Source organism: Amblyomma mixtum, chromosome 7, assembly GCF_055824585.1.
Source record: "Amblyomma mixtum isolate Tamu chromosome 7, ASM5582458v1, whole genome shotgun sequence".
Classification (NCBI taxonomy): Eukaryota; Metazoa; Arthropoda; class Arachnida; order Ixodida; family Ixodidae; genus Amblyomma; species Amblyomma mixtum.
In genome coordinates this window covers 146,259,033-146,331,121 of record NC_143018.1, presented here as the reverse complement: position 1 = coordinate 146,331,121, position 72,089 = coordinate 146,259,033, and the positions used below count along the sequence as shown (strand labels likewise).

The window sequence follows — 72,089 nt, the reverse complement described above, 5'->3', positions numbered from 1 at the left end:
ACACTCTTCACATTATAAATTTACTCCATAGCGAAAATAGCCTCAAAATCTATTATTTATTCATCTATGTCTACGACCTCCAAACTGCATGTACCTCCTCCAGTGTATCAACATGCGAAAGCAAAATACGGCTAATGATAAGAAGCTGGCTACATGGGCACGTAGCAACAAATTTGGTTTTCCCTACAGAAATCACTGGCTGTTCTTTTCTCGCTTAGACGAGGACTGCACGCTGATCCCAACCTTTATCTGAATGAAATCACACTACCTTTGAAACATGAACACACATTTTTCGATACTACTTTTGATTTTTTAAAAAAAAACTCACATTCCTGCCTCACATAAACACTCTCAAAAATTAAAACTCCCGATGTTTCAACGTACTCAGAGTGCTCCCATTGCAGATGGATCGGGTGATCGGATAAACACTGGGGATCGGATAACACATGCCCTTTGCAGATTTATCTCTCCATTGTACGCTCCTGCCTCATGTATGGTTGTGCGTGACCGTCATACGTGAAGTGACTGGACCCAGTGCATAACCAGGGTTTGCATCTCTCAACTGGAGCATACAAAACATCTCCAGACAATTGAACCACCCCTTGAAGATAAAGTCTCAGAAGTGCATACAAATTGAAAATAAGATTGCTACCAAAACATATCTGCTATCCCGTAATTACAAAGTGCACTTGGAAAACACTACTGAAAACTAAACCCCAGTCCATTAGGCCTTTGCAACTCAGCTTCGAAGAAAAATGCCAAGGAATAAGGAATACTAGACACAGTGCTTAATGTCACCCAGAGACCTGAACCTCTGCCGCCCCGTGTATATGATGATACACTAACTCGTTTTCGCAAAAAAATAAACATTACATGGACGCATATTAGAGGACCTCATGGCGCTAAAATATATGTAAACGAAAAGCATGTCAGATCATTCCAGTACCACCTGCATGACTGTCTTATTTCCTAAGTTTTGTTGGGTTTGGGATAAGGCAGCGACCTTCCAGGACCATGGGACCACGGTGGCAGCAGCGAAGGTCAAAGACCGCCGAAGGCCGAAGATGCGGCGACGATGGCGGCGTTCCGTGGCCGAGTCGACCCTCGGGTCAACGAACAGAGTGGTGGTGTGCTGAGTGAAAGACAGCAGTGTTTAATTACTGAGCCTCTACCCTCTCCCATCAACCGAGCTGCGAAGGAGCGGGACAGCCAGCACCGCCCAGCCGTGGGTGGTACCCCCGGAGTCCACGTCTGCTCATGCTATTGGACGTCATCCTTCGAACTATATTCCCCAAACAAAGGATCTGGGGAATCCGTGGGTTATTTAACGGGAAGTTGTTGTGAGACTTGAGAGCACTCCTGTTGACTCCTGAAGACGTTCTCTTTCACTGAGGTTCATTCTCAGTTGCTCTCTTTTTGTATATAATGTAAATATCCCTAAATAAAACTTCTTCCTTCCTTGTTTTCTTTTCGTAACCCCGTCTCCCGCCTTCCTCGTCCCTTCTCCGGCCCGACCACGCTCACCCGATCCTAATAGTTTCTAATTATAAATATTTTGATTACCAATATTCTGTCATGGAACACTAATATTTGAAATATTTGTCCATCTGCTTTTGCAAAACTTTCTTTTCTCGGACATATATATATAAATGCCACATCCAATTTTAAACTTCTGGCTTACAAGACGTATATCAGGCCTAAACTTGAGTATGCTTCAATCGTCTGGAAACTCACGCAAAGAAAGACACTTATCGACTTGAGCAGATACAGAGAAAAGCAGTAAGGTTCATCTTTGGTAAAAAGTCTCTGCCTCTCCCGTAACCGAGAGTAGAGTAAGCTTGAAATGTTTACGTGCATAAGAACCGTGTTAACACTTCTTGGGCGAGTTGGTGCATACTTGATTGGAAGAAAATAGCGCCAAAGCATGCAAACCACGAAAAGACAAGGACGAGACACAAAGCGCTAACTCACAACTAATTTTATTGAAACCAGGCAGCGCCTTTATATGGCGAAGTTTCACTGAAAAAGAAGGAGGAGGGCAGGAAAGGTAAAGATATCAAAGCGACCATCACAGCGAGCACACATGAGCAAGCGTTAACCAAAACAAAAACAAAAAAGCTAACAAAGATTATTTAAGGGCGGCATCTAAGCATTCGAACTCGGTTGAAAAAAAGGGAAACAGATGGGATGCTGACACACCTATTGCCAAGTTTCCTTATGCGAAAAGCCTCCAGACATCCACGTGCCTTCTTATCTGCGCTTTTGCCAAGAATCTTACTCTGACTCAATCGTTCCTCGCATCCGTCGCAACCCATAATATGCGCTACCAAATGTGCATATTTATCCTTTAAATCTGATACATTTCGGGCATGTTCCCCCAAGCGCTCGTTGATGCAGCTCCCAGTCTGGACGACATAGGTCTTCCCACACGTTAAGGGGAAAGCATAGACCACTCCTGCGGAACAGCCGCCGCGGTGGCTGAGCGGTTATGGTGCTCGGCTGCTGGCCCAAAAGACGCGGGTTCGATCCCGGCCGCGGCGGATAGAATTTCTTTGGAGGAGAAATTCTAGAGGCCCGTGTACTGTGCGATGTCAGTGCACGTTAAAGAACCCCAGGTGGTCGAAATTTCTGGAGCCCTCCACTACGGCGTCTCTCATAGCCTTAGTCGCTTTGGGACGTTAAACCCCATAAATCAAATCAAATCCTGCGGAACACATGATGAATGGAGAGTCGTGCCTTATCTGGCAACCCCGCTTTCTTGAGCTGCAAATACGGGGGCACAGCTTTTCCACCTTGTTGGGGGCGGAAAAAACGACACTCACCCCAGGCCTGTTGGCCACTTTCATCAATGTTGTGAGCAGTTTTGTGCAAGTAAGACACCACCAACGGCTTCTGTGACCTGCAACGATCCTCTCCGGAGTTTCTTCGTGTTCCTTGCTTAAGTTTTTTTAGAAGGGTCTCGCAGACGGCAGTCAACACTGAGCAGGGGAACCCAGCCGCCGAAAGCCGGCTCACCTGATTCTGGAAGCTAGCCTGCAACCGATGCGGGCACGACTTTTTCAAAGAAGGCTCCAAGCAATGCGACGTTATTGCTCTTTTCACCGTCTTTGAGTGCATAGAATCATAAGGCAAAAGATCTTTCTTCGCGCGCGGGTAATAGCCCCAGCAAACATGTCTCTCAAGAAAAGTTACTTTTAGATCTAAAAATTGTAAGACGTTAGTGTCAGGAAGTTCATGGGTAAACGTGAGCCCAAGTCCATGTTGAAGGAAGTCTGCTTTTTTAAAAGCACTAAAAAATCGTCCGCGTACCTAAAAACCTTTAACCCCCCCCCCATTAAAAACTATGTCTAAAGGCTGGTCAACTTTCGCTAAGAAAATATCGCAAAGGATGGGGGCCACACAGGAACCTATGCACACACCGTTGCGCTGCAAAAAAGGCAGGTTGTCAAGACTTATAAAAGTAGAACTAAGATAAAACTGTAATAATGCGATAAAGTTGTCAACCGACAAACCTGAAGAATTTTAAAAAGACACGTCACTGTTTGCTTCTATGCATCCCTTTACTGCCGCCAAAAGCTGGTCTTGAGGAATCGAGTAAAACAAATCTTGTACATCTATGGAAATTCAAAGCCAATATCCTCGGTACTCTGTAAGTACTCAACTACAGCTGTCGAATTTTTTGTGAAGAAGGGATCGTCCATCCGTAGTAATTTAAGCTGGTTTTGCAAGAAAGTACTGACGTTCTTTTGCCAAGAACCTTCTTCACTCACGATAGTCCGGAAAGGTACATCAGGTTTGTGAGTCTTGGCAGTAAAGAAAGCATTTAGGCTATTACCTCGGCAGTCTTTTATATCTTTAGCGAGAGAATCTAAATTTAAATCCTTGCAGAAGTTACTGAATTTTGTTTTAACTCTGACAGCACTTTTTTTCACCTGTACAAAGTTCTTATTGATTGCCGCGTACGCCTTCTGATCGTACAAATCCTCTGGCAGAACAGATCTTCTTACAGATCCTCTCTTGTTGTTCTGCCAGAGGATCTGTACGATCAGAAGGCGTACGCGGCAATCAATAAGAACTTTGTACAGGTGAAAAAAAGTGCTGTCAGAGTTAAAACAAAATTCAGTAACTTCTGCAAGGATTTAAATTTAGATTCTCTCGCTAAAGATATAAAAGACTGCCGAGGTAATAGCCTAAATGCTTTCTTTACTGCCAAGACTCACAAACCTGATGTACCTTTCCGGACTATCGTGAGTGAAGAAGGTTCTTGGCAAAAGAACGTCAGTACTTTCTTGCAAAACCAACTTAAATTATTACGGATGGACGATCCCTTCTTCACAAAAAATTCGACAGCTGTAGTTGAGTACTTACAGAGTACCGAGGATATTGGCTTTGAATTTCTATAGATGTACAAGATTTGTTTTACTCGATTCCTCAAGACCAGCTCTTGGCGGCAGTAAAGGGATGCATAGAAGCAAACAGTGACGTGTCTTTTTAAAATTCTTCATGTTTGTCGGTTGACTACTTTATCGCATTATTGCAGTTTTATCTTAGTTCTAATTTTATAAGTTTTGACAACCTGCCTTTTTTGCAGCGCAAGGGTGTGTGCATAGGTTCCTGTGTAGCCCCCATCCTTTGCGATATTTTCTTAGCGAAAGTAGACCAGTCTTTAGACATACATTTTTATGGGGGGGTGGTTTTAAAGATTTTTAGGTACGTGGACGATTTTTTAGTGCGTTTAAAAAAGCAGACTTCCTAAACCTACCCCTCTACAGCAGGTGAAGTTTTAAATGGTTTTAACAAACATGGACTTGGGCTCACGTTCACCCATGAACTTCCTGACACTAACGTCTTACAATTTTTAGATCTAAAACTAACCTTTCTTGAGAGACATGTTTGCTGGGGCTATTACCCGCGCGCGAAGAAAGATCTTTTGCCTTATGATTCTATGCACTCAAAGACGGTGAAAAGAGCAATAACGTCACATTGCTTGGAGTCTTCTTTGAAAAAGTCGTGCCAGCATCGGTTGCAGGCTAACTTCCAAAATCAGGTGAGCCGGCTTTCGGCGGCTGGGTTCCCCTGCTCAGTGTTGACTGCCGTCTGCGAGACCCTTCTAAAAAAACTTAAGCAAGGAACACGAAGAAACTCCGGAGAGGATCGTTGCAGGTCACAGAAGCCGGTGGTGGTGCCTTACTTGCACAACACTGCTCACAACTTGAAGAAAGTGGCTAACAGGCATGGGGTAAGTGTCGTTTTTTCCGCCCCCAACAAGCTGAAAAAGCTGTGCCCCCGTATTTGCAGCTCAAGAAAGCGGGGTTGCCAGATAAGGCACGACTCTCCATTCATCATGTGTTCCGCAGGAGTGGTCTATGCTTTCCCTTTAACGTGTGGGAAGACCTATGTTGGCCAGACTGGGCGCTGCATCAACGAGTTGGGGGAACATGCCCTAAATTTATCAGATTTAAAAGATAAATATGCACATTTGGTAGCACATATTACAGGTTGCGACGGATGCGAGGCACGATTGAGTCAGACTAAGATTCTTGGCAAAAGCGCAGATAAAAAGGCACGTGAATGTCTGGAGGCTTTTCGCATAAGGAAACTTTGCAATGGGTGTGTCCGCACCCCATCTGTTTCACTTTTTTCAACCGAGTTCGAATTCTTAGATACCACCCTTAAATAATCTTTGTTAGCTTTTTTGTTTTTGTTTTGGTTACCGCTTGCTCATATATGCTCGCTTTGATGGTCGCTTCGATATCTTTACCTTTCCTGCCCTCCTCCTTCTTTTTCAGCGAAACTTCGCCATATAAAGGCGCTGCCTGGTTTCAATAAAATTAGTTGTGAGTTAGCGCTTTGTGTCTCGTCCTTGTCTTTTCGTGGTTTGCATGCTCTGGCGCTATTTTCTTCCAATCAAATAAGAACCGTGGCGGCCTTGTCGCTTTCGGGAGCAGCCGCATAATCATGGCGTTGTCGGCTGGGGCGAGCAGTCTTCTGCTGTGGCGTATCACTCGCAAAGCGATCGCTTTCCGCAAGACGCTTTTTACCTCTCCTTTCATCCGGCTTCATTGCTCGGCTTAAGCAGCTGTGACGGAGGTGGCATTGAAATGCAGGACGATGCAGTAGCGTACGTGGACACGTCGAGACGCAGGTCTGCCAAGAATGTATATGCAGCACGTTCGAATACTCCGCGAGCGTGTATACATCTGCCTGCCAAAGGGGGATACGTCATGAGCAGAAGGCCCAGCGGCCGGTCTTTTACATGCGTGAGTGTGGGACCGCAGCGCCAAACTTGGGGACGGCGCGGAAGCAGTTTTTCAGCCCCAAGGCCCATCTCGCCCTGGAGCTCCCCTCTTGCTCTAAGCGGCCCTCTCTCTTAGAGAGTCTCGTTAAACTTCGTACGGCGCCCAGATGCTCTCGTTTCAGCTGCCGGATGTGTGGAATTCAGTGCCCGGATGTTGGCTCTCGGTCTCGGCGTGACGTCACCACACTCCCGACAACGGGAGGTAAAAGTATTTCATGCTTAACATAAAAGAACAGACTCTTCTACTTACGTCTTGATTACCAACAACATTCCGCCCTTAGAAACCTACAGGTAGATAAGTCGTTTACACTTCATATATGAAATTTTAAACAACCAGCTAAACCTCAGGCCTCCACTGTGCCTAAATGTTCTGAGCTCAAGACGGACACGTCATCGTTGAAATCACTGGCTACCACAATTTTTTTGGAAAAACACAATCTTTTATACAGAGTTTTTATCCACGGATATTTCTGATTTGCATTCCCTTTCAGAATGCGTAGTTGTATCCGCAGCCTTTGACCAGGCACTGCAAAAATATCTCTTTTGCTAACAAGATGCATTGCTTTTTTTGTTATCGCATGTCTTTTTTTCAACCATTGGTTAATTTGATGTATCAGTAACTTCTTTTTTTCCTCGTCGGGCTCCGTCTTTGCTCAAATTTTCCCATTACATTGTCTCTGTTTGTTAGCTTCGCAGGTGACGTTTTATCTTCCTTTATTGCTTGTACATAATTTTTCATGTATGTCATTCCTGCTAGAGACGAAATTGAGGCCTGCAGTATTGTTAAATAAATAAACACAAAGATTACGCATCATTTTAAAGAGATGATTCTAAAACAGCTCGTTTCATCGAAAGTGTCTTTGATGAACCAGCGCAAAACGACGACGGACAGGTTAGAAGGAGGACGGCGTGGACGGCAGCTTCTTGCGCTAGTTCATGGAACAACAACTAACCCAATAGCAAATGTTGCTCAAATTCGCATGTGATGTAATACAAGACAAACGGGACAAAGCAGTACGGTTGCCTTAGTGCGCAAGAGTTTTCGCTGCTCAGTGCTACACCATTTCTGTGTCAGTGGAAAAAATAATGAACATTGAAAAAAAGGATCATTTACACCGGCTCCCACAACGCGAAATGAATTAGAACCCTTCATAACATATATCATACATAATGTTGTAAGAGCCACAACGCAAGGGCGTTCTGGCTCTTACAACAGTTAAGATTTGCTTGGTACATAGCCACATAGGAAGCAGGGGCAACCAGAGAGCTAATACTGCACCCCAGCAGCTCGTAACACAAAAATGCGACAAATAAATATACCGCATGAAGTTTGTATGACAAGTGTGCTGAGAAAAGGGGTAGAAAAATGGCGGGAGATAACGAAGTAAACCACAAGCTGCACATATATTGAGGCCGATCATTGAGGAATGGAAATCATGTCAGCAAGAATGCTTTCATGGTACGAGAGGTAGCGCAAAACGGCACAAGGGACAGAGAAAGACTTGTCCCGTTTTGCGCTACCTCACATACTATGAGTCACAGTTACCGACTCGCCCAAGTTTCTACCACTGTGAAGAACGCTTTATCGAAGTAAGTTTATGTCACCTTCGCACCGGACACACACTTCTGGCACACAATTTCATTCTCATGAAAAAAGATAAATCAACATGTCAAGGATGTGGAGATGAGCTAACAATAAATCACACCTTACTTTCATGTACGAAACTCCAGAAGGAAAAATATTTTAGCCACTTTTCCAACGAACAGATTCCTTTCCACCATAGCTTGCTCTTAGGAGGTCATCCATTTGTCGAAATCATATTTGTTTTTGTTTTTTAAAAGAAGCAATGCTCACAAGCCAGCTATAATATTCTAAAAACCTTATGGCACCCTCCCACCAGCCGACATACTCAACCTTGCGTTTGTCACATGATGGCCTTATCTGAATATGCGCCATAGAACTCTCCACAACACGAAGTAAAACAAATAAAGTGAACTGCACTCAACAAAGGTGGCAAAATATGAGGAAATCACACAAAAACTGCATTTGCATTTCGAAACATTAAAGGTGTTGAGACATCACATTCTGAGGCAATGAAAAAGCTTTTTATGGCTTCCTCTAAGTAAGTATGGTCACCCACGGCGAAGTATTGGATGCAACAAACGCTTAAAATATATGTTAATTTAGCTCCAACGTGTCTCTAAATGCTCTTGTTCACGGTTAAGACCCATCGCTGGCGCTATAGGTGGTGAAGTGCCGTGGGAACGATATAAGAGAATGGTAGTGACATCACAGCACGGTAACGTTACGTACTGTCAACGGCGACGCTCGACATCGTCTAGACGGCGACAAATCGGACGGTCTGCTGATCGGCATATATTACGTTGCTGACCCACCAGCCGGCACCAGCATGGGTGGCCGAGCGAAACCCTCACTTCGATGAGACGACGACTTCAACTATTCTTGGTACTACGCCTTCTCCGTACTACGAATAAGGGAAACGAGCGATTACATTTCATATGGTCACCGTTTGAGTCTCCAGAGGTACGATTAGGCCTAGCGAGTCCGCGGGGCTCGTATGTGCGCTGTTGACGATTTAGGAGAGCGAGTTCAGAAGATTTAGCGCGTACAGATGCTCATGGAGCACTGTTTGACAGCAGTGACCTGAAATTGAGCATTGCTTACATCTTAGGACGCCAATATATTGAGCCGGAAGCACCACTGCCAGTCGATGGGACGGGGTCTGCTGACAGCTGCAGTGCCCGGCAGCAGTCGTCGACGTCGCATGTGGACAACAAATGAGGTCATTTTATTTGTTGCCAATGGGCACCCAACGTACTTCTTGATAAACCAATTTAAAGTCAAGTTATTGGACACATCGAAAAAAGTGGTTACAGCTAGCGAGAAACGCCGGACCTACGCGGTGTCAACAATCCATCTGTCTGTGAGCGTTTCCCAGGCTGGCGCTCGCTTTCACCAGCGATCCTTGCTGAGTTATCACACTGCGCAGAGAAGTAAACGAGCAACCGACGCAAAAAAAAAACAAGAGAAAGTTTATCCTAAATAGAACATAGCTTTGCATTTAACGCCGAGCGAATACGCAACTGCTGCCTAGGTAGCAATGTCAACAAAAGTATATAGCGCCGAGGTGCAGCCGTCGGCATGGGCGCGCATTCCTGGCGGAATTCCATACTCGCACGGTAAATGGCGAATCCTGTAGAATTATCTTGAGGCATTCATTTAGCGAATAGGCGGACTGTTTGCTAAACAAGCAGCAAAAAAAAACGAATATCAGCAGCTTAAAAATCAGCAACCACGGGACCCGGAGCAGTACGCGCCGCGGCTGCGCGGGCGGAGCGGAGTGAAGACAGCGACGGGTATTGGTAGGTACAGACACTAATTAGAAAGGGCGGGAATAGGAAAGAAGACAGTGAGCCATCGTGCTGTTGTAATGGGAACAGGCGATCAGTCGACAGACGCACTATCGGCTACGGGCCACCGGCACAGATGTCCGCCGATCGTCGACGTTGGACTAATATGGCAAAGCTAAATACAACGCTGAAACCACGTTGGCATACGCGGTATGCCGAGCCCAAGCAAACCACACAACTCGATGCCGTCCTTCGCCCGCTTGGCTTTGCTCAGCATACACCGCCGGCGTTTCGGAAGGCACTGGTGTGCATGCCCAGAATGTGTACGAGTGTGTCCTTGCTTTTGGGTCCCACGTGACCAGGGCTGCTGCTCTTCCTTGGGAGTGACGTCATAACACACCCCGGCGCTCAGAAACCGAAATCGCTCAGTATGAATAACGCGATAATATATTAGTTACCGCCCACATATGAATCGCGGAGCGTGTATCACGGGTCCAGTGCGCAATGCTTGAAAAAAAGAATGCGCCAACCAAAAATCTTGTGTCTCCACCCCTTTAAGCTGTGGACCAGCCAGTCGACCACAATTTCTGGAGTCGGTTTACGCAGTCTTGTTATTTTTCTGATGAGTATTATTAGAGACAAGGCGATAAATGATGCATTCATCGGCAAGCAGACGAACGGATGATGAAATTACCAGACGGCACATCACTGATGAAAATTAAGAACAGTAGCGAAGCAAGAGCAGATAGATCCCAGGGCTACTCTAGAGATTACATCAATAGTTTCAGAAGAGGATGGTATGGAACTCTGAGCAGTTAATTTATACACATTTGATCTAAAACAAGATTAAGGGCCCAAGTTACCAGTCTCCTCCATTCCATATGCAAATCTAATGGCATCAGAGATTCCATCCTGCGGTTAGTACTTCGCATTTTCATGAGCACCTTCACGTTTCGCACGATGCCAGCCTGCGCACAATATTTTGTCTTTTATTTTTATTCTGACTATTGGGGCTCTTCCACGTCCACGTCCACTTTCGCGAAAGAAGGCATTCATGATTGGTAAATTATTTTTTTTGCGAACTCTGCTAATAACTGTCCTCTGCTATTCCAAGAACCTATGCCACAGTCACCTACTGCCTGGTCTCCAGCCTGCTTCTTGTCTACCTTTGCATTGAAGTCACCCATCAGTACAGCGTACTGAGATTTTACTTCACTCATTGTCGATTTCACGTCCTCATTGAAGCTTTCGACTACTTGGCCTCACGACTGGATTTAGGCGTGTGGGCTTGTACCATCTTCAATTCCTACCTCTTATTAAGCTTAATCACGATAACTGCCTCACTCTTGTTAATGCGACAGACTGCTATAGAATGGCAATGCTATAGAATTCTTCTGTGTTACCAGCTCATTGATCACGTATCCCACGTCGCGTTTTTCTTTTACGCCAAACCACGATAGCATAGTGCGTGCACATTCTTTAACACTGTGTACGCTTTATCTACCTTCGTGAGCTAAGCCCTATGGCTGCTTAGTTCTTTGACGCGAGTACTCCGGCTTGTCGTTGCACGTTCACGGTTAACGAGCGCAAAAAGACGACGCAGAGAAGAAGACACCGCGTTTCTGATGCGTATGGAAGGAGGCACCTGCCCCTGACGGGAAGGCGGCTGTACTTGACCGACCGCGCATTTGCCTGTCCTCAAAAAAGATCATAAATTTTGTTGCGAATGCCGCACTACGCTAGTCGCTAGCCATTTCGCGGAGCTCTGGAAAGGCCAAGCTGCGCATGCGCGAGGAGCGGTGACGTCACACGGCGCACAGCTGGCGCGCCGGGGCAGCCGCCGGAGCCGCCGCCGCCGCGCGCTCTCCATCACCTCCTCCCCCTCTCTCCGTCTTCCTATCTCCGTCTTTCTCTCTCTCTCTCCCTCTTCCTTTCCTCAAATACAATTTTCAGTTTCTTCATTACAGCCCCTCTCTCTCTTTCTTATTTCACTCCCACTTCCTTCCTTCCTGTACGGTACGGTTCGGGTGTCCACCGAGATGGCAGAGAATTACTGCGCCATTTTCTTTCCTCAAAAAGCGTTGCGTTCAAAGGTCAAGGCACCGCGCCGAACGGGTGGTGGCGTTCCGTGGACTCCCTGGCGGCGCTACAACACGCTGCCGCGTTCCACTCTTAAAGGCGAAGCTTAAGCGTCATTCATTAGCAGTTAATTAGTATGATGTCGTTAATCAGTAATCAATCATTAATTAGTCATTTGTCTAATTGCTTAGTAATTAGTCATTAATCATGTGTGGCTTCATTCAGTGGTGGCGTCATCAGTGCCGCAGAGGCATTGAAAGTGGTCCGGAAAACGCTTTCGCCTCTACGCACTTGAGACAGTCAAAGCACCCCTGAATTTTTCCTTTCGCCCCCCACTTTCTTGATGGCGAGAAACCTCGCCTGTTTGCTTCCCAATGGAACAATAAAGATGAGTCTCGATCTCTGTCAGTGGGTTCGGCCGGACTGAAGGTAGGTCCCAGAATCCCAATCGTCTGTGACCCTCAATTAATTGCCTGTTTACAATAATCTCGGGGTAGTAATTTCAGACAAAAAATGTTCCCACTTGCTATAACAGCCAGAAATTCTGGAGACACGCATTTCCTTAAAGGCAAGTTGTTTATGAAGCCAATTTTTCCCATACCATAGCATTGCACCATGACAATCATTATACATGCTGATTCCTCCTCGAGGCGCTTGAAGTTTTCTGCTATGAATTGTCAAAAACACGCCTCACTGGTCTTCATGGCAGGCTCACGAGCGAGAGCGGGACAAAGATTAAATAATGATTTTGCTATGCATCGCAAGGTAAGACCATTCAAATCAGTAAGTTCACAATAGCATCATACAATGTTACACAGTGGCCTCACAAATAAAAGTGATGCCCAATGAAGCTGGACTGTAATACCTGCGGGGTTGTTCCCTAATAAGGAGTGCACAGCTGTTAAATAAACCATTTAAAGGTGCCCTAAAGAGGAATCTGAACTCGTCTTTCTAGCGCAGGAACTCGATCTACACGTTCCGAGAATCCTTAGAAACTTAGAAGTATTGTCCTGTGCGGCCGATTTCCCTAATTTAAATGGGCTTAAATGTCCCGGCTCCCACCTTTTTTTTCAACTCGCCGCTGACGTGGAGTGCCTTTCAGCCACTCGCGTGACGGCTTGCCGCTCTGCTATCGGCGGGGTGATACGTAGCAGTCGGCGAAAGCAAAGTGTGTGTGCGTTTTTTTTTTTTTTCATTTTCGTGGGCCTAATTTGCGGCTATGTAGCCGCTGACTCTATCTATTCACGAAAACTTAACAAAAAATAAAAGCGAAAACGAAGCCGCCAAGCGACTGCCTGAAAGGCACTCGGCGCATTAGTTAACTCCTCCTACCGTCTGCGGCGAGTTGAAAAAAAGGCGGGAGCCTTTTTTTCATTATGGATATCGGCTGCACAGCACAGTAATTCGGTGTTTCTAGGAATGCTCGGAACGTGCAGACCGAGTTCCTGCGGTAAAAAGACGAGTTCAGATTCCCCTTTTTCAAGAGTGAGCTCTCTAGGCAAGTCTAGAAAGGTTGTCAAAGTGGCAGTTCCCTAATTCTGAAGTTTAAAAACCTACTCGATTATGCGCCAGCACAGAATACGTGTGCGCCAGCCACCGGTGGCTCTCTCCCTCCCTCGCCATTTCTGTTATTGCCTTGTGGGAACATTGAGTGACACAGCCGAGTAAAGAGTTCTTGACGGAAATCGGAACAGGCGCGTTGGCTGCTCCTCGCGGTGTCCAGTCCTCAGCGGCGCCTGTGAGGCCGCAGACGTCCCTCGTGGGGTGCAGGGACGTCGCCCCGCTCTGGAGCGACGGCTGCACGAAGAGGGTGTTCGCAGACGAGCGGAGCACGGATCGCGGCCTCCAGTTCGCTTCGCCAGTGAACGTGATCCAGCTATGGCGAGACAAAGGGGCTCTGAAGGTTATGCCGGCGGAGTGATACGTAGCGATCGGCGAAAGCAAAGAGTCCACACGTATTTTTATTTGCGTGGGCCCAATGTAGTCTCTCACCAGACCTATTTATTCATGGAAACTTAGAAGAAACAAAATAAAAGCGAAAGCGAAGCCGTCACGCGATTGCTTGAAAGGCACTCCGCACATTAGTTGGCTCCAACATACAGCGGTGAGTTCTAAAATGGGCTTGAGCCGGGACGTTTAATCCGGTTTAAATTAGGGAAATCGCCGGAACAGGACAATAATTCCAAGTTTCTGAGAATGCTCGGAACATGTACATCTAGTTCCCGCGGTACAAAGACGAGTTCAGATTCCTCTTTAGTGCACCTTTAACGGCTTCGACCTTGGTGGTGTCAGTGGACACAACAGCACAAATATTCCGCTCGCGCCAAAGTTACGGACGTGAATACTACTATTTTTAATAGGACAGTTCCTCCGGGATCACTGTTCACGGATTTCCATTGAGTTGTGCTGTCTAAAGAAGAAGCAGCAGCAGCATGGGAGGCATGGAGTGAAGAAGCCGAGGTATAGCAAATTTGTAGACCTATATCTCACTAACCAGTCCTTCGTTCCCGCGCAGATTTTTTAAGTTTTGTGAAACACCTATCCAAGCTCATATTCGCGCCGCAGATATTATTGAATGCGTGGGGGCTGCGCTCCATTACGTTTTTGACATGTGCGATTTAGACACCCCCAGGGCTCTACGGTTGCGAGCGGTGGCGATTGAGTGAAGGTAGGTAATCTTTCTAGATTAAATTTTGCTAATCTTTTTGCTGATGCACCTATACTGATGAGTTTGTGGACTGCTGACCAGAATATTCCTGGCGGCAAATAGACGAATTATTGAATTTTCTTTTTGATGAACTTGAAAACGAAAACTTTCGCTGTCGTAGACGGCGAAGGTTAGGATCAAGCCTGAAAATGACAATGCAGATGTCGGCGAGCAGTAAACGTAGCAAAGGAACAGTGTGAAAAAAGGGACGCCTGACCTATTGCTTTTATTCCTTTTTTTTCTACCTCTCTCCCCCTTCTGTAAGCATCGGGAGTGGGCTGTAAGACGCGAGCGGGGCATTCACACTGCAACTCGCGCACCGCCGCTCGTGCAGCACGTGTGGTGCACGCTCGACGCTGGAAACAGTGCAGCGTATTTGGTTGCTTTTTCGTAAGAAAGCTTATTCGGTATGGTTGGTTGGTAACAACTTAATTATACTCCGTTTCATACATAGCTGTCAACGCAGCCAAGGCTACGGCGCCTGTTCGCGCTCCTCGTCCGCATCGTAATGTAGTGCGTCGAAAGTGAAAAGAGTAATGAACTCAAAATTAAAGTTATTGTTGGTTAATATTGCAATATAATGATAATGGTGTTTTATTTTGCAAAAAGATTGCTTTTTCTTTAATGTTCTTCAAAACAGAGTGCCTTAGATTTCTGGTTTTTTTTCGGCTCCTCCTGTATCAGGTTTTCGCAGCTAGGCCGGCTGGCGATGTCGTCTGCTTTCGTCTTTCAGTTTCTGAGTATGCGAAAATGGCACCGCTATCTCCTACTCGCTTGTTTTCTTCGCCCACTGCGGCTTTAAAAACATCTCCTGCTCGCATATTCTCCAAGCTGAAGCCTCCGAAAATTTCGAAAGACTGCAAGCAGGTGATTGTCAACGTTTACTGTAGCGTAAGGAAGCGCTTCCCGGAGAAGACTGTGCGTGAAGTTGTCGGGCGAGATGACCGGATGAGCCCTCGGACAGTTGCGAGGTTCAAGAAAGAAGGTCTCTCTACTGGAATAAGATCACCTTGTGTGCCGCATGCTAAAAAGTCGCTCATTGCCCGAGAAAAGCACTTCGCAATCACGTCCGTCGCCAATAGACTACACTGCCTTTTCCCTTCGAAGCAAGTAAAGAGCGCTGTGTTTTTCAAGGTAGGCATTAGAGTTTGACAGTTTCGACTTTCTACCTAATGATTATTTTAATAAAAATAAAAAAAAGAAATGAAAAAAAACAGCAAAAGCCGGGAGTCGAACCTTGGCATCTTGTAAAATGAACGCACAGGCGCGCGCTTCGTACCACTCAGCCACAACGCGAGGCGGACGGATACATTTTGCTCGTTTTTTGCAGCGGACTACTTTCGTACCTTTGGCAGCGTTGACAGCTATGTATGAAACGGAGTATAGGTGAGTGTGAATGAAGGGTGTTGAAATGGATGGCGACGGGCCCTCGGGCCGCTCTGGATGAACGGGCACTGTTGGGCCGCGGCGATCTTCAGAGCTCAACACACGATTAGTTATGCTCATAAGCATTGCCTGCTTTCTGCCCGGCCGAGAGATATCCGCCCCGCATAAGCCTATGGTTGAGAGGCAGTTTCTCGTCGCCTGTACAGAACAGCATTTGGTCGAGGTTGCAGGAACGACAGATTATCTTCCTATTTATGAAATCGTTCATCGTAGACAGCTAGTTTGAAAACAGGTGCAAGACAGAAGCATTGTGCCTTGCGCAAGCTGGGAACTTAGATGTGCTGGGAACTTAGATGTGCTGGAACTTAGATGGGCTGGAGTGTAATTTAAAAAAAGGACTCATGCACTTATAAAATGACAGTGATCATACGTAATGTCTCTATCAATGTCCTGTTGAATAAAAAATCAGTTGATAGTTCTCCTACGTCCCGTCGCTGTCTTGCCGTAATTCATCATCCATCCTGTCTGGACTAAGCGCATTCAAGTCAGCGCAGCTCAAGCGAGTCTCTTTTCTCCTACATCTGAAGGCCTGTCAATCTGTTCTATCAGGCTATTGCGCCAATGTATGCCTTATTACATCAGTATGGATGGGCACTTGACAAACCGCATTTCAAAGGACGAAACAGCAACCTCAGCGACGAACAAATCGGAAAGCTAACCGAATACCTCAATGGGCACTCGCAAGCGGGAACCGTACCGGAAGAATGGAAACACGCGGAAGTCATCATGACCACGAAACCAGGCAAGAAGCTTCAAGTAGAAAATCTCAGACCAATCTCCCTGTTTTGTGATGTTCAGCAAGAATTGAGGCCGTACGCCGATCACCTGAAATTCTCATTAACAACGATTGTTTTGTTAATAATTGTACTGTATAGTTGTTCTAATGATTGTAGGAAGGTGTGTACTTACACTGTAATTTAGTTTGTAACCACTGCTGCTTTGTATGGGCCCCCAGGCACCTTTCAAGCTGTCGTAGAACAGCTTTTACGCCTGGGGGCCTTCAACCTCGAGTTGAAAATAAATGAACTGAACTGAACTGAACCTTAGATCGTGCCTAGGCAATATCTACGAGAGAGTGGTCACGAGAAGGCTACAAAACTATATGGAAGAAAACGAACTTTACCCCCGAAGCATGTTCGGCTTCAGAACCAGGCTTTCAACCCAAGACGTGCTCCTACAAATCAGAGAAGTACTGAGCAACACCCCGCTCAGTGGAGAACACATCATCATGGCACTGGGCATCAAAGGCGCCTTTGATAACGTAAGCCATGAAGCCATCATGACAGGACTAGACAACTTGAACTGCGGCGCGAAGATACACAGCTACGTCAAGGCATTCTTCTCCAACAGAAAAGCAACAATCGGCCTGGGAGAGCTAAGATCAGAAAAATTCAACACCCGAACAAAGGCACGCCGCAAGGATCGGTTATTTCACCAATCTTTTTCAACGTTGCCATGATCGGGCTAGCCCAACAACTACAGCAAATCGAAAACATACGACACGCCATGTACGCCGACGACATCACCGTATGGGTAACCAAAGGCTCACTCGGGGAAAAGGAAGAAAATCTATAAGAGGCCGCGACATGCGTAGAAGACTGTGTCAAGGCAAGAGGACTAGCCTGCTCGACAGAGAAGTCCGAGCTCCTAAGAGTATGGCGAGGCAAGAAGAAGAGCACTGTCCCAGAGGAAGAAAACCTGAGGCTAAACGTCAGACTCGAAGGACAACTAATCCCGGAAATAACACTCATCAGGATATTAGGCATGTGGATACAATCGAATCAAAGGTGCACCCACACCCTAACAATACTTAAAACAGCAACCAACCAAGTAGCCAGCATGATAACAAGGATCACGAAGAAAATACACGGTATGAAATAGGCAGACACGCTAAAACTGGTCAGAAACCTGGAGGTAAGCAGAGTAACATACAGCCTCCCATACTACCACTGCACAAAATACGAAATGCAACAAGCGGACGCAGTCCTGAGGAAAGCCCTCAAGACGGCGCTTCACCTACCACAATCAATATCAACCGACAAACTACTGGCTCTGGGGCTACACAACAGTTTCGAAGAACTCCAAGAGGCGCAAATAATAGCACAAATCGAAAGACTAAAACTATCGGCAACGGGCAGAAGACTCCTGAGCAGATACGGCGGTGAAGCTACGATAAAGGAGACACAAAGCACGGAGACGATACCAGACGAATACAGAAACTCCATCAAAGTAGCACCGATACCAAGAAATATGGACCCGAACCTACACATGCTGCGAAGAGAAGCAAGAGCAGAGTATGTACAAAGAACACTGGCAACTAGAAACGGCGCAGTGTACGTAGACGCCGCTACATACGCTGAGGACAGAAACCACAAGAAAAGCAAAGTGGCATTGGTGATGAACTCGAACCTAAAAGAAATCACCAGCGTATCAATCAGGGACTGTACGGTAGTCTAGGACGAAGAGGCAGCCGTGGCTCTAGCGGCAGCGGAGAGCTACCAATCCAACAGGTCCTCACCGACTCACAAGCTGCATGCCGCAACTACCTAAACGGCAGGATCAGCCACAGCGCACTCCGCATTCTGCGCTCAAGTGGCAAAACCGAAAACAACCACGCCAAACACACGATAGTTTGGGTGCGGTGACATACCGACATTACGGGAAATCAGGAGGCGGATAGGATAGCTCGAGGGTACGCAACAAACCGAGCATCCAACAATCCCGACCCCGCTGAGGAACCCGAGTTGGTAGCCCAAAGCTATGCAGAGATTCTTATAAGGGATCAGACGAAAATACCCGCCCCCACACAAACAACTCAATACGAACGGGACAAGCGCTTGTCCCGTTCGTCTTCTGTCCCTTGTCTGTTTTTTGTCGCGCTACAAACATCCCCTCAAGCAAAATGAACCAACTCGCGCAGCAAAAAGTTTTATTAAACAACTCAATAGAGAAGACGCCATAGCATGGCGACAGTTACAAACGGGAACATTCCCGTGCCTAAACATCCTAATTATACCCCACGCAGTACAAGAGCGAGTGCCCGTGGTGTGGCGACAAACCAACCCTTTACCAAACCACATGGGCTTGCCAGGAAATATACGAGCTATCCATCATTGAAAATTCGAGTACGGAACAGTGGGAGAGGATGCCATCCAGCGACATGCTGAAAGTCTAACAAGGACTAGTAAGGCGTGCACGCAGGGCAGCTACCCTCAGCGGAGCCCTGGACTAGGGGAACCGACCCTGAAGAGAAGATGGAAGACTCCATCTGAAGCAGCAAATAAATACTGTAAACTAGAGCAAATAAACGTTTTCCACCACCACCACGTCTACGACAAGACAACTATAATACAGCTTGCCTAAACAATTGAACATATTTCGAGCTAAATTAGCTCCCTTCCTTCCAAACCCATATGAAGAATGCAGCCTTACTCTTGTTCAACAGAATCGAAAAAAAAAAAACCAACAAGCAAAATCGCTTTTCTACAGTATTTAGATTGTGCGACATTCGGTGTCTACGGAGGATGGCAGCGTTTTTTTTCCTGCGCATTCTTGTTGTTTGCGGGAAGCTGCAGCCCATTTTTACCTCTTTCAACAACTTTTACGCGCATCGGCGGCTCAGTGGTTAGTGCACTCGGCCGGCTACTGAGCCGGAGTACCCCGTGTTCCAACCCGACTGCGGCGGCTGCGTTTCGATGGAGGCGAAACGCAAAAATTAGCTAGCTGAGGTTCAACTACTGCTGAACCTGGTTAGAAAGCGAAAGCTGTGGCGTATCGGGCAGCTATACGCGGCTTGGCGTCTGTAACGTTGAGTGCGTTCCGGACACTGGATAGGCAGCGCACCCACCCTGTCACCCTGGCAGGTGGCAGTTAATGGTTGATCGAGAGAGTTTGCTCACCCAATGAATGCTGCGACCTATTACAGCAGTGCCGTGTGTCTGCCACAACGTTGTCAGCGCTAACGCATGCTGCCCAGATCTCTCTCTCATCACCCCACGTACCAATGATTGAGGCGTCCACTGACCAATGGAGCCAGTTATGCGTGCTTCCTTTCCTTAAAATCATCGGACAGTAAAACGCTGTCAACGCCAACTCCATTGATCACAATGAACGCCGACGGCCTACGGCTTCAGTGCCGCACTTCAGGCACAACGTTGTCAATGCCAGCGCATGCAGCGCACATCTGTCACTGCCTCCACGTAGCTTAAAGCACGACTGTTCCAAGAGGGCAGTTATGCGCCTTTCCTTTGCTTTCCAGGCTCCCGCTCCATTGGTTTCGTAGCTTAAAGCGCGACTAAGGTGTCCACTGTCTCAGGGGGCCAGTTATGCGTCTTTCCTTTGCTCTCGAATCTCAAGGTCATTTGAAAGTGAAAACTAGGCACACGGCAATCGAAGCACGAGGTCCCGTAGTGAAGCTTTCGCTTCAAAAGGCACCCGTGTGCTGTGAGATGGCAGTGCACGTTAAAGAACCCCAGGTGGTCTAAATTATTCCGGAGACCTCCACTACGGCACCTCTTTCTTCCGTTCTTCTCTCACTCCCTCCTTCATTCGTTCCCTTACGGCGCGGTTCGGGCGTCCGCCGAGGTACGTGAGACACTTACTGCGTGACTTCCTCCCCTCGAAACCAGTTTTCATTTTTCAACAACGTTCAGCAGACAGAAGACATTGCAGGAAAATGAAAACCGTATGCCACCTAATGCTTTACCATTAGAAAACAAAAAAAGCTAGAAAAAAGGCGTTTGTCGGTGTAAGCGACAGAGGGAAACGATAGAGGGAGATAAGAGAAAGGAGATGAACGCTCCTACAAGAAAACTGAACATGAGATGCATGTTCTTTTCGCATCGTGTTAACAGCCGTGGGCCACGCCCGCTGTCGATGGCGGCGGTGGTGAAAACATTTATTAGGAAGAGACAGGAAGTATGCTTGGATCAGCCCGTAAGGGACTTACAAGCGGCTTACAAGCACTAGGACTTACAAGCACTAGGTGGAGGTTCCTAGTTTGGGAACCCAGGGGCGATGGGCGCCTCCCGGGCGCGCCCGACTAAGGCATGTTGGGCCTGCAAGTCGCGGCAGCTGAGCAGGATCGCCTCCCAGTCTTCTCGGGTTCGGTTGGGGATGGGGGGAATAGCCGGGTTTGAGGGGCAGGCCCACACCATGTGAAAGGTGTCAGAAGACACCGCTTTGCACTGCGGGCAGCTGCCGTTAAAGGTGGGGTCAAAATATTTTAGTGCCGCCGGGCACAGCAATGTATTGGTGAGAAGGCGGTCGATATTGTTTGTGAGGCAGGTTCACGGAGAACTGAGTTATAGTGTTCTTTTAAGGTTGTTGGAACAGTCAGGTACGCAACAGTTTTTCTTCAAAACACGTCTTCAAAACATCGACAAGACGCTTTGGCGTGTTGTCGATTCCTGGTGTGTCGATCCTACTGGCCTACTGCATAACTGAAAAAGAAACACGTTTTATTCATGTAAGACAATATGAATGTGTAAATCAGTGATCCATGCCTTCCGCAAAGCAACTAACTTGTTTTTTTTTTTCTATTTGAGGCTTTTCTTCTTAAACAATGATCTGGCCTGTGTGGTGCGGCATTATTGGGCAGTTCTTCCGGCCATTGTAATCTTGTGAAATCGTTCTCTCATTAGTCACCTTTTTAACAAAAGGCAGTCCCGAACACAATTTCCACGCTATGTGCTGGTCTATTGAACTTTGTGTTCGTCGACATATGGGTGTACTAAACGCATCCTTTTGGTGACTCGCTCAGTAAAATGGTGAGGTCACACCAGCGTTGGTAAACCCCATACAAGTTGCTGCGTAGCACACTTCCGACAAAAAGATTAGCTTTTAAGGGAGGTTAGTTCGGCAAAATTGCGGAGAATAGATGAGCACAGAAGCTGACAGGTTCCTTTTCCTTGAAGCTGTAGCCACCCGAATGACGCCCTCAAGAAGCCTGCGTCACACGTCCTTAACCGAGCAACACTTCCACCTTAAAATTGACCAGCAGCGCTCCTCTCCTCTCTCGTACCGGCGACAGAACATCGCCTCAAAATCGAAATGTCCGCCAAGACAACCAGGGAACGTTGACGGCGTAATGAGTCAGCCGAGAGCAACTGCTGAAGGCAGTGATGCCTGAATTCTTCCACGAATAACTGGCTTAGGTCAATTCAAAATTTATTTCTTGTTTATGCGCCAACTCCCGGCGGGTTCCATCAACGCGTCAACGCGAGACGTCCACGTATCTTACAAGTACCGAAAAGCCGACGTTCCGACGACATCTCTCGCGTCAAAAGGCACAAGCGTTCTCTTGCTGTGCGCACTGCATGCCTCACTTTCGAGCTCGCCCCTCTCGCAGACCAGCCATGGATGCCGAGACGCTCCTCCGGAAATCGGCCGGCTGTCAATCTCGCCACTGTGGATAATGCGACTCTGCTTTCAGGTCAGCAGCCCGTCATACCATGGCTCCCCCCGCGCAAACAAAGGAGAACAGAGGAAGCGTGCTTCCGGTTTGTCTCTGAACGGACGGCGTCGTTTTCGATCAGCCCCATTGCGCCAGGCGCCTGAGAGGTGTGCAAACAGGGCTGCAGGAAGAAATGGAAAGTCGTCAGTCGCTTAGGGCTGCAGCTGAAGGGTTGGGAATGTTTGTTTACGCTACAAAAGCAGGTCATAATGAACCAACAGTAATCCCTACTTGCTAGGCGCTGGCACACGCACGGCCCGTTCTTGACACTGGTGCTTATACTGCGAGCACTTGCCAATAAAAAGTGCCAAAAGTCATGCGGCCTACTGCGTTCATCGAGTGACGAAGCAGAAAAGCACCTGCATTGATGACTGATCGGCCTTTGTAGCTTAGAGCCTATATTTCAATGGCATGTACCTGAAAAAGCCCAACAGCGTCGGTTGGCATGAAACGAACGAGCAGGCTGTCGAAGCCGAGCAAGAAAACATTCTGTATGGCAAACTATAGCGGGCGCATTATTAAGCCGCCTTGTGCCTACCCATCCCGAGCGGATACGTCGCACTCATCGCTTTTGTTCGAGAGGGATGCTTTGCGTAACCTTGAGTCCGCATATCTGTCTGAGATTCTATCCTCTGCGAGGGAGTACGCGACGCCATCTCCTCACAGCCCAGACCTTTCAGCGGCCCCGCATTGATGGCACTTTCAGCTCTAAGTTGAGGGCAGAGAATAATCAACTATGTGAAAGTCTTCCTTACTAACAGAACTGCTACCATTGGAATAGGAGGCATCAGGACCGCCCCCGAAAAAGGAACACCGCAAGGCTCTGTGGTATCTCCTATGCTTTTTAACATTGCAATGATTGGCTTAGCAAGGGCGCTCGAAGTAATTGAAGGAATCAGGCGTGCCATCTACGCAGATGATATCACAATCTGGGTGACAAGGGGATCCTTAAAAGAAAAACAAGAAATTCCTCTGCGAGCAGGAGACACGGTCAACGCATACGCCCGACACTGGGGACTTGCATGCTCCCCTGAAAAATCCGAGGTGCTCAGAGTCTACAGAAAAGAATCTGCAAAACTTCATAGATATCTACATAGGGGAAATGAAGATTCCGGAAGTGTCGAAAGTTAGGATCTTGGCATGTGGATCCAAAGAAACCGTCGTATTGATCACACAATCAGACAGCTAGCAAATACCACAGCACAGATCACCAGGACGATTGCAAGAATTTCCAACAGTAGGAGAGGTATGAAGGAGGAAGACACATGTAGGCTAGTACAGGCCCTCGTGGTCAGTAGGATCTTATACGGCGTCCCATACCAAACACCACTCGAGCAAGAAAAGGAGCAGTCAGAGGCAATTCTTAGAAAAGCATACAAATGCGCTCTCGGATTACCGGTCAACACTTCGACGGAGAGATTCCTTAAACTGCACATAAACAACAAAGTACAAGAACATATCGAGGCCCACCTTCTCGCGCAGAAAACAAGAGTGATGCTGCCCGAAACGGGCAGAAACACGCTGCGGTTGCTGGGCATGAGGGACGCTTTGAAAGAAATCAACAGCAGAGCGAGAAGAAAGGCAAGATCCGAATTCCACGAAAGAAGCTTCGCCGGGGCAAAAGACGTATTATACGTTGACGCAACTACATACAGACACCGATACCGCTCTGTAGCCAGCGTGGTGGATCACCAGCTCAGGGAAATCAACTGCGCTTCGATAAAAACCAACATCCTCGAGTCTGAGGAAGCAAAAATTGCACTCGCCATCACCCAGAAGAGTGACGAGCCCCATGCACACATCATTACAGACTCGCAAGAGGCGTGCAGAAGATACAGCAGTGGACGCATATCCACTGCAGCCATTCACATACTCAGGGCGAGGACAATCACCTTTGCGAGAAGCTGCATCACGTGGACACTAGGCCATGAGGCTGCCAAAGGGAACCAACGTGCGGACGCCAACGCCTGAGCATACGCCAACCGGGAGGCGCGCACCGAAGGGGAACTGGGCGCAGACACCAGACGGTATGGAGCCATCTTAGAACACCAACGAGCCCTAAGGAGGACCTACCCCCCTTTCCACAAAGACCTTAGTAGAGCCTTAGCCTGGCAGACTAATACATACCCCAATCTCAGTTTACTTACCAAAATCTATCCTTCCACATATGACAACAAATGCCCGCTATGCGGTGAACACCCAACACTTTACCACGTTACGTGGGCCTTGTACAATAAAGTTTTTCATTCATTCATTCATTCATTCATTCATTCATTCATTCATTCATTCATTCATTCTGTAAGGGATCGGTAGCGTACGCGGGGTCATCGGAACGCGGCTTGGGGCGCTCAAAGCGAAGCGTCTCCTTTCTTGGAACGCGGCCGCTCGCGAACGCGCCGGCAAGTACGGGTGTCCCCCCACCCTGCGGAACCGATTCGCGCACGTGCTGACACGAATGTGTATTTGTGTTTGTTTTTATGTTTATTTAGTGGTAGAGAGGGTGGTTTACCTTGTTGAAGCCGGAGGGCTGGCCATGCCCTTGAAGAACCAATCATGTTAAGAGCACAACATGATTGGAAGCTACGAAATGTGGGCCGGGCCTTTAGGGCTTTAAAACCGGGCCCTGGAGGCGGAAGCGGGGTTCTGGGCTAAGGTGAGATGCTATGCATCTTCGGCTACGCCGAGTAGGGGCCTCCCCTAGTGTTAGCCAGTTCCACCTTTTTGTTGTTGTGTATCTTTTTGCCCTTTAATTTGTCTCGAGTGTCTAAAATTCTATACGCTGTAAATATCTGTATATAAAACTTCAAGTATTCGCCTTACCCCTGCGTCTCAACTCATCACGAGAGCATCTCTGACGGAGCACCCCTGGTGCAGAGATCAAGCTTCAGTCTTCAAGTGAACAAACCGTCTCTGGCGGGTCACCCCTGGTGCGAGGAACGAAGAAGAACCCGAACTTTACTGGCGCAGTCGACGAGGATCCTGCGGCCATCGGAAGACGGCGCAGGAAGAATACTGAAGGCAGGGAGAAAGGCGACGATCAGGCAACAGCAGCGTTCGAGAAAGGACCTGCGGAGAGACGGCGGCAAGGACGTGAGGACCACGGCAGTAGTACAGCGACGCGGGACTGCTCCGGTCAAGGAAGCAGTGCGTTGAGAACTGGACGGTCACCGGCGGGTCACAGCAAGTGACGACAACGGGCACAGGACCAGCGGCGTGCGACAGGTCATCGCAGCGTCCGGTGAAAATGGCGGTGGACTCCGACGCCAAGGAGCTGGCAATGCGGATCGACGCATCGAAACTGTGAGTTTGCTTCGTCGCATTGTTCACGTCCCTGTGCATGTGTTCGAGCCGGTAGGACAGTTCAGGGGTACAGACGGCGGTATGGAGAGTTATCCATGCCGGCCCTCATTCGATGTGAGGTACCAGGTTCAGTTAGCGAAGGCGCGCTTAGCGGACCTTCAGGCTCAACTTGCGAAAGTAAATGGCGGAAAGGCGCTGCTTCGCGAGGAAGAACCTCAGGATGTTAAGTATGTCCTGAAGGTACTAGAAGCAAGACGCCAGCAGGTAGATCTCGAGATCTCTCAGATCAAGGAGAGTAGAAAAGCCAGTGAATCAGCCAATGAGAACTGCTCCGAGTCACGAGAGGTGAGGCCGCCTGTGCTGGAAGACAAAGGATTATGCTTGTCATGAACAGGTCAGTGAAACAGCAGTGAGGACGCTGAAAGCAATCAGCCGGTATGCGGGAACGCATCTTTGTTAGGAAAGGCCGCAAAAGGCTCAGGAAGTGAAAACAGGATTCCTGAAAGACGCGGAAATATCACAGCTTCTCCGAAACCGCGGGCGGCTAGCAAAGAACAGGAGCAGCCCAATTCTCATGATCTAGGGCCACCAATCGAGGCCAAGGTGTCCGACAACAAACAGGACAGCGGTGGAATTCCTGCAGGCGCTATGACTAAGATTGTGACCTCCGACACGGAGCTAGTAACAGGTGAAAATCTGGCGTTGCTGCAAACACACACTGTATCGGCCATAGGGCATGAAGTGCCCCGTAGCGTTACTGGTGGCAAGAGCCCTTCATCCGAGGCAGAGAGCGGAGGTGGGCCTCCTGGGCCGACCGGGCAGAGCGCCGCGCAGTTGTTGAACGCACCCGGTGTGTGTCCAGCCAGGTTATTTGAGGACCCGGAAATGAGTGGCCACTTGCCGCAAGGCAAGCTCGGGTCAAGTGACTGCGAGGGAGCTCATGGAGCCTCAGAGTTAGACGATGCCACGAAGCCGGCAAATTCTTATCAAGCAGGCAACGGCAACGTCAAGGTTTGCCCGTGCAGGAACGGGACAAATGGCTCCAAGCGAGGCAGAGTAGCTGGAGGCAGGTGCGTGGCCTTCACGTTGAAAGTCAGCGCGTGAAGCAGTACGTTCCATGCTGCAGTACGCCAAATCCCGTGTGGCAGAAGCGGCCGCACTGACATGATTACACTGGACAGGGGCTATGCTCCTTACGCAGCCCGCGTCTCGTATTGGCGCGTCGAAGAGAGCGTGCCCTTAGGTACGTTGTGTGATCAGGGGTTTGGACCCATCGAGAACCGGGACGTGTTTGACCCTGGAGGGCAGCAACTGTTGAGTTCTTGCCCCGCTGTGGCCCCAGCCTAATGAGCATAGCGACCATTAGGTGTTAATCGTGTCGATTGAGACACGTGGGGGCTCGAACGTACACAGGGACGCTCGGTGAGACCAAGGACGCTCACGTGGCCGCTTTCGGACCCCCTATCAGTGCTACTGAACGCTCCAGTTGCGAGTGTCGGTGTGTGTGTGTCGAGCAGGACGCTGGTGTGGATGCAAGTGAACTGGGTACATGGACGCCGTGTTACGGCGCACGGCAGGCATGCCACTGTATGTATTTGAGTGTGCAATTGGCTTACGTTGTGTTAGTTCACGTGTGCATTTTGCTTTTGGTTTTGTTGGTGCCAGCGCTGGTGTAGCTGCGGTGTGTCACCCAAAGGGTGGTTTTGTGACCCGTACCGATCCCTTCTTTGGTATAATTCTAAAAGTGCCATTTGGGCCCTTTGTAGAATCTTGGGAAGGGCGTGTAAGGGATCGGTAGCGTACGCGGGGTCATCGGAACGCGGCTTGGGGCGCTCAAAGCGAAGCGACTCCTTTCTTGGAACGCGGCCGCTAGCGACGCGCCGGCAAGTACGGGTGTCCCCCCACCCTGCGGAACCGATTCGCGCACGTGCTGACACGAATGTGTATTTGTGTTTGTTTTTATGTTTATTTAGTGGTAGAGAGGGTGGTTTACCTTGTTGAAACCGGAGGGCTGGCCATGCCCTTGAAGAACCAATCATGTTAAGAGCACAACATGATTGGAAGCTACGAAATGTGGGCCGGGCCTTTAGGGCTTTAAAACCTGGCCCTGGAGGCGGAAGCGGGGTTCTGGGCTAAGGTGAGATGCTATGCATCTTCGGCTACGCCGAGTAGGGGCCTCCCCTAGTGTTAGCCAGTTCCACCTTTTTGTTGTTTTATATCTTTTTGCTCTTTAATTTGTCTCTAGTGCCTAAACTTGTATATGCAATGTAAATAGCTGTTCATGAAACTTCAGCTGTTCGCCTTACCCCTGCATCTCAACTCCTCAGAAGACCGTCTCTGACGGGGCACCCCTGCTGCGAAGGAACGCTTCAGTCTTCGAGTTAAACCAACCGTCTCTGGCGGGGCACCTCTGGTGCGAGGAGGAAAGAGAACCTGTGAAATTCATTCATTCATTCATTCATTCATTCAGCTGTGTTTACCGTTCTCTGTTATCTTGTTCGTTGCGCCCTCTCACGCGAACGTTAGCGGTGACGCAGGGGATGCTTACCGGCGCCTTTCGCCACTCCTAGGGTAAGCCCGAGTACGATACTACGTGTCAGCTACGAATGTGAAGGCTTGGCTCGTATTAGGGCTAATTTCCCCACTTTCTTTCTTAGAACAATGCCCAGCGGTTGGATGCAAATACGTAAGGTAGTTTTCAAGCACAAATAGAAAAATAACGACAAACCGTCGTTGTCAAGATAAGCAATGACCTTGCAGATTATCATGGCATGGTTTAAACTGTATATATTCAATGATGTGACCTAACTAAGAGTCATTAAAGGCAGAGGATTTTATTCGTCGGACTACTATAGAATATTCTAAATCGCAGCAGCGTGAAGAACTTGTTATATTTTCGCGATTGATGTAGCTGCAGCTCTTGCGGGTGTGCGAATCTGCTTACGCAACATACCAGGTCTGTTAGAAAAGTATCCGACCTTTGGCCGAAGAAAAAAAACTGGCATAACTGGAGCGTTAGAAACCTAATCACCTTTAAAGCAGTCTCCTTGGGACTCCACACACTTCTCCGAGCGGTGCTACTATTGTTGGAAGTATTCCTAAAAGGCCCCTTTCGGAATGGAGTTATGGAGTTTAGCTCAGCTGTCGTTGCAGCCATAATGTCCTCTCTTGTCTGAAATCGCGCTCCTTTCAATAGCCTCTTGATTTTTGGAAACAGCCAGAAGTCACAGGGGCCATATCAATAAAGTAAGGAGTCTGTTGAACGACTGGAGTCTGGTTTTCCGCCATAAAAGTCTGAATTAAGTGCGAGGAATGTGGAGGAGCATTGTCGTGATGGATGCGTCAATTTCCTGTTGACCTCAACTCCGGTCTCTTGCGCCGCACAGCACCACGTGGGTGACGGAGGACATCCCTGTAGTACTCTTTGTTCATTGTTTGACCCTGTAGGGTGCGTACTGGTGGTGTGTCACACAGAGGGAGTCAAAGAAAGCAGTCAGCATCACTTTGACGTTGCTGCGCACTTGGCGGGCCTTCTTTGGTCTTGGTGAAGCGGAATGCTTCCACTATGAAGACTGGAATTTGGTTTCTGTGTCGCACCCGCACACCCAAGACTCGTCACCAGTGATTATGGTGTCGATGAAGTCGGGGTCACTGTTTGTGGAATCCAGCATGTCCTGTGAGACTTAACACGAAGCTACTTTTGCTCCACCGTGAGCAGCTTCGGCCACGAATTTCGCCACAACTCTCTTCATGGCCAAATCTTCGGTGATAATGGAATGTGCAGAAGAATTGCTGATGTCCACCTCTTCCGCAATTTCTCGGACAGTCAAACGACGGTCCCGCATCACCACAGCATTCACTTCGGCAATGACCTGGTCATTTCGGCATGTTGATGGCTGACCGGAGAGTGGCTCTATCTCCACCGATGTGCGGCCGTGTTTAAACCAATTGTACCACTGCTTAGTCTGTCTGCTGCTCATAGCATCGGCACCGAAAGCCGTCTGAATATTTCGAATGGTTTTTATTTGGCTCAAGAAGAACTCTAGTTTGGGCTAGTTGGTTCATGATTCAACAGGAAAACGGCGCAAAAAACGTGGAAAAAAGAGACAAACACGACAGGACCAGCGCCAAGAGGCGCTGGTCCTGTCGTGTTTGTCTCTTTTGTCCACGTCTTTTGCGCCGTTTTCCTGTTGAATTTATTTGGCTGTCGCCCAGTTTCTGACAAAATTTGATCCAGTAACGATGCTCCTGTCGCTCCGCCATTTTGCTTGCAATAAAAAACGGACGAGAGGACTGCGCACTGCCTCACTCAAACGCTGCGTACCAGCGACTGACGCAATCCGCAGGCGGGAAAAAATTCGTGCATGCGCACGAAGGTTCAAGGTCGGCTGATGAAGCGCGCTTGTTTCAAATCCATCAGGTGTTCGCAAAAAAAAAAAATAAAGTCGGATACTTTTCTAACACACCTCGTCAAAGAAGGTAACAGAAAACAGATAACAAAATGTCATGAGCGACCTGTAAGCGCATGTTTACGTCTGCTCTGAAGAACGATTCCGCACGATATGCATTCTAATTACTTTAAAACTTTTACTTCCTGCTGCTGCATTGCGCTTGCGAGCATTTTGTCCAAAATTATCTTCTTCTGCACTGAGAAATGGGGGATAAATTCTCAGCAGGGAAATTAAACTTAATTCGCACGGCGTCAAAGACGAACTGCGCGGTTGAAGCACGAACAGCAAAACAGGAAGATCTTAGCAGAGAGAGTTGAGCACTACCGCAGTTAATGTTCTCTGCGAAGTCGTAAAGGTCGTTTGTTGGAATTTTTAATGGACTACCCCAGCATTTTCTGTCCAGGAGCTCAAACTGTTACGTTTGCGTTTCATTATACCCTAATGGTGCGGGCGACATTCCTTTACGGCATCTGTACTGCGTTAGCCGCGTGGAGGGCAATCTTGCCTGGAAAGCTTTGTTTTCGGACAAAATGATGCATGTTGGCGCACTGCCAGCGTCTAGAGAGTTTAATTTTCCACGCGGCTTTATTTATTCATCTACCAGCGAGTAATGCACAGCCGCGTAGAATAAAAAATTCAGATGGCACTTTGGCTCTCTAAAGTGCTGCAAGGCGAAAGCCTTTCCTGGAGCAGTTTTTTTTATTTTCTTTTAAATTGTTCATTTTTTAATTTTTATATATTTTCTTATTTTTTTTTATTTATTTATTTAATTTACGAAACATATGCATTCACTAGACGCGCCTTTATTCACGCTGAAACTCTAAGCCTTCGTGGCGGAGTGGTAGCGTCTCCACTTCAAATGGCAAATGCCCTGGTTTGATTCCCAGCATCGACACAGGTTTTTCTTCGTAAGTAGTGACGCCGAAACGCGGACACATTTGCTAATACGGCTTGGTCACGACAGTATGAGGCATTAAAGGCTTTAGCCTTCAAAATTCAATAGTTTGTCGGTTCGCTTTCAGGGCATAAGTGTCAACCTGGTTAAGCGTCTCTAGATTTGTCGAGCATGCACACGGCGGCCAAGTGACCCCGGAGATTGTCAAGCCCAGAAGAGACCTGAAAATATGGGGCGTTTTACCGCCGCATTGTTGAGGAAAAGTAAAAGCGTCGGGCATTGATTGCTTGCTCCGTGCTGACCAATCACGGATCTCCGATCTCGCGAGACATGGGTAACGTGGAGAACAAACTGCTGCATAGCTGACTGTTCAAACAAGAAGAAATACCGGGCGGGACAAGCTTTGTTGTCCGCCGCCCCGCCTCGCGAAGAGTAACGACAGAGGTGGTGGACGCCGTCTGACCGACGCAAAAGTCAACATGCGTGCAGTGTTCAGTTTTGTTGTAGGAGCGCTCATCCTATTTATTTTTTATTCTCTCTCAACCATCTTCCTCAGGAATCATTCCAAGAAACAAACGATAGTTTCCGACGCCCACAAATGACTTTTTTCTTTTTTTTTTCTTTTCAATACCAAGTGATTACGTGTCTCATCGACATGAAATCCCGGCGTCGCCCAAAAGAGGGGCAGCATTACAGAACTCGCGATTGGTCGAAACGCTGTGGCTTCATCAAGGGCGAGAAATTGCGAAATGTTGACCAGCAAAGTACTAGCACTCACAACTGCATCTCTACAAATGAATAGAATAGAATTAACTAGGACTGAAATACAATTGTACTAGAATTAAATAGGTTTAGAATAGAAACGGAATAGAATTAGAAAGGAATTACAATGCGTTCGCATTACTCGAACGTAATTTCGTTAAGTGCGCCCGGTAATTTAAAAATATGCCTTTCTCGGTCTGTGCGTCGTAGTGATATGGCTCAGCTCGAGCCAGTGGGTAGGCCCATGCACTATCCCTTTCATCCTTCCTTTAGTCGCAATGACAACTTCGTTCGCCGATAGCCATGAAGGAGTCGCGAACTGGGAGCAGTGCGTCGGCTGTGTATCAAAGACGGCTGATTTAATAATGATTCTTATCATCAAGAACGTCGACAGGGCGCATTGGAGAAGGATAGAGCCAGGAAACGCGGTAAGATTGAAGCAGAAACCGAAGAAGAACGAGAGGCCCGTCTGGAGAAGCAGCGGCGTGAACAACGACAGAGTAAGCTGGTAGCGGACGCTTCCATTGGCTCCGCTTCGAAGTTAACCAGCAGCTAACGACTTCAGAGACCACAAGACAGTCTTCTCTTTAATCAAGCAACAACCCAGTCAAGTCAGTCATATGCAATAGAGTTGAACCACAGCAAACCGGTCTGACCATGCTTAATCGGGCTTCCGCTCTCTAAACTAGGCTCAGCCGCGTTGAACCCCATGCATGCACACATCTGTCACTACTACCACGTAGCTTAAAGCACAACTGAGGTGTCCACTGTTCCAAGAGGGCAGATATGCGCCTTTCCTTTCCTTTCTATGCTCCCGCTCCTTTGGTTTCGCAGCTTAAAGCACGACTAAGGTGTCCACTGCTGGTTAAAACGACAACGGCGACGGCGGGGGCGACGGTGGTGGCGGTGAAAAGATTTATTTAGAAGGGACAGGAGGTATGTTTGGATCAGCCCGTAAGGGACCGATCCTTACAAGCACTAGGTGGAGGTCCCTAGTTTGGGACCCCAGTGGCGGTGGCCGCCGCCCGGGCGCGCCCGACTAAGGCTTGTTGGGCCTGTAAGTCGTGGCAGCCGAGCAGGGTCGCCTCCCAGTCCTCCCGGCTTCGGTTGGGGATGGGGGAATAGCAGAGTTGGAGGGGCAGGCTCACACCATGAGATAGGTGTCAGAAGACACCGCTCTACAGTGGGGGCAGCCGCCGTTAAAGGAGGGGTCAAAATATTTTAGTGCTGCCGGCCACAGCAATGTATTGTTGAGAAGGCGGAGAAGGAGCCGCTCATCCACTTTCATGAGGCCTTTATATGGGCTAGGGTAAAGGCGATGACTACCTTGATAGTAGGTTGTACCATCTTTGAATGTATAGACCGGATTAAAATCGGGATCCTGATCGGGTTGGGAGGAGAAAACAGCCCGGTGAGAGAGCGCGCGGGCGGCTGCGTCTGCTGCCTCGTTTCCTGCCAGCCCCTGATGAGCAGGGGCCTATATAAGGTAGCGGTGTGCGGGGTCCGTATCCCGTACGCAATTTTGCTAGATTCGATAGGCTAGGAAGGGTGACGCGGAAACGCAGAAACGGGCGCCAAAGAGCTGCGTTCTAAAAATTTCAGAGGGCACCCGAGACTGCTTACGTGCTGTGAAGGAGAATGCATGCGTGTGTCATCGTGAGCGTTCCATCCCGACGTAGAATGCATGCGTGTGTCATCGTGAGCGTTCCATCCTGACGTAGGTTGCGCGCCTAGAAAATAAACGAAGAAAGGCCTCCACAAACGCTGAATTCACAAAGGTCAGAATTCAACACTCGACTGACTAAGAGACGTATCCTACATGCAATGAGAAATCGTATGACTCTACCCGCAAGAGTGTACGACGAACGGTCGAGTCCCTATTTTAATACGAAAATTGGTTTTTGAACGAAGGAAATTGCGCAGTAACTGTCTGGCATTTCGGTGGACACCTCAACCGCGCCATGTCGCGACCTTTGAAAAATCGTTTTTTTTTGTAAAAATGACATTTTTTCTTTTTTCTATATCGGGAATCCCCAGACATTCAAAAATGTTTTGCAGCAAGAATAATGTTCGTATCTTATTTTGTTCAAAAGTTATAGCCAACTTTCGAACAGGTGGTGAACCGTTCTGAAACCGAAACTGATGTGGTTTGCTAACAGAAAATGATAACTCAGCGATACTCACCGGCGTATATTGAAAATTTTGTTTTCTTTTAATCTGATATGTAAAAGATTATTCAAAGACAATTTGTAAGGCTTCTTTTTATTTTAAACATTGCTTTCAATTTCCGAAAGGGGGATGCAAGACGCTACAATCGTCTCAGTTGTTTACTTTGCGCGCACTTCACGCTATCGCTTTTAATGCTACCGGATTCGTCCTTCAATGATGGCAGCAGAAGTACAGCAGATATTGAAGCGAAAAGCTTCACTAGGCTCGTCAACACCGCGCTTCGCGTGGGCCACCCCTGGGAGCCGCCGTGGCGCGCCCTTCCTCCTCCTCGCCTCCGGTTTACCCTTCGCCGCTGCCGCGCGGTCTCCGCCGCCGTCCCAAGAGGAGAAGGATCTTTCGCAAGGCGTTGCGATAACGCGTGAGCGGCGGCCAACGTTTGCCCTTTCGTTGCAGCCGCGTGTTTACCACAGTTACTACGCATGCGGAAGAAGGGCTGTATAACGCGCTTTCCTACACTGTTATCGTGGTGTTCCCAGTGCATTGTGCGCGAACTGCGACAGCCATGTCGTCAAACAAAGCATAAATGCAGCTTTTCGCTTGTATATCCAGGCTTAACCAGAGCTAAGCCACTACCAGTTTTTTTTTTTTTTTGAGGGAAGCAGGCATCGAATCTGGCCACCACACTCTCGTAGGATGTTGCACCAGTGACCATTACCGTGTGATGAAGGCCCAGCATGAAGCAGAGCATGAGCAGAGCATGAAGCAGCAGAGTGATGAAGGCAAGATAACCGCTGGTCCTTAAGGGTAACGGAGGGGATTCCAAGAGAAAGCAAACGTAGCAGGGGACGGCAGAAAGTTAGGTGGGCGGATGAGATTAAGAAGTTTGCGGGGATACAGTGGCGGCAACTGGCAAAGGACAGGGTTAATTGGAGAGACATGGGAGAGGCCTTTGCCCTGCAGTGGGTGTAGTCAGGCTGATGATGATGAAGGCCCAGCGTCAATCAACGGGTGAGGCAAAACATCTCCACAAGAAAAGACGGGCAGCAACAAATGCCAAAAGAGAGCTCGTGTCAGCTAAGGGGGGTCCTAGCTATGAACCTGGAGGATTTTAACTTCCTAGGGCATGATGATCTTGTTTGTACAAGGATTGAAAAACTTTATTCTTGTTTTTCTCAAAACTTTATTTCTCGCACCTTCGTGTTGCGCAAACAGTGATAACTTCAAAATGTATAAATATTTTTCAATGAAACTTTGCACGCTCGTTCCTTTGTTACTAGCCTGTGCAATGAACTAGGATAAATGAAATCGAATGGTGATTTTTGATATAATCATGTTTTATGTCAAGGAATGTAGGCAAAAATGACACTTTTTTGTTTTCTTTAGCATTTTTGCTATAACTTTCTGTCTTAATTATCGGATGGCAAAGATCCTAGTTGGTTGCACAGTATGGTTAGTTGGCTAACTCTGTGCCGAAATGTTTGCAATTCCTGCTCTTCATTCACCAGTTATGAATGTTTGCATAACAGCCATGTTTGGGCAATTTTTTGTGAATAATAAATGCCAGCATGGCGTTTTTCACTCTTTTGTGCTTTTGAATATCATATAGAATGGTGCTTTATAAGGTAATTGTGAAATAAAAATTTAATGGTCAAAATTTTAAAAAATTTTGAAAAATGTGGCGACATACCTTAACGCAAGAGGTAGAGAGTCTGGAAAGGCATACAATTGAAGACGCATATGTCGTCGGTTCGAATCCCTGTCTCAATCTGGCCTCCAACTTCACTAGCTCATGCAAGCCTTATGCAACGTATATCTACGACACCCCCCGCAACGCTCTACGACAAACGGTTGCTCACAATTCTGGTACTAATTTAGTCGCGTGCTTTTTTTTTTCGGCGCAAAAGAAAAATTACCTTAAAAATGAATAAATTCCTTCTTACGATGTGGTCACAAAGTAGCGCTCACTTTAGGGCTAGTTCGTGAATGATCAGTGCAAGAAAAATTTTGCGCTAAACAAATAGGACAAAGGACAGGGGCTCGTCTGTGTTTTGTTTTTCCCCATGTTTGTCTTGTCTCTTCTGAGCATTGTTTACAAGATTATAAAGCGACTGAAAATTACTGTACCATCCGGGTATGCCCCAATAGTCTGTGTCAGCGGATTGCAGCTTAGTTAGGCAGCACACCCTTTGTGAACGTGAAACTACGAGCATTGCCGTTCGATTTGGCTCGCGAATGCCGAGTCTCTTTTTTTTTTGCCAATCTTTCTAATTGATGGCTTTCTCGAGCCGGCATCTGCACCAGTCAGTCGCATGTGTATGCCACTGTCTTATCGCACTTAGAATTATTTCCTGCGAAGTAAACAAGACAAAATATAAAAAAAAAACACGCGAAAAGGAGACAGATCATTATTTGAGTTAGCGCCTGTTGACATCCGTCTGCAACGCAGGCAGAATACGACCGCCAGCTATTGGTCGCAGCAAGACTTGGTGACGCTCGTCTGCGCCTTTTTCCCGTCTGCAAGGCATATACCGCCTTAGGTGCAAGGCCAACTTTCGTGCAGATCTCATGCAGCAGGGGGGGAAGCGCACCAACAGAAACAGCAGTAAACTGCCGCACCCCTCCAAAAGTTCCTACGGGGTCAAAGCTCCGCCGGTGGTGCAGACAGCGTACGTCGGAAAAATATACTTCGGCTATAACGCAAAGCAGTGACGCATTACTGGGCCTCAACGCGCCAGTGAGCAGAAAAATTACAATTCGAAGCGGTATGCTGTGTACTGTGACGTTAGTTAAAAAGAAACTGACGGCAGGCTTGCCAAACTGAGTGCATGGAAGTGAAATCACAGAAAAGGTGCACGTAACATTTACATGAAGAATAAATTTATATTTATGCAGAGAATGTAATTGTAAACATCGGACTCTCCAAGCTACTTATCAATCTCACATTTGGCGCATGCATTTGGCTGAGGCACTGGAAATTTAGTGCAGGTGGCTTTGAACATTATTTTCTTATGGTCCTTCGCAGTATTTTGTTCGGAAATCCTCCTGAAGTTCAGTGCGACCCAAGTTAAAAATCTCTGTTATGACAGCCAAGAGAAGGTTTGGAAATATCCCTGATTGTCGTCTGACGCACTTGTGTGCCGCATCAATTCGTAATGTTTAGACTACGGACGCATGTGGTATCGACTTCGCGTGTATACAACGCGCGCTCGACCTACCCGTACACCGAAGACGAGAGCATCGCGTGCGTAGAACCAAGGGAAGCAAGAAATAAGGGGGCTGCCAACGGCGTGAAGCGATCAACGCAAGACAGGGATGCGGAGAAAGCGGGCGTCAAAGAGCGGGTGAGGGAAAAGACAAAGAAGAGCACTTGGCCCCGGAACGGTGCCGCAGAGGCTGGCTACTTCCGCGGCCACTTCCGGGAGGCACCTTGGGGGCGACCTTGTTTCCGCCCTTTCACGGCGCGGAGAGGAGAAAGGGGGGGGGGGGACGTTACGTAAGGGGCGCTGGCCTGCTTCCCCGAGACATGCTCCCGAAGCCGAGATGGGCCGAGCTGGCAGCACGCACGGCCCACATCACGAGCAGGGAGGAATGCCGCGTCCGCGCTCAGCTACCGCAGCGGTCGTGCGGAGAAACGCGACGCCGGCCTCGTTTCTTCAACGCAGGTATTTTCAATGTCGGCCAATGCGCCACCACTGTACTTGTGCTCACGGAGCTCCCAGTGTGCTCTGCGTCGTTTTACATCGAAAAATGCTGGACCCTTGAAGCTTGAAGCTTAAAGCCGTGCACGCGAGTAAACGGCATCACTTTTGAATACGGAGAGGTCAGCAAGAGGTCATTCAAGATTCAGCGCTTGAGATTAGGTTGGGGTGCTCATTTTCTGCTCTTCGTTGAGCCACTGCTTGCCCTGAAGCGTGTACAGTCAGAAAGCTAAGCCTGGCGCACAAAGCTGCGGAGATCATGGCCGTTGGTAGCCACAGGTGCGGAGGCGACCGCAGCACAGCTGTCCAGCCGGTTAAATTACCGCTTCGGGGGTTGCAGAACTGAGCGATGAACGGGACCTGAGGCTCGTGACTATGACCAGTGTCGGTATGGAGTTGGTGAGATGCCGTCTCCGCGAGAACGACGGAGCCTAGATTCCGTCGCAGTGAAAGAGCGACTGCATCAAGACCAAGAGTCATGGCTAGACTCCTTCGATGAAACTGCACGCAGGGTAACACTAGCCAAATTAGTGAAAATATAAGGTACTGCCATGCCACATGGGCTTGCCAGAAAATAGACGAGCTAGCCATAGTCGAAAACCCGAGTGCGGAACAATGGGAGAGGATGCTATCCAGTGACATCCTGAAAGTCCAACAAAGACTAGTAAGGCGTGTACGCAGGGCAGCTACCCTCAGCGGAGCCCTGGACTAGGGGAACAGACCCTGATGATAAGATGGAAGACTCCATCTGAAGCCGCAAAAAAATACTGTAAAATAGAGCAAATAAACGTTTTCCACCACCACCAACACACTGAAAGTACATTTATTCAGACCACCAGAGGCAGCAGTGTCCCTAGACAACAGCTAAGCCCCTGATACTGATAGTCTTGAGGTTTCATAGCGGTATGCTCTGCTGCTCTTTTGGCCTATTCGCAGAGAGCGGTCAAGACAGGACCAGAAGAACCGTCGTGATCCGCACACGGTATACGTCGTGAAGGCGGCCCAGTACAGCAGCATGGAGAACGGGCACAAGCAGGTTTGATGGATGTGCGCCATGGCGAGTCTCTACGCCGCACGAGCATCTGCAGCACAGGGTACGATGGACAGACCATGAGGCGAATATCCGTCTTAGCGAAGCGGCGTGGCGCTGTTTTACAGCGACAGCAGGTCATGGCACATAGCCAGCCTGCATTAGCGATGTTGATGTAGATGTTTGTACAAAGAGGGGAGTAGGAGAAGGAGCTAGGTTCGTACCTATACGGCACAAAAGTAGGAGAGAAGAAGAGGGAAGGAAGTGGTCGCAGGAGACGGTACGGAAGCTCTCACACTGAGATATTGCATGTGGGGAGGAATACAGAGGTGAACCGCGGAGAGAGCGAAAGAATGAGATTGCGGTGGGGATACCACTTCCCAAGAACTGCACTCTAAAATAAAGGTAACTGAGCTTACTACATTTTGGGGTAGCTACAACCGTCACATATATGACTACTTAGGTAGTCGCTGTGCGTAGTAACTGCGAGGTAGTGACATTGCAATGTGACTAGGAATGTTAATATACATATATGTGCATATTCCGATCATGCATTTCCAAATCAAGGTAGTAATGGATGCTACCAGGGTTATAATGAGGTAGTACAAGTGTACTAACTGCCAAAAAATTGCCAAAAAATGTAGTAACAGCAGAGGTCACTGCCTTGTTACTACTTAATTTTCTTTTGAGGCAGTAACAAGGTCGTAGGAACATAGTACATAGGCAGTAAGGGTTAAATAAAGGTTGTAACAACCGCCGTTACTACGTTTTCACTACCTTTTTTTTTCGAAGAGTGTGCGTCAGGCTGCAATGGAGGGTTAAAGAGGAGGGATAGAATAAAGAGCAAGGAAGCGCTTGGTCGGCCGAGGAGAAACCAGAGGGGAGGGGAGAGGGGGTGACAAAGCCGCAGAAAGGACAACTCTGTGCCACAGAATGCGCCATCATCTTGCCCTGAAAACGTGATCGCCGTTATTATCGCCTGCCAAGCTGCGTTTACTGCTACGGAGCGTCAAGAAACGAAAGCAGCGAGGGCACAGAGCGCACTGCCCAACAAACGCATAAAGGAGAAATAGTTGGGGGCTTTTTAACCGCACTCCAAAAGATGAAAATGAGGTATCATTTAATACTCCTGCGTTTCGATTGGATTCCAGCCGAATGTCATTCAACTCGACTACCGTCCTTTTTGCGGGCTATACGTAGTTTTTGAACGGCATTCGGTTGAGATGGCATTCGAGTCGCCGGAGCCCCACGGAGACATTCGAGATTTTTTTTTAAAGGGGTTCGTACTTGCGCAAAAGACGGGCCGAAAACGAGGAAACACGAACGACATGTACAATGCGCACGTATTGCGTTTGTGTTTCCTCATTTTCGTCCCGTTTTTTGCGCAATTACGTACCCCTATAAGCTTTGAACCAACTCGGCCAGATTAGAGTTTTAATTCGAGATTTGGAATGCCTGCGAAAAGCGAACTCAGCTGGCACCGAGCAATAGCCGCCGCTTCGCCCCGTCCACAGCCGCGTCGCGGGACTGCTTTGGCTCTGTGGCTGCGCTTTTCGATATCTGCTGCTCGCTGGTTTCTGCTTCTTGTTTTGCACATAGGTCGTGTACTGGCTAAATCAGTGCTTGACGATAATGGCGCACCACTGAGCATCTACAGCCTGAGCGCGAAATTTCCCTGGGATGAGGACTCCACTCCAGTACTCTTGTTTGCATCTCTGTGCACGAACAGCTATAATGCTCGTTTGCATGACATGAAACGCAAGCTGCGCCTTGCTTAAATTAAATAGTCTCTTCTCTTTTCTACCGGTTGCACCCGATAGCTTGTTTACATAGCGCGACAACTATATAGGAAGCACCGAAGCGGTCGCCCGCCTGGTAAACACTTGATAGCCAGTTTACTGACATCGCGTAGAACCAGCGCTCCTCTCTAATTTTTGCTGCTTTCTTTTATGTTACCTGTACTTGATTTCAAATCACTTTATTTAAAAGTACGTTCGATGACCGTTCGCTTTAAATGGAACAACCTACTTTTTTAACACATCCGAGACACGGCGACGACTCCTGCTGGCTGCCTGAGCATTGCTCAGTGGTCTGGTAACACTGGCATTTCCCGTTCTTTGTATGCGCGTCCTGCGATGCAAGCAGCAGTCGATTTCAGGTCTCTGTTGTAAAAACTACACTAACTGACCATTTCCTTTTGCTAAATCTTGTGAATTCGCTCTCCAAAATCGCCCAACTCCACACGCAAACCCTGCGCACTCGCTAGGAAGTTGTCACGCACTTCATGGTTACACATAGTCTCGACGACGAGATGGCCTGAAATTTAATTGAGTGTAGTTTTTGAAAGGCACTCGGTTGAGATGGCATTAGAGCAGACGTAAGTGCAGGGTGGTGGCTGCTTCCTCAGCAACTTCTGAGGAGGAAACCGAGGGGAGAGTGATAGAAGCAAGGGATTGAAGGGCATGGCCCACCACGGCTGACGCCGCTTCCTCGCCCGAGCATGCGGTGTCCAACCACACGGCATACGCCTCGGAGCCGTAATATTTGGAGTGAGACTTTGCCCCGGCCCGGTGGCGTGGCCCGTGGTGTTGCGGATGGATTTTTCTCGGAATGGGTTTGACAAGGAGGTTGGAGTGGATGGGGCGTGGGATAACCTTCTAGTATGTTGTAAAGTCTGTTATTGAAATATCATATGGGACGATACTAATCACACATTACTCCATTTTCTGATGTGGGCCCACTTCCAAATTTTTAGGGGTCCTTAGGAATGTTTTGAAATTTTGGGGGATTTTGGCCGATTATGTTGCCATCACGACCTCACGTTACTTCTCTTGACCAATCATAGAATTTCGTGTCAGAGAAGCTGGAAATGTTTCGTGAGATTACAACTCAAAATCCACTAGAAAGAAGGAAGTCAGATAGAAAAAAAAAATATTCTGTGCTTTCTCTGTCCCAAAGTTCATTATTTTAGCCTTGCTACTACCGTGTTTTTATGCATTTATTTACATTTCATTATCAGATGTACAAATGTTTTGTTTGACTCAAAAGTGCAGTGCCGCTTGCCGAAATGTATTAATATTTTTTTTTGTGCTGAATGTATTGGGGGGCCGAGGCCCCGTCAGGCGTTGTTACGCCTTTAGCTTCGGCCCCCCCTTAGACACGTTCTAAGAAACAAATAAAGGAAAAAAAATGTTATCACATTAAAATATTTTTGCCTTGATGAAGTGTTAGCCGGGGTGCAGGCCTCGTCAGGAGGCATGCTTTGTCTGCCTCCTTTTGCCTCTCCCGGGGAGCATATTGGAAATATATCCGAATAAACTTCAAACTTTCAAACTTCAAACTATCTCACTTCTAGACGGACACCTGAACGCGCCGTAAGGTAAGGGAGGAAGGTTGGAGTGAAAGAAGAAAGAGAGAAAGAGCTGCCGTAGTGGAGGGCTCCAGAGTAATTTCGACCACCTGGTGATCTTTAGTTTGACCTAACATCGCCCTGCCCACGGGCTCCTTTCGCGTTTCGCCTCCGTCGAAACGCGGCCGCCGTGCCCCAGGAACTCCGGCCCCGTAGCCGAGAGCCACTGAGCCACCGCGGCGGGTGAAATAAAGAAGCTCGGCTGAACTCAGCGCTTCGTAAGGCGCCAAAGGAGCGAGGGATACCGAGCGGCGCGCTGTCCAGCTGGGCTATGCAAAACCCCAGGCCAGTTGTCAGCGTACTCGCCGAGGAATGATTGGGGTTCTGGAGCTCACGTTCCCCGTTGGAAGATGAGAGAGCAGGTCCGGAATGGTCCTGAATGGGTACGTGGGAAAAGGCGGCGAAAGTTCAAAAGGCAAAATCGACAAGCCGTTTAATCACCCGTCGGTGCGATGAGCCGCTATGAGCAGTTTCCGATACCAAAGATATCGGGTCCACGCGGAGGCGCAGCAGCCGGGGCCAACCAAGCTCTGGTTTGGAGGAAGCAACCATAAAGTCCGAAAAAACAGAGCGAGAGAGGATCTCGACTCGGACGTACCAAGCCTTGGTAGTGGATAAACTGACTTCAGGCCGAAAAGGAACGACAAAGGTTGTCAACGAATTAAAAATGTATTCGAAGAAAATGTATTCGACACAAATGTATTCACACAAATGTATTCGACACAAAATGTATTCGACACATTAAAAATGTGTCGAATTAAAAATGTATTCGAAGAAAACGGCGAAATTATAGACTGATTTACAACACCATTGGAGAAATATAACGAAAAAAAGACGAGCATGGTGGCAACTGCCACTCTTAGTGGTGTAAAATCTGACTTTGAAACAGTTACGGTTGGTGTGCCTCAGGGTTCAGTCCTTGGTCCGATTTTTTTTACCTTGTATATTAATGACCTGCCGCATTTCACACATTACTCCTCTGTTTTTATGTATGCTGACGACACTGCTCTTCTATGTGCTCATGAATCTACAACAGATCTTATTAGCACCGCAAACCGAGAATTGGAAACTTTGTGTAGCTGGTTTATTTCGAATAAACTTGTTGTAAATGTTAATAAGACAAAATGCATAATATTTAGGGCCTCCAGAAAAACAATACATGAAAACATTCCTTCCGTGCAATGGCTGGGAACACCTATTGCACTTGTCAATAACATCACTTATCTTGGAATAATTCTAGATGAGAACCTGCACTAGAAGCCATACATTCAGGCGCTTTGTAAAAAGTTAGCTGCAGCATGCTTTGCACTCTACAAATGCCGAGATTATTTTGGTAATGACATACTCAGAACTATTTATTTCTCCATTTTTCAAAGCCAGTTATCATATTGCATTGAATCATGGGGCCACACCTACCAATCTTATTTGGAACCACTTAGGGTCTTGCAAAAAAGGGCAATTCGATTCATTTCACATTCAGGATACACCGCCCACACTGCTCCTCTTTTTAAACAGATGGATATACTGCCACTACAATCATTACTTGAATACAGGACTGTCTTGACAATACACACATGCCTTACAGACAATTACCCATTACACTCATCGCTATTCTGTATCCCACCACTATGCACTCGCAACGCCACTCATAGAAATTTCCTTCTTCCGAAAACAAAAAATGTCTATGGAGAAAGAAGGATGGCCCATGTTGGTATTAAGCTGTGGAACAAGCTTCCAAGTGAACTCAAACATTGTAAAACTTTTCCTGTGTCACTGAAGAAATATTATAAACAATGAGTGAAGCCACCGCTTTTTTTTTTCTTTTCATGTATTTTTGTGTGTTTGTATCTGTTTGTAAAAGAGGCTTGGTGCTCTGAATATTGTTGCTCTATGTACCCATTTATGTCTTTCTAATTTCATGAGCTTTTATATGAATGTAATTAATTTTTGTTATGCCTGCAATTTTCTTTGAAACTGAATTGCATGGATCCCAACTAGCTTCCAGCTAGGGACCCAGATGTTTTAACTAGCATGCCTTGTATGAATGTTGAAAAATAAAAATTGAATCAATCAATCAATCAATCAATCAACCCCGTTTTAAAGGAGACGCTGTTCCATCCAACCATTCCAACCTTCCAAATGACGACGACTTCCTCGTCGCTGCAGGCTCGTTTGTCGCCAGAGCTCTTCCTGTTACACTGTGATAATGCAAGACCGCAACCCGTCGCAGTGGCTCAGTGGTTACGGCGCTCGGCTGATGACCCGAAATACGCGGTTTCGATCCCGGCTGCGGCAGCCGAATTTCGATGGAGGCGAGATTCTAGAGGCCCGTGTACTGTGCGATATCAGTGCACGTTGAAGAACCCCAGGTGGTCGATCTTTCCAGAGCCCTTCACTTCCCTCATAGCCTGAGTTGCTTTGGGACGTTAAACCCCATACCAAACCAAACCAAACCTGAATCATCGCCGCTTTGCGCATCTGAAGCCGCCTGCGTGTTCGCGGAACGCTTGGCGTTGCTTCGCCTGCGTTACCGGGCCGCGACAGGCCTAGCTACGCCGGTCTAACATAGCGGTGTGCGTCGCGTCGGCCTCCCCGCTGCCGTCAGCTCATCCCCCGCTTCTTTACGCGCGCTTGCCGTGATACAAGTGGCTGGACATCATCGACCTGGGCAGCAACGTACTGCATCTAACCTCTCACTCCAGCCGCCAACACGTGCAAAAGGAAATATTGGTCGTTCATTTTGAGCGCAGTAGACAAAGGTTGGAAGCTGCCGCTCCGCCGCTCCGCCGCGACGACATGGTGTGTGACACACGCCTTCTCGACACCGGCGGCCCCTCGTTCCTTCGCTGTCGCTTCACGTGCACCTGCCCTGATAGGAAAGACCGGACTATCACCGTCGTGTGCAGCGGTAACCAACTTTGCTTTTAAGCCACTGACGCCCATGCACTAAGCGTCATACCTTCTGCAGTGTACGGCGTGTTGCTGCGAACTCGGGAAGAAATTTGGGTGCGCCGAGACGAAATTCTTGCGACGCATCAAGGAGCCAATTCACACATCAGGCACTAAGTAAGTGTCTGAGAAACTTATTCAGCTGAAAAAAAAGCGTATTACACTACAGTCGTCGTTTGTTACGAGAGCCGATACTAGCATGCTGTTTTTTGAGAAAATTGTCCCGCGCCATTCTAAAAAAGTTGAACACAGGTAAAAATAAAGCATTTCTAGAAAGGCTTCTATGCGATATCGCTTTGACGAGCAAATTGTACTTCATCGTTCTTAGTGTCTTGCATTCCTTCACGGTGGTCAAGATCTGGCGATGATGTAGGCCATAATACAAATCTTCAACATCAATGCTGAATTCAAAACAGGATCCTGGGTTACTATCTTGGAGGTAATGGACGACGGAGTTTGAGTCTGGAACTGTATAGGGGTCAAATATTGCGAAGGCGCTGAGGTGCTTTTGTAGATATCCCGATACGGTTTGTTGCCAGATGTTTCGCTCGCACACAATTGTGAGAAAGGGAATGCTCGGTTCGTGTGCTTTTGCTGCAAAAACACTTCAAGGCTCGAAGATGAGCTTTCTTCCCTCAGAAGCAAGCGACAGGAGATTAAACCTCTTTAGCATTTCGACTGCACTTTGCCTGACTCGTTCACACTTCATCTTAATTTTTTAAAGTTGTTATCAATTGCCGTCCTAGCTTCCTCTTAGTATCCTGCCCCGGGAAGTACAGCGAAAAACCCTTCCTGATCCGATACCATAAGGCGCAATTCATTCTACCTGAGGAATGTGGCCAATGGTCGAAGGTTCTTAGAGTTCCGTGGCCGACCTAAAGATTTGTCCTGTGCGTAGACGCACTCTACAACACAGCGATGACGGTCTTGCTCCGTAACGCGGCGGCAAATGTTCTTCACCAGAGCCACCTTTTCCGGCGGAGACAACACTGGTTGAAAGCTTGAAAGCACGAAAGCAGTACTTGGGGCCTTGCCTCAGCAATTCTCCGTGCTGCTGCGGAATCTGGCCACACCTTAGCAGAAGGATATGCTGGCTGCGCTTTACTGTCCGACTCTTCTTGGGGAAATGGAGGCGTACGGAAGCCCACAGAAACTCGATGGCCTGGTCCGCAGTCTTCGTACAGGCCTTAAAATCTCGCTTGACGTCGGTTATCGCCTGTCTTGCACAGGCAGTAGGCCGGTAGTCCTGCAGGAAACCACTCCGAGCGGGCATGGGGAAAATTCTTCTCGAGTGTCCCGCGGACGGAAGTAAATGGTCCGAAAATCATTTATAGGTCAGCTTGGCCGGTTCCGGACTTGATGTGCCATGTTGCTATACGAGCCTTGCACTCAAACACAGCGTACATGAGGCCACACTGGCCGGGCTATGAAGAAAGGCATTATACCGAAGAAAAGAGCCCGAGAAATTTGCTGTGATGGGATTGGAAGTTGGGCTAGTTGGGTTACGTTCAATTTAAAAGAAATATACAGCGCGAAGAGAGACGACGGATGAAGAAGCGCCCAACACAAGCGCTGTCTTGCAACTAAATTTTTATTCAGATAGAAAAACGTAAAAAAGCACCTGGAAAACGGCGCGTGCCGAGCAATCGCATTAGGCAATCAACACAAGGGACAAATAATCAAAACTCGAACACTGGGCAGGACATCCTTTGCTATGACCTATGGCACATCAATTGTTGTCCAAGAACCGTATCTCATAATCAAACCATGTTATAGAGGGTTGGCTGTTGCACGTGCTTATTTTTTTCTTCATGAAAAATTCTTCCTTAACCTCTCTTGTACGCTAATCGCGGGGCGGTAAAGTACCTCGGTTCTCTTAAATATCGCCTTAAAATCATTTTACCTTCGCACTGAGCGCAGTGGCTTGATACATCTGACGATGCTTTGTCGTGTTTCTTTAGGCGATTATTCAAATATCACCCTTTTTGACCGATATACACCTTTCGGCACGTAAAAGGAATCTGGCCCACCACCTGGGAATCTAGAAATTATTCCAGAGCCTTCCACTACAGCAGTTCTTTCACGTCTACCTTCCTCTTCCCCCAAGGCGCGCCTTTCATTTCATCAAAACAAATTTTCAATTTTCGGTGTGCTGGGCGATGTCAGTGGACGTTAAAGGTCCCCAAGTGGTCGAAATTATTCTCGAGTCCTCCCCTCTGTCACATCTTTCTCCATTTCCGACACCTCTGGCCAATAAAGTTGTATCTCTCTCTGTATAAATAAATAAATAAATAAATAAATAAATAAATAAATAAATAAATAAATAAATAAATAAATAAATAAATAAATAAATAAATAAATAAATAAATAAATAAATAAATAAATAAATAAATAAATAAATAAATAAATAAATGGTATGCAACGGAATCGCACTTTGTTTTGCTTGGATGTTTTAAAGGAAGTGTTGTTGACCTGTCGGTAACCGTGGTGTATGAATGAACATATGTATGTACGAATTACTCTTCCTCCATTCATTATTAGAGCGCAACGACGGCACAAAGCAAGAGGGGGACACAACAGCGCTGTTGTGTCCCCCTCTGTTGTCCCCCTCTGTCCAGCGCTGTTGTATAATAGAATTACGCTTGTTCCCCCTTTTTTTCTCTGTACTCCCCCCTACAATACTGCCAGTTGGGCGCTGTAGGTACAGTAAATAAATAAATAAATTGTATCCCTTCTATTGCGACGGAGTTCGGTTGCCCACCGAGATGTGAGACAGTAACAGCGCCATTTGCTTTCCTCGAAAACAAAAACCAATTATCACGGCTGTTGAATGCTGGCACAAAGTAATCAATCACGACGGCAGTAATTCAGCACTAAAAGTAACTTAATTCGTAGTTTCTAGCTTCGCCGTTTCCGCAGTAGGCAGCTATGCCTGCAGTTGCGTCTAGGTTAGTTGTTGCCCCACATATGGCGAAAGGGTTCATATTGAAGCAGAAAAGGCATTTATGGCAAATGCTGCTCTTTTCTTCGTTCTTTCTTCAGCTTTGTTAAGCCTCTTCTTTTTGCTGTGCACAAAGCAAACGAATATACCAAACGAAGCGGTATTATGTAACGAGCAGTGCATTTGAAACAAAAATAGAGAATCATACCAGCAATAAATATCTTCGACGTTTTGGCGCCCCGTGCAGGGGCCTTGTTCACAATGGAAGCATCACCTGAACTGGGTCGTTATTAAATGGGCTTGAATTTGCTCCAAAGAGCGTGCGTACACCGGGATAGCATTTTCCTGGTTTCCGTTCAACGTGTGGGATGTGGCCTATATGATCAGGGATTTCAGACGCAGCCGGAATACTGTGATATTTTTGGTTTCGACGATCCCCACCTTGTCCCAGAGAATCTTGTGGCCCTTCATGACAGCGTGCTCTGCTGAAGTGAAAGCTTTCGTTTTTTTTAGATCCCGAGCGTGCTGCTGAAATCGATTTTTGCAGTTTCCCGTCGCACTGATGTAGACGCAGTTGCAGGGGATTGCGTCGATAACTCCGGGAATCTTTCCTTTGGCAACTTGTCCCTCACGCTTACTAGCTGATGCCGCGTTTTTCTGGAAGAGAGTAGAGCCACCTGTACATCATAATCCCGCAATACACGGGCAATGCATTCACTTGTTTCCGGAATATACAGCACAGAAGCCCGCTTTCTGAGGGGAGGGCGAGCGCCCGGTTGCCCATTGAGGGACAGTCGACGTTGAACTTCCTATTATAGGGTATCCGCAGCTTGCAAGGTCGTTTCTTGTGGCCTCCAAATCCAGGTCTCCGGTCCTCGTGCGCAAACTCTTGGCGCGCTGTATTAAAGAGCTTGTGGTGGCGAGGTGCACTGAGCTGAAAGGCAGGTAACAACCCTTACGCGTCTCCTTTCTGTATAAGCTGAAATATAGCTTCTTGCCTTCCCCTGAAACGAGCACGCCAAGGAAAAGTTACTTGCCGTCGTCCTCCTCTTATTATAAAGTGAATTGAATGGCACTTTCCAAGCTGCTCAGGTGAGCCGGAAATCTGCTGATTCCAAAAAAACGCAGCGAGCAGGTTTCTTATGTGTCTGGACAGCTTGGAATGCCCCGTATAACTCCCCACAAGTCCGATTGGTTGAACGCGCATTCGCTCAGCCTTGGCCGCTGGAGACCTGAACAGAGGAACCCGCCCGTTGGACTCGACGTCGAATACCGAAAGGCCATGAAGTTTTTCTCCTTCTCACTGACTCACAGACATCTTCGCAAAAAAGATTCTCTTGCACCATGTTGTGTGCGGGTCGATTGTGCTGCATCCACACACATAAGGGGACGATATTATTATGCCTCAAGCGTCTCTACGAGGGAAGCGACAATAAACATCGTACATGATTATGTGACACATAATCGTAGCAGAGCAGACATTTGGGCTAGTTGGTGTGAATTCATGGTGGAACAACACAGCAAATTTAGACACAGAACACAGTACAAGAGGGGGGACACTACAAGCGCATGATTGGACAAGTGAATGTGCTTCCTCATCGTTGGCAGGTTCGAAAAATTGAGGGTTGACGAGCAAAATGACTGCTGGAATGTAGTGGTATGGGCACGTTCAAAGTGAAAAGCGTTCTCGTGCATATGGACGGAATTGGGATGGTTTGATTCGCTGCTGAAAACAGTGAAACATTTATGGAATAAACAAAGACGGGCTGTTCTGCGACGAGAGACCAAAGTGCGTAAGCCTAATCGAGGTTTTAGTCCTGAGATGCTGAGTAAGCTTGAATCTATCCGAAAGGTAGCGATGAGAATTGGAATGTAGCTGTAGCTGTTCATAAAGAGGTCAAATGCCTTATGCGCGCAGGCTTCGTTCTCTCCAGGAGGAAGCGGAGCTCACTGCCTTTATGCGGTCTCAACGGGTGGCGCATAGGGATCAAAACATCAGAAACCGCCCTTACAAACAAAGTTTTAGACATTCTATAGAGTGTCTATAGACTTCTGTCTATAAAGTGTATAGACTGTCTATAGAAAAATCCCAGAGATCACTCTATAGGCAATACAAATGCCATAGACAGTATATAGACAATCTATAGATTTATGGCCATACACTCTTAGTAGACTTTTCTCTATAGACAGTCGATAGACTACGAATAGGCAGAGAGCAATATCTATAGGAAGTGAATAGAGTCAATAAGAAGTCTATAGACCATTTTTATAAGGGTGGCCCTCAGCTGTCAGGAGAGAGGAAGACGCGAGAACGAGTTCAGAATTTTGTGTTACGTGGGTGGGCAAATATACCTCCCGTTCGGTACTTTTACGTTCATCAGTGCATGTTTCGCGTATGAAAAGGCATGTCCAGGTTCCTCGAAGAAACGAGAGCGCTGGCGCTTTCTCGAGGACGCCCGTTCTCCGAATGAGCCAGTGAGGGAAGTTTCGGTTCTGCCGCAAGCCTACGGCCACAACAAACCCAAGGCAGAGTACGTCACACAGCTGCAGGAGTAAAAATCTCCGTGGCCAGTTGTAGTTAACGAAAGTTCTATTTAACACAGCTTGTGTGTGCACTTCTGTCGTCTCTGTCCACGCTGTATATTTCTACTAAAATGAACGCTACCCAACTGGCCCAACTTGCTACAGCTATACTCAACCGGTGCATACGCGTTAGCACTGCGCCAAGTCCGGAATGGCGGGCTTCCTTATGGGCAGAAAGAATCGCTCAACCGGAAGAGGACAGTATACAGGCAGACTGTGCCGGATCATTTCTTTATCGGGATCGTGGAAGAATTGGTGAGGGGAATCGAAGCACGACTGCTGTAAGCTTTGGGGTAGGTTTGTTAAACGCGGTCGCGAAACTGTCTGCTAGGTTATCTGTTCATGCAGTCGCTGTGCTGATGAGCGCGTCCGTCTTCAACCTGTTTCACAATTCAATTATCTTTACGAAGGGTATATGCTTGGGCTTGTTGGTTCATATTTGCTGCCGCAGCAGCGGCAGCAACCAGCGCACACGTCTCCTGAATTACTGCTCCACGTATTTGCAGGCTACCCCACGCCTGTCATCTGTACGCGACAAGGTGCCGAGCCCGTCCACTGAGCAAGGTGCCCGACATCTGTACGAGGCAAGCTGCCGAGCCAGAGGTGCACGAAGAATAACATCGATCTCGGACAGCGTTCGAGAATCCTGCATAACGCCGGGCCTCACGGTGAAAAGCACGAACAATCGTCAGCGGCATCACCGACACCGTCCGGCGAATTTTCAGCAAGGGGCGTTTCCTTGGCATTGGCAGCAGCGGCAGCAACCAGCGCACACGTCTCCTGAATTACTGCTCCACGTATTTGCAGGTTGGTCGTTTTTTCGATAGTAGTTCTTGTTCCTGCCGCTGCTGCCAAGGCTACCGTTGAGTGTCACGCAATTATCATGTTACGCTGTTGCGCATGTCGACAACCTGTTGATGACAGCTGTCAATCACTGTGCTGCTCAGAGTGTGAATTTACGTACCATGTCGGATCATGTTCAGGCGTTTCGGAAGAAACGTTCACTTCGAAACGAGCAAAGGCTTGGAAGGCCTGGAGGTGCGAAACATGTAAGGGCAGCCGTAAAGCTGAGGATACACTGCACGGGCAGCAGTCCGATAGAGAACTAATCACTAGGCTGTTTTCAATGGAAAGTAAAATTGACTCGCTTCTGGCCATGTCCAGCAAGCTTGAGTCGCTTGAGTCATCCGTTAGCCTGCTCTCAGATAAATTTGATGACTTTCAAACACGTCTTCTAGCCCAAGAAAAGTCGACAAAGGATGTCACGAAGCGTGTAGAGCGGCTTGAGAAAGCTGAATGGGCCTGTGAAATTGCACAGCTCAATAAGGACGTTGACAGTCTAGAATGGCGCAGTCGTCGACTGAACATCGAAATCCATGGTCTACCAGAGACGGAAAACGAGGACTTACTAAAGAAAGTGAATGAAATAGGCACAAAATTGGAACTTGATGAGGTGTGCTCGAGTGACATAACAGCCCTACACAGGCTTCCCGCGAAGCCGGGCAAAACACGGGGCGTAATTGTTCGCTTTGCAAAGCAGGAGGTTCGTGATGCCTGGCTAGCAAAAAGGCAGGCGCTTCGAGATGACAACACCGGAAAGTACATCTGTGAAAATATGACTCGGTACACTCGCACTCTTCTGACAGTTGCCAAAGAATGGGCTAAGGAATCCGGCTACGCGTTTGTTTGGCACGTGAATGGAAAGGTGCTTGTACGGAAACAAGCCGGTGCACGAGCAGCTGTCATCCGCGATAAGGATGACCTCGCCAATCTGAGGTGATAGAGCAGGCAATTGTATTTTCAGGCGAACGCGATGCCGTTCATGTCCAATTTTGCTGACCATATTGAGCAAGTCAAGGATAAGCAGAAGTTTTCTTTATTTCATTTAAACGCCCAAAGTTTGCGAAATAAATTTGATGAGGTTGCTTTGTTTTTATCAGATTTAAACCACGAGTTTGACTTTATTTGCTTTAGTGAGACGTGGTTCACATCTGACGACTGTTTTCTTTTGCCGGGATTTGATTGTGTGTCAGCCTGCCGTTCATCAAAGCGCGGAGGAGGTGTTGCTCTGTATGTGCGTTGCCAACTACCGTATCAAATTCTAACAAACTATAACATTGTGAATGAAAATTTTGAGTGCGTCATTATTCACTGTTATAACATACTACTCGCTCTTGTGTACCGACCGCCATCTGGGTGTTTAAAGCATTTCATGCAGTTTGCAGAAGAAATATTTGAACGCAGCCTCGAGCTCAACCTCGAATGTGTCTTTGTTGGGGATTTCAATATAAATGCTTCTCCAAATAATATTACTTTTTTGCATTTCCAAGAGCTCTTTGAGTCGTATGGTTTTTCAAATGTGATTAGTGATCCTACTCGTGTCACTTCAAATTCTGAAACAATACTTGACCTGTGCATTACAAGCTTCTGTCCCGATGAAGTTAAATCAGGTACAATTATATGCGATCTTACTGATCATTTACCCATTTACTGTCTGATACCTTCGAAGCAAAAACGCTCTTTTCTGGAGAAAGAAATATTGATTAGAGATTACTCGGAAAGAAACATGTTAAAGTTTAAAGAACTCATTATGCAACAGGACTGGGATAGCGTTACAAAGGAAAAGGATTCTAATAACGCTTATAAGGCATTCTTGATGTTTTTTATTTCTGCGTACAATGAATCCTTCGCTTTTAAAACTCTTAAGAGACACAAGAGAGCAAGAAAGCCCTGGATCTCGCACGACCTGTATAACAGAATAAAAAACCGCAACATCCTTTTTCAAAAGTTTTTAGACACACGAAGTGAAGGCGATCTCCGCGTATTTAAGAAAGCGAGAAATAAATTGAATGCTGATATTAAAAAAGCAAAGAGATCATACTATGTGAACAAGTTTTCAAATATTGCAGGAAATCCCCGTCTGGTATGGCAAGCGGTCAGAGACATCACGTGTAAATCAAACTCCCCAAAGCGGGTTTCTTATCACAGCGAATCTATGAGTGACGAACAGGTTGCAAACCTGTTCAACGAACATTTTATTAACGTGGGTGCTTCCGCAAATGACTGCGATGCGATACCATGCGAGGAATTCGTCAAAGTACATTGTGAAAATACTGTATTTTTGTCCCCAACTGATGAATATGAAATACTCGACGTCATTTTGGGTTTAAAGAACCATTGCGCCTCTGGAGCTGACGATATTAAACCCGGTCCACTAAAAGCCGTGGCAGAAATAGTTAATAGTCCCCTTACACATATTCTGAACCTTATTCTTTCCACCGCAGTGTTCCCAGACGCAATGAAGTTAGCTCGTGTGGCTGTTATACACAAGGGCGGTTCCCCTAACGATATGAACAATTACAGACCAATATCTGTGCTCCCTATCTTTGCGAAGGTAGCGGAAAATATTATACATAAAAGACTAGTAAGCTTTCTGAGTGTAAATAACATAATATCAAGTGAACAATTCGGCTTTAGAAAAAATAAGTCATCCGAAATGGCCCTTCTTGAAGTGAAAGAACATATACTCGAAAACATTGAAAGGAAAATATTTACCCTCGGAATATTTCTGGATTTTAGAAAGGCTTTCGACTGTGTCCAACACGACGTGCTTTTAAAGAAGTTGCCATTGTATGGCTTTCGTGGCAACGCATGGTCTTTAATAAAAAGCTACTTAACATCTAGATCCCAGTTCACATGTATAAATGGCGCGAAATCCGACAGCAGACTTCTAAAACAGGGCGTACCTCAAGGGTCATTACTTGGTCCGACATTATTTTTACTATATATAAACGACATTGTAAACATAATAAATAACACTAAGTTAATTTTATATGCAGATGACACGAATGTGTTTTTCTCGGGCGCTGACGTTGTGGACGTGTTTCATCAGGCCAACGAATGGTTAACTGGACTGAACTTATGGCTTCATTCGAACAGACTCCAATTAAACACAAGTAAAACTAAATACATACTGTTTAGACCGAGGGGAACCCATCCACCCACGAACTTGCACTTAAAATTTCATAACATTACTATCGAACAATCGACTACAGTTAGATTTTTGGGGGTAATATTCCAAGAGAACCTTTCATGGACGCCTCACGTTGACGCACTGCGTAGGGACTTTGGGCGAGCCGTGGGAATTTTGAACAAGATAAGATACCATGTTCCGTCTGCTGTAAAAAAGCAAATCTACTATGCGCTTTTACATTCACGCTTCTGTTACTGCTTCCTAGTATGGGCTACAACGACTAAGACAAATTTGGATCGTCTTTTCTCTTTGCAAAAGCGAGCAGTGAGAGCAATAGGCAATTTGGATCTTTCGGAGGACACTGCACCTCATTTTAAAGGTAATAAAATAATGCCCATTCACAAACTCCATAAACACAAACTGGCCCTGGAAATTTCGCGTCTTCACCAAACAGATATAACATTTCAAACTAAATATCATGCGCAACCTGGTCCTTATTATCTACGACAAAACTTAATACCAAGGCCCCGTTCGCGTACAACATACGGTGATCAAAAACTAAGTTATTTGATTCCAGATTTCCTCAATGCGCACCCTGAATTAGCTGAGATACTGTTTACTGCCACCAAGGTGCAACGACTGAGGAGAACACTTAGAGATTTTTTCTTAAATGAAAACTAAAGACCATGCTGTGTTGATAACTTCGTTCGCCTTCACTCCGGATCTTTACCTTCACTGTGATGATTGAAGACGTGCGCACATACATCACTGTTTTTCATAACACCGTACCACTGACCCAACTTATTGTTTTTATGTACCTGTATTTTTTTTGTGTTTTTTCATGCACCTTCATATGATGTAGTATTGTTGTTCCTTTTGCTTTGTATTTATTGTGCTTATGCTATGTTGTTTCCGCCGCAGCCAAGGGGGGCGTGGCCCCGTCAGGCATGTCTATTGCCTTTTGTCGCGTCCCCTAAGGCATTTCTGTAACGGAATGTCTTGAATAAAGAAAGAAAGAAAGAAAGAAAGAAAGAAACGTAAAAACCGTAGCGCAAAGAGACGAGGACACAGAAAGAACGACAACACACAACGCTAACTTCCAACAATGGTTTATTTCAGAAAGAAAAGTGGTTTTATATAGACATCACGACCAACACGCCATCAAACCATGTGCTAGCAAAGCGTATCAGCCAGATATGCGAGCTCTTTCGCCATCAATGATACAGAGGGGGTACTAACACAATCATCTTTCAAAAGTGATATCCATTCTGCTTCTATGATTTCTCGTGTCAACCGGTTATTGTGCCCTTTTAAAACCATGCATTGTTCAAGAAGCGGTATGCAGTGACACCCACGGCAGTGGGCAGACAACCCTTTTCCACGCATATCACCTACGTCACGCCCATGCTCTCGAAGCCTATCATTCAGGCATCTGCCGGTTTGCCCTACGTACTGCTTTCCACAGGAAAGAAGAATCTGATAAATGATATTTTCAATACAATTGACAAACATTTTCCTATGTTTTTCGTACAACCAACACCCTTTTTAGATTTTTTGAAACGTTTCGTACACAGATGACTCAACTTCTTAGGTGCCGAAAAAACCACTCTGGCTCCCGAACGTTGCGCTATTTTTTTGAGAATATGAGAAAGCTTATGCAAATAAGGAATGACGGCAACTTTTCCTTTCTTACTCATGGCTTCCTGGTTATCCTGGCCTTTTTTATTGCAGAATTTCTTCAAAACACTCTGTAGGTGTTTGCAGCGCACACGAAACACGGACGGACAGAAAAGGAAACGAAACACAGCGCTGACTTTCAACTGAGCTTTAATGAAAAAATAAGCGACTTTTGTACAAAAACCACGAGGGATATTATCGAGGCAAAAGCCATCCAACAGAAAGGGGACATGTGCGTCAGCGCTGTGTCCTTAGTGCTCCTGGATAAAGAACTTGGATTCTTGCAGGCCGCAGGCGCGCATCCGTAAATTTCGACACTCTTTAAATAATGGGTTTTATGCTGTTTTAGGTAATGTGTTTTTATACCGTTTCAGTCCTGTTTTTTTGCCAATTTGTTTTCTTTTTCTTTTACTTTTTGTGACAACGGGAGCCCATATACAGCTTCACCCTGCTTTTGCTTTTCGGTATCATAGTTTTTTGTTAGTTTTTTCGATTGTTGTTCCTTCACCGTTGTTGATCATGACACCCTTTAGTTGGTTTAAGCGGCACGTGTCTTTCAATGTTTTCCATTCATGTTTTTTCAGGGTTTTTATCTAGAGTATCAGTGATTTTAGATGGCACATATAGTAGGACGTTTTGACATCTTCTGAGTCACATGTTAAAAATTTTTTGTATAAAAGTCGCTTATTTTTCCAATAAAGCTCAGTTGAAAGTCAGCGCTGTGTTTCGTTCCCTTTTCTGTCCGTCCGTGTTTCGTGTGCGCTGCAAACACCTACAGCATGAAAAACCAACTAGCCCAAGAAAAGACGATTCTTCAAAACACCTTCCGCCACAGACACTAGGACATGGGAAGGGTATCCAGCGTACTCAAGCCTCTTACACTGCTGAGAAAAACTTTCATGCATGAGGTGCGGGCAAGACTTCTTCAAACAATTAAAAAATGAAAGGCTAGCAATAGATCTTTTTACAAGCTTAGAATGGGCTGAATGAAAAGGTAACAATGGTTTTTCGCCACGCGGTTTGAACATCCAGCACGTCCGGTCATGATGCATTGTGATGCTGATGTCAAGGAATTGGATAACCCTGTTTTCAGGTAGTTCAAATGTTAGTTCAAGAGGACTAAAATAATTACGAAAAAGAGTGAGAACATCTAGAACGTCATCCATAAAGAAACTGTCATTACTGTTAAGAACAATCAGAAAATCGTCAACGTGCCTAAAAATCTTGACTGCATTGGTATCTTTTACAATATCAGCAAAAGACCTGTCCAAACGGGCTAAAAACAAATCGCTGAGGATGGGTGCAATGCATGAACCTATACAGATGCCATCTTTCTGAAGATGCCATCTTTCTCTTTGCGCTACGGTTTTTACGTATCTTTACGAAACGATATAAACAATAAGCAACGGCCATGCCGCTCTGCTTTGCGCAGTGTAATCGCGATGTGCCGGTAGGTCAGTCCAGCGCTCCTACCGAAGGCCTGCGCATTCTTAAGAGCGGCGACACGTGTGGGAGCCAGTCATCAATGTCGTAACTGCACAGCAGACTTACTACCTCGGCGAGTGACTGCGTAAAAACTTGGCGCCTTTTTGATGTGAGAGCATTAAGGAGCCCCTTCAGCGGAAAATGTGCCGTCGTCGTCGGCGACGGAAGAAGCGTTGTAAGAGGTAAACCAGGTAGCCCACATGCTAACAAGGTCACGTGACCTTGTGACACCACCACAACCTGCCCGACGGATTGCTAGCAAACTGCCCCCCCCCCCCCCCCCACCTCCTGGTAGGTAGCAGTAAATTACAGAGTACGTCATTACAGGAACTGTCCCCGGATTAGCCAACCTGCATCTTCTAAAAAATCATGTACCCCCATTTTTAATGAAACTAGGATCCTGTACAAACACAAGGATAAACTAACAAGGGAAATCAGTGAAGCGTTTCATATCCACAAAAACGTTGACTCGTGGGTGAGCACCCCCCCCCCCCCCCTGTAACAGTTCATGACTGTGAACTAGAGTATCTTGGTTCAGGTTATTGATGTATCACTATGGCTTTTGGTGTTGCCATGCGCTCCTGGTTGTCAATGGAGTATGTATTGCGTGTTGTTTCTAATAAACGTTCAGCTGATAGTCAGCGCCTGTCCTGTTGTCTTCTTCTTTCTTTGTCCCTGGTCTCAACGCTGTTTTTTTTTTCCAGCAGTATGTACCAACTAGCTCAACTCTCCGTTTTATTGTAAATTAATGGCTGGTCGGGTGACGTTACTCGGGAAGAGTAGCCTGGGTCTCATAAGCCTCATCGGTGGCTGTCTTTGAAGCAGCCACGCGCCAGAACAGTCGCATTGCTTACCCAGCACCATCTGTGGTATAAGGACTTCCCCAAATCTATAAACGCGATCTATGAGTGAATTGCAAATAGGGAATCAATAGTTACGCATATATCTCCGTGGACGCTATCGCTTCCTATTGTCATGCAGTGGCGACGGCAGTGCGGCGTGCGCGAAAACCACGAAAAAGGGCTTCCAAACGAAGCTCTTTATTAGGCTGGCTTGGGCCCAAAAAGGACTCGGCGGCGGCGCAGTCACAAGCGTGCTCGGCGGTCGTCGAACAGAATGCCTACTGCTCTGCTGACACCGAACTTTCGAGATAAAGCTTGGAAAGTTACCAGAACATTCTGGAACAATGTAGAATCGGCTCCGCCTGATGCGATCAACCGAGGTAAATCTGGTCGCGTCTTGCATCCCAGACAAAGTGATAAAGCCGAGTGCCGGCACCTTTGAAGAATGAACGAACGAGCAGTACAGAGATTCGCGGCAATACGAGGGGGTGCTGAGAAGTTCCTGGCTTTGCACAGAAAGAATGTAGCCAGAATTTTGAAAGTGCACATTTATTCAACATATTCCCCCCTTAGTCTGATGCACTCGTTGCATCGTTCTTTCAGCTTTTCATGTAAATTAAAAAAAAAATTATGTGAGAGGTCGTCAAACCAGCATTCAGCAGCAAGTTTGACGTCAGCAATGTCGTCGAAATGACGACCCTTCGGATTTTTCTTCAAATTGGGAAACAGATGGTAGTCAGAAGGGGCCAAATCGGGTGAATAGGGGGGATAGTGGACCATTTGGAAACCCAGAGCCTTAAGTTTGACAGCCAAAACTTTGGACTTGTGCGCAGGTGCATTGTCCTGCAACAAAGGGATTCCTTTGTTCAGCTTTCCCTGGCGTTTCGTCTTAATTTCCTGTTTCAGCTTGTCGAGAAGGCCGCCATAATATTCTCCGCTTATGCTACAGCCCTGAGGTAGGTAGTCTACCAGCAGAATTCCATCTTTGTCCCAGAAAATGAACACCATGACTTTTTTGGCCGATTTCTGGGCGCAGAATTTCTTCGGTCGCAGGGACCCACTGTGGCGCCATTCCTTCGACTGTTCCTTGGTTTCAGGATCATAAATGTGGAGCCATGTTTTATCCTCAGTTACTAGTCTATTCAAATTGGGTTTTTGTAGTATCAAAATGGGTCAAAACAGCTCTGGATGCCTAAACTCGAGCCTCCTTCTGTTCACTGTTCAAACATTTCGACACCCACTTCGCTGAAAACTCGCGCATGTCTAGGATATCGGTAATAAGAAAGCCAATGCGCTCTCGGGAGATGGCCAGTATCTGGGTTATCTCTTTGGCGGATATTCCCCGATCCTCAAGAATAAGCTTCTGGAGAGAATCGCTTGTTGCCGGGTGTGTTGAGGTTGTGAGGCCCTCACTACGGGGCTCATCTTCAACAGTTAAAGGCCCAGTCTTGAAACGAGCAATCCAGGTTTTGACAGTGCTGCAGGAGGGAAACGTCTCCCCTAGTGTTTGTGACATCTCACTGTGAATGTCCTTTGCAGACTTTTCCTACAGAAAGAAAAACTTCATCACAACCCGTAACTCCACAGGCGTGAAACTTGCTTGTCCCTCTGTCATTTCACGTTGTACCTGAAATTAAAAATAGTTATAAAAACAAGAAACACCTCACACTTGCACAGTTACATAAAAAGATATCTTGCTTTTTTATGGTACCAAACTAATTTTTGAATTCGACATGAAAGGGGGCAAAGCCAGGAACTTTTCAGCACCCCCTCGTATTCTGAAGGCGGAGCTTAAGCCTCCCCACCAGTTTTATTTTTATTTTGTACTGCGCGGACAAAAAGTGCCCATGACACGCGAGCAGCCCGAATCCATCCGCGCATCAGCCGGTAGCGTGTTCGCCAAATGCAGCCGGTAGGCCGGAACTCTACGGCCGCGACTGCGCACAGTTGCGCGTGCCCATTTCGCGAGGCCGGAGGTAGTCGTCTGAAAAGGAGTCGAGAGGCTGTACTTCAGGAACCGAAGTAGTTCCTACGCATCATCAGCGCTGGTATACAGGACGGCTTTAGGACCTAGCGGGCTTTCAATGCGCTAATCTGAAAACCCGAAAGAGTTCCCCGCATCGCGCGGGCTTCAGAACCTGCTCGCCACCCAGCCGCCCACCCATGGTCCCGACATATGGGCGGGCCACTGGCAAGAAGCGCTCCCCCATTGTTTCCCCTCACTCCGTGCACTGTGCGCGCAGAGGAGAGGCCTTTGTTCCTCCTGCGCACTGTTCGTGCAAGATGCTAGAGCGTTCACGTTTTAGCGCCGCCGCTTGCACCTTATCACGATGCCGCAGCTCAGAGTAGATGCCTCCGTTTTTTATGCAGCGGGGCACCAATCGCGAGCGCCTCTTGGCAACTAATCCCGAGGCTTGAGCTCGGTGCGCAGGGAACAAGCTAATGCTAACATCTGTTACGTACTATCGCGGGCAACAGACCTCCCCCCCCCCCCTCCCGCTTCCAATTTCCGACACGTACCGCTCAGCGTGGAGGCACCACCTAGCAAATCATTTCTGGCGTCGAGACCCGTGCAGTAGTCCCTTGTCGACACCAGATGTGTTTTGTCACATGGCGCCCCACTCAGAGCGGCAAGGTTCGGAACTAGGAGGCTGGTCTCTTACTTTTGCCCACGATGGTAGAACACTCCGACAAGACCGCGCGGGTAGAATCACTAGAGCAGAGCTGGAGTCCTGTCGTGTCGGTTGCTTCTTCAACTTCCGCTAGTGCATGACCCACGCATGCTTTGAGCGCAAATTGTCCGAAAAGCTCTGTGAGACAAGGAGGTGGCTGCAGCTAATGAGATATTTGATTCTTGGTGCTTCATTCCAGGGAAGACGCAACACGCAGGGCCTTTCCTTTTTTGATTGTGCAGGGCTGAGTGCAGTTGCAGTATCGGTAGCTGGCAGCAGAGGCCATAATGGCGGCTTAGTTGTACCGAAGGTTGGCTCTGAAGCGCCAACAGCCTTCTAAAAGCCGGCCAAGCTTCTAGGGCCGGCAGGAGGCTTGCGCGCAGCCCTTATAAAAATGGTCTATAGACTTCTTATGGACTCTATTGACTTCCTATCGATATAAATTTTTGTCTACTAATAGTCTATAGACTGTCTATAGACCAAAGTCTACTAATAGTGTATGACCATAAATCTATACATTGTCTATAGGCTGTCTATAGCATTTGTATTGCCTATAGACTGGTCTCTAGGATTTGTCTATAGACAGTCTATAGACTTTGTAGACAGAAGTCTATGGACAGTCTATAGACTGTCTAAAACTTTTTTGTAAGGGAGCATTCAGCGCGGAACCCATTCATGACGTCAGCTGGAACAGGTGGCGACGCTCCTTCGGACTCTCCTTTCCACCTGTCACAAATGAAAGCGGATTGGCCGCTTTGGAGCCTATTTTGCAGTAATCTCAAGGGTTCGGTGTTTTCCAGATGCCGTCAGTCTCAAAATTTCACTGCCTGTCCCGTCAACGAAGCAAAAATGCACTCGCGCTATAATCCCCTCATCAGCCTCGCGAGCGAGAGTCCTGAGCCAAGTGGCGATCCTGAAAAGCGCCACACTCGTCAAGGTGCGCTGGTGCTCGCCGCGTGCCCTGCGAAGTTGGCCACCCCACCGAGCAGCCAAGGCGACGAACAGGTTGGTCGGCCCTTTCTTCTTCTGCCCCAACCCGCTCTCCCATTGAGCTCTGTGCGATGCCGGCGAGTGCAAACTTCCGGAGAGGAGCGGCGACCCAGATCGGCCGCGCGCTCTTCCGGCTCGCACAAAGACCCACTTCCGAGCGACGGCACGGCCGAAAAAAGAAAGCCGCGAAGAGAGCGAGGGGGGCGCTGACGTAACCCCTCCTCTCTCCCCGTGGGCGCGATCGCCTTTTACGTAACTTTCTCTCGCTTGACCTCCCGCGCAGTGGTCGACTTTCGCTTACCCGCGGCGGCGGCGATGGCAGCGAGAACGGGGTCTCCGGCGCCCACGCTCCTCGCTGACGCCCCGCTCGGTTGGCGCCGCTTGGCTTGGGGCGAGTATTGCGGGTGGCACGGCACGTATACCGGGCAAAATTACTTTTGAAAAGGAATAAGTTACATTACTCACTGCACTCCTAAAAATCGTGCGAATGTAATTAAATTGCATTACCAATTACTCCTTGCAAAAAATAATTGCATCACATTACAGTTACTTGAAAGTTAGGTGGGCGGATGAGATTAAGAAATTTGCAGGAATACGGTGGCCGGAACTGGCGAAGGACAGGGTTAATTGGAGAGACATGGGAGAGGCCCTTGCCCTGCAGTGGGCGTAGTCAGGCTGATGATGATGACAGTTACTTGCGCGCGTCCTTCCTGCTATGGAGGCGCCCAGCCTGACGTAAGAGAGGCTACAGCTTTTCCAACACAAACAGCTGTGGTGCTTTGTGTTGAATGTAATTTCGAAAGGCATTCATTAATCATAGTGGAAAATTGCTGCCGCAAAGTAATTCATTTCGTTATTAAATTATTAGACCATAGTGACGGCGAACAAAGAACGCCGACCAAAATAATATAGAAACAAAAGAAAAACAAGTTTTTTGTTCTTGTTTTCCTTTTCGTCGGCGTTCCTTCTTCACCGTCAGTATGTTTGTAAAAGGAAAAAAAAACCGGTCAGACAAGACGATGGACAAGAGTGTTCCCGCCACGACGACTGGACTAACAACTGAAGTTTATTCATACTGGTGTGGCACCACAGGGACAGGGACAGATACAGAGTGACAACAACACAAGTGCTCACTAACAACTGACAAAATTTACTAAAAGCACAAAAATATTAAGCCAAAACCAATGGTTACACACAGTCATAACACGGTTACAAAGGTTACAGGCAAGAACACACGTTAAATCACAACGAATCTACCTGTTATCATGGTTTAGTGTTCTTTGAAGATAACCAACCTCGGCGTCAAGCAGTAACAAGGATGGCAAACTCACGCATACATCTGCCGACTTCCTTATGCGGAAGGCCTCCATAATCTCCCGGGAAGTCTTATCTTTAAGCTTCCAGAGAACGCGCGTTTCCTTGAACAACGGGGCACACTTGTGGCTTTTTACATGCTTGGTCAGGTGCTTACCCGAACCCCCGCCCAATTTTCAACCCTTTTGAAGTTTATTAGTCTTGTCTCTTATGCTCAGTGATTTATGATGATGCGGTTGTGCATGCTGTGCTGGCCTTAGCTCGGACAATGTATTTTCTAATAAACTTCAGTTGTTAGTCCAGTCGTCGTGGCGTGTACACTCCTCTTGTCCCTCGTCTGGTTTTTTTCTTTTACAATGTACCAACTGGCCCGCATTTCAACCCTTCAGTATGTTTATCCCCGACCAGACGAGTTCTCCTTCAACTCTGGACTTTATTTATTTTTTATTTATTCAATACTGCCAGCCTCCATTTGGTGGCCAAGGCAGGAGCGGTACAAGGATACATCGTAAATCGCGACAAAACAAAGCAAGTTTCGACCACCCAGCATTCTTTACCGCGCGCTCTTTAGTCCGTGCTCCGCTCGTCTGCGAACACCCTCTTCGTGCAACCGTCGCTCCAGAGTGGGGCGACGTCCCTGCACCCCACGAGGGACGTCTCCGACCCCACAGCGGCGCGCCGCGCTCCTTGGCAGTGCACCGAGCGTGCCGCAATGGAGCGGTGCGGCCCTTCCTGTCTCCCCTCAAAGGCGCCGCTTAGGACGGCGCCTTTGAGATTGGAATCTGGTCATGTTTCCAAGAAAAACCACAAGATGAAGTATGTGCCATGCCAAGATAACGTGGTGTATTCAGTCCCGTTGACTTGTGGTGGTTCATACATCGGCCAAACTGACCGTTGTCTAAATGAAAGACTTAGAGAACATGCAAACAACGTTAAGAACGCAGCCCGCCACATAGGTATTCACTGTCGTGAGTTCTCCAGCATTCAAAAACAGCCAAGTAGTTACCAAACACAAGGATAAACTTACATGAGAGATTATCGAGTCATCTGAAATCATGAAGCTGGGTGCGAATTGTATCAGCACCCCTTCCGTAGCCATCTCGTTGAAAGAGCACAACTATCTGATATCATATGATCGATGTACACGGGATACAGCTGCATGCGCATAGTGACTGGGTTTGAAACTTTCCGCTCCTCTCCGTTTCTTTTCTTTTTTCTATGGTCAAAAGAGTTTATATATGCTGTTAGCATCCGGAATAAACATTTGTTGTCAGTTCAGCGCTGTGTTCGTCCCTTTCTTCCCTTGGCCCTGTGCCGTAGCGCTGCTTCACTAGATATGTCAGACCAACTCGCCCACCAGCTCATGTTGGATTAAGGTGGCTAGCGGTAATCAGAGGGAGGATTAAGGTGGATTAGTTGGTCGGATGAGTATAATCCCACATGTACAATGGAAGGTACTCAATCATTCCAGAAGGTGGTTACTCATGCATAGCATATAAGGGCAATGGGAACGAATCCAGCCAGAGTTCAGGCGGAAAAACCACAAGAACAACATTAGGCACTCATTGTAAACACCACAGCAGCAACGTAAATGCTGTCGCATTTTCTTCGTTAAGAACGCGGTTACGAAAGCCCACAAGTTTTGGATTTTTATCGAGGCATGCGCAGCGCCCCCCCCCCTCCCTATCTTTGCACGAAACAGTCCACGGCCAGCAGATCGCTCTGCTGCCTCCGGTCAGTCGGTTGCGCAGCCCAGATATTCAACATAACGCGTCACAGCGTCAAAGCATGCCAACTAGAGTTATAAGCTGGGCAGAAGCCACTTTTCGCACATTGTGCGCCGAGATATACTTTTTCATGAAACTGTCGAACGTTACACACGTCGGAACACGAAGTAATTTCGGGCGCCTCCGCCCGCACATACAACAGAAACACAGCGGGTGCCGCAGTGGTCTCCACTGACAGTAGCAGTACGGCGCGCGAACTTACTTCCAATTCATTTCATTTCATTTATTTTCTCCTTAAGGGCCCGAGGGCATTACATAAGCGGGAGGCGAATTAACATGCTGTACATTTCTTGAACGTGGAAAAAGGGGAAGAGAAAGATATAAAATACAACGAACACAAACAAAAACAAGCGCAAGAAAAAAAGATACAGTAAAAAATGCAGAAGTACATCTAAGTGAAATAACAACAAACAAGCAACCGCAAGAGAAACAAAATTACACTAAGGCGAAGAAATGCAACTAAACTAAGTAACAAAAGAATACAATAGGGACAGTCTATTCAGGATGGCTGAAGTTTTAGCTTATTACAGAATTGTCTGTGCATTCGGCTGTGTTTTCGGGTAAGGCATTCCATAAGACTATTGCATGAGGGGAAAATGAGCTACTCATTGCAAGGGAGCGGGTGGAAATTTGTGCTAGAGACTGGCTGTGGCTTAAACGGGAAGATTTTCTTAGTGGTGTTGTGAGTAGCTCATGTCTGGACCGTGGGTGATAATAAAATGTGTGAAGAAGGCACAAACGAGATATGATCAGGCGTGATGCGAGGGACGGCCACTCGAGGTCTCTTTTCATTGAGGTGACGCTGAAATGTCTTGAGATTAGAAATTACTGTGCACACGTGTTTTCTCCGCGTCACTCCCAGCACCCTGGTTCATATCGGAAGACAGGCTAGCGGAACGATGTTTGTGACGGCACCAAGAGTACTTTGATAGTCAAGAAGGCGCTGCTATAAGTATTTGTGTTAGCACTGAGCAAAAGTGAGCAATGCCTCGTGGAGTGGGTTCAAGTGCGCTGCTTGTACGACAGAAGCCAGGGGCGCGCGACGAGCGTGTTTCTCCCGCATCGAGCGACCGATCGACAACCAGGCGGCGCTGAGCTCGGCTGCTCACAGTTATCATACTGACCTAAAGCGAAAGCGACGGCGGCCGCGCTCCCACGCATTTTTGCTAGCTGTGATATATGGCACCCATCTTAACGCAATGGCGCTAACGGCCCTGTTATCCAGAAAATCCGCTCTCGGCGTTGTAGGCGTCGACATTGTGAGCGAAAAATCACCAGCGTGGCTCCGGCAGGTGGTGCCTATAGGAAACAACCTAAGAGGCCATCTTGGTCACGTGGCCTTGCGGCGTGACAACAAACTTCCCACAGAACAGTGAGCGTAGTGCCCGCAGCGGCAGGTGCCAATTAAATTAATTATTGGTCACGTCACTCAGGAGGAACAACCTAGGCCACACAAGGCCCGCCGCTGGCAGCACCTGCCATCGCACGGCAGTTGCGCATCGCTTAACCGCGGCTCTGTGCTGCGCCAGGAGGGATGTGAGGACTCCCACGGATGTAAGAACGTGAAGTAGATTGGTTTGGTTTGATTCATTGGGGTTTAACGTCCCAAAGCGACTCAGGCTAGTAGGGAGGCCGCAGTGAAGAGCTCCGCAAATTTCGACAATGTGAGGTTCTTTAACGTGCACTGACATCGCAGAGTACACGGGCCTCTAGAATTTCGCCTCCATCGAAATTCGGCCGCCGCAGCCAGGATCGAACCAGCGTCTTTCTGGTCAGTAGCTGAATGCCATAACCAGTGAGCCACCGCGGCGGAAGAACGTGAAGTAGAGAATGACATTGTGCATAAATGGGAAGCAACCCATTAAGCTATCGCGTCAAATACTTAAGGCGGAGCTTAAGTGTCCCCTCCTGCTTTTGGCAATGCCTCCTGGCAGCCAACTGTCCACACGGAGAGAAAGTACAATAATCTTAGATGACGTCACTCAACTGCTGACCGTCATATTTCTGGAGATATGTGATGCGACAAGCATGCTAAGAAGTGCGAAAATACTCTAACAAATTTCGATCCTTGTTCGAGAACTTCGATGTTCATTAATAACGCGATAGCTCTAAGGCTCCCGTTGGGCAGAAACTCCGGCTTCTTAGTCGATGTCGGAGTTGTGAGTGAAAACTCCTCATATAAGCAACCTAGGTAAACAGCGTAGGTCACGTGACCTTGCGACGTCGTCACAACCTGCCCACCGCGGCAGGTGGCAGTTAAATAAATGATTGGTCGCGAGTTGCCCTGGAGGAGCAGCCTGGGGCAGGTGGCAGTTAAATAAATGATTGGTCGCGAGTTGCCCTGGAGGAGCAGCCTGGGGCAGGTGGCAGTTAAATTAATGATTGGTCGCGAGTTGCCCTGGAGGAGCAGCCTGGGGCAGGTGGCAGTTAAATAAATGATTGGTCGCGAGTTGCCCTGGAGGAGCAGCCTGGGGCAGGTGGCAGTTAAATAAATGATTGGTCGCGAGTTGCCCTGCAGGAGCAGCCTGCGGCAGGTGGCAGTTAAATAAATGATTGGTCGCGAGTTGCCCTGGAGGAGCAGCCTGGGGCAGGTGGCAGTTAAATAAATGATTGGTCGCGAGTTGCCCTGCAGGAGCAGCCTGGGGCAGGTGGCAGTTAAATAAATGATTGGTCGCGAGTTGCCCTGGAGGAGCAGCCTGGGGCAGGTGGCAGTTAAATAAATGATTGGTCGCGAGTTGCCCTGGAGGAGCAGCCTGGGGCAGGTGGCAGTTAAATAAATGATTGGTCGAGAGTTGCCCTGGAGGAGCAGCCTGGGCCAGGTGGCAGTTAAATTAATGATTGGTCGCGAGTTGCCCTGGAGGAGCAGCCTGGGGCAGGTGGCAGTTAAATAAATGATTGGTCGCGAGTTGCCCTGGAGGAGCAGCCTGGGGCAGGTGGCAGTTAAATTAATGATTGGTCGCGAGTTGCCCTGGAGGAGCAGCCTGGGGCAGGTGGCAGTTAAATAAATGATTGGTCGCGAGTTGCCCTGGAGGAGCAGCCTGGGGCAGGTGGCAGTTAAATAAATGATTGGTCGCGAGTTGCCCTGGAGGAGCAGCCTGGGGCAGGTGGCAGTTAAATAAATGATTGGTCGCGAGTTGCCCTGGAGGAGCAGCCTGGGGCAGGTGGCAGTTAAATTAATGATTGGTCGCGAGTTGCCCTGGAGGAGCAGCCTGGGGCAGGTGGCAGTTAAATAAATGATTGGTCGCGAGTTGCCCTGGAGGAGCAGCCTGGGGCAGGTGGCAGTTAAATTAATGATTGGTCGCGAGTTGCCCTGGAGGAGCAGCCTGGGGCAGGTGGCAGTTAAATTAATGATTGGTCGCGAGTTGCCCTGGAGGAGCAGCCTGGGGCAGGTGGCAGTTAAATAAATGATTGGTCGCGAGTTGCCCTGGAGGAGCAGCCTGGGGCAGGTGGCAGTTAAATTAATGATTGGTCGCGAGTTGCCCTGGAGGAGCAGCCTGGGGCAGGTGGCAGTTAAATTAATGATTGGTCGCGAGTTGCCCTGGAGGAGCAGCCTGGGGCAGGTGGCAGTTAAATTAATGATTGGTCGCGAGTTGCCCTGGAGGAGCAGCCTCGGGCAGGTGGCAGTTAAATAAATGATTGGTCGCGAGTTGCCCTGGAGGAGCAGCCTGGGGCAGGTGGCAGTTAAATAAATGATTGGTCGCGAGTTGCCCTGCAGGAGCAGCCTGGGGCAGGTGGCAGTTAAATAAATGATTGGTCGCGAGTTGCCCTGGAGGAGCAGCCTGGGGCAGGTGGCAGTTAAATTAATGATTGGTCGCGAGTTGCCCTGGAGGAGCAGCCTGGGGCAGGTGGCAGTTAAATAAATGATTGGTCGCGAGTTGCCCTGGAGGAGCAGCCTGGGGCAGGTGGCAGTTAAATTAATGATTGGTCGCGAGTTGCCCTGGAGGAGCAGCCTGGGGCAGGTGGCAGTTAAATAAATGATTGGTCGCGAGTTGCCCTGCAGGAGCAGCCTGGGGCAGGTGGCAGTTAAATAAATGATTGGTCGCGAGTTGCCCTGGAGGAGCAGCCTGGGGCAGGTGGCAGTTAAATTAATGATTGGTCGCGAGTTGCCCTGGAGGAGCAGCCTGGGGCAGGTGGCAGTTAAATAAATGATTGGTCGCGAGTTGCCCTGGAGGAGCAGCCTGGGGCAGGTGGCAGTTAAATTAATGATTGGTCGCGAGTTGCCCTGGAGGAGCAGCCTGGGGCAGGTGGCAGTTAAATAAATGATTGGTCGCGAGTTGCCCTGGAGGAGCAGCCTGGGGCAGGTGGCAGTTAAATTAATGATTGGTCGCGAGTTGCCCTGGAGGAGCAGCCTGGGGCAGGTGGCAGTTAAATAAATGATTGGTCGCGAGTTGCCCTGGAGGAGCAGCCTGGGGCAGGTGGCAGTTAAATTAATGATTGGTCGCGAGTTGCCCTGGAGGAGCAGCCTGGGGCAGGTGGCAGTTAAATAAATGATTGGTCGCGAGTTGCCCTGGAGGAGCAGCCTGGGGCAGGTGGAAGTTAAATAAATGATTGGTCGCGAGTTGCCCTGGAGGAGCAGCCTGGGGCAGGTGGCAGTTAAATAAATGATTGGTCGCGAGTTGCCCTGGAGGAGCAGCCTGGGGCAGGTGGCAGTTAAATTAATGATTGGTCGCGAGTTGCCCTGGAGGAGCAGCCTGGGGCAGGTGGCAGTTAAATAAATGATTGGTCGCGAGTTGCCCTGGAGGAGCAGCCTGGGGCAGGTGGCAGTTAAATTAATGATTGGTCGCGAGTTGCCCTGGAGGAGCAGCCTGGGGCAGGTGGCAGTTAAATAAATGATTGGTCGCGAGTTGCCCTGGAGGAGCAGCCTGGGGCAGGTGGCAGTTAAATAAATGATTGGTCGCGAGTTGCCCTGCAGGAGCAGCCTGCGGCAGGTGGCAGTTAAATAAATGATTGGTCGCGAGTTGCCCTGGAGGAGCAGCCTGGGGCAGGTGGCAGTTAAATAAATGATTGGTCGCGAGTTGCCCTGGAGGAGCAGCCTGGGGCAGGTGGCAGTTAAATTAATGATTGGTCGCGAGTTGCCCTGGAGGAGCAGCCTGGGGCAGGTGGCAGTTAAATAAATGATTGGTCGCGAGTTGCCCTGGAGGAGCAGCCTGGGGCAGGTGGCAGTTAAATAAATGATTGGTCGCGAGTTGCCCTGGAGGAGCAGCCTGGGGCAGGTGGCAGTTAAATAAATGATTGGTCCCGAGTTGCCCTGGAGGAGCAGCCTGGGGCAGGTGGCAGTTAAATTAATGATTGGTCGCGAGTTGCCCTGGAGGAGCAGCCTGGGGCAGGTGGCAGTTAAATAAATGATTGGTCGCGAGTTGCCCTGGAGGAGCAGCCTGGGGCAGGTGGCAGTTAAATTAATGATTGGTCGCGAGTTGCCCTGGAGGAGCAGCCTGGGGCAGGTGGCAGTTAAATAAATGATTGGTCGCGAGTTGCCCTGGAGGAGCAGCCTGGGGCAGGTGGCAGTTAAATTAATGATTGGTCGCGAGTTGCCCTGGAGGAGCAGCCTGGGGCAGGTGGCAGTTAAATAAATGATTGGTCGCGAGTTGCCCTGGAGGAGCAGCCTGGGGCAGGTGGCAGTTAAATTAATGATTGGTCGCGAGTTGCCCTGGAGGAGCAGCCTGGGGCAGGTGGCAGTTAAATAAATGATTGGTCGCGAGTTGCCCTGGAGGAGCAGCCTGGGGCAGGTGGCAGTTAAATAAATGATTGGTCGCGAGTTGCCCTGGAGGAGCAGCCTGGGGCAGGTGGCAGTTAAATAAATGATTGGTCGCGAGTTGCCCTGGAGGAGCAGCCTGGGGCAGGTGGCAGTTAAATTAATGATTGGTCGCGAGTTGCCCTGGAGGAGCAGCCTGGGGCAGGTGGCAGTTAAATAAATGATTGGTCGCGAGTTGCCCTGGAGGAGCAGCCTGGGGCAGGTGGCAGTTAAATTAATGATTGGTCGCGAGTTGCCCTGGAGGAGCAGCCTGGGGCAGGTGGCAGTTAAATAAATGATTGGTCGCGAGTTGCCCTGGAGGAGCAGCCTGGGGCAGGTGGCAGTTAAATTAATGATTGGTCGCGAGTTGCCCTGGAGGAGCAGCCTGGGGCAGGTGGCAGTTAAATAAATGATTGGTCGCGAGTTGCCCTGGAGGAGCAGCCTGGGGCAGGTGGCAGTTAAATTAATGATTGGTCGCGAGTTGCCCTGGAGGAGCAGCCTGGGGCAGGTGGCAGTTAAATAAATGATTGGTCGCGAGTTGCCCTGGAGGAGCAGCCTGGGGCAGGTGGCAGTTAAATTAATGATTGGTCGCGAGTTGCCCTGGAGGAGCAGCCTGGGGCAGGTGGCAGTTAAATAAATGATTGGTCGCGAGTTGCCCTGGAGGAGCAGCCTGGGGCAGGTGGCAGTTAAATTAATGATTGGTCGCGAGTTGCTCTGGAGTAGCAGCCTGGGGCAGGTGGCAGTTAAATTAATGATTTGTCGCGAGTTGCCCTGGAGGAGCAGCCTGGGGCAGGTGGCAGTTAAATAAATGATTGGTCGCGAGTTGCCCTGGAGGAGCAGCCTGGGGCAGGTGGCAGTTAAATAAATGATTGGTCGCGAGTTGCCCTGGAGGAGCAGCCTGGGGCAGGTGGCAGTTAAATTAATGATTGGTCGCGAGTTGCTCTGGAGTAGCAGCCTGGGGCAGGTGGCAGTTAAATTAATGATTGGTCGCGAGTTGCCCTGGAGGAGCAGCCTGGGGCAGGTGGCAGTTAAATAAATGATTGGTCGCGAGTTGCTCTGGAGTAGCAGCCTGGGG

General features: G+C 48.0%; 1 protein-coding gene and 1 pseudogene across 1 annotated transcript; both read left to right on the top strand.

Annotated features, from left to right (window-relative positions):
- The first annotated feature begins 23,850 nt into the window (after nucleotides 1-23,850).
- LOC149337796 (uncharacterized) lies at nucleotides 23,851-38,673 on the top strand (annotated as a pseudogene).
- Nucleotides 38,674-51,649: 12,976 nt separating this feature from the next.
- LOC149337795 (uncharacterized) lies at nucleotides 51,650-52,671 on the top strand. Its single transcript, XM_089554950.1, has one exon. The coding sequence runs from the start codon at nucleotides 51,670-51,672 to the stop codon at nucleotides 52,321-52,323; it is 654 nt and encodes a 217-aa protein (XP_089411076.1). The 5' UTR covers nucleotides 51,650-51,669; the 3' UTR covers nucleotides 52,324-52,671.
- The last annotated feature ends 19,418 nt before the right edge of the window (nucleotides 52,672-72,089 follow it).

What these genes read in the sequence shown, in the direction of transcription:
- LOC149337795 (XM_089554950.1), top strand. Translation starts at nt 51,670, where the DNA reads ATGGAAAGTAAAATTGACTCGCTTCTGGCCATGTCCAGCAAGCTTGAG.